This window comes from Pelmatolapia mariae, linkage group LG3_W, assembly GCF_036321145.2.
Source record: "Pelmatolapia mariae isolate MD_Pm_ZW linkage group LG3_W, Pm_UMD_F_2, whole genome shotgun sequence".
Classification (NCBI taxonomy): Eukaryota; Metazoa; Chordata; class Actinopteri; order Cichliformes; family Cichlidae; genus Pelmatolapia; species Pelmatolapia mariae.
In genome coordinates, this window is record NC_086229.1 from 58,697,305 (window position 1) to 58,757,748 (window position 60,444).

General features: G+C 39.7%; 1 protein-coding gene and 1 long non-coding RNA gene across 2 annotated transcripts; both read right to left on the bottom strand.

The window, feature by feature from the left end:
* Window positions 1–26,022: 26,022 nt before the first annotated feature.
* Window positions 26,023–28,552, bottom strand: LOC134617387 (uncharacterized). The gene is made up of 6 exons (XR_010091524.2): window positions 27,992–28,552; window positions 27,595–27,683; window positions 27,330–27,481; window positions 27,182–27,214; window positions 26,695–26,879; window positions 26,023–26,235 (listed from the first exon to the last, which is right to left on the bottom strand). It is a non-coding gene; the product is annotated as an uncharacterized LOC134617387 (long non-coding RNA).
* Window positions 28,553–30,589: 2,037 nt separating this feature from the next.
* On the bottom strand, window positions 30,590–32,470 carry LOC134617395 (E3 SUMO-protein ligase ZBED1-like). Its single transcript, XM_063462623.1, has 2 exons — window positions 31,749–32,470; window positions 30,590–31,533 (listed from the first exon to the last, which is right to left on the bottom strand). The coding sequence occupies exons 1-2, from the start codon at window positions 32,249–32,251 to the stop codon at window positions 30,882–30,884; spliced, it is 1,155 nt and encodes a 384-aa protein (XP_063318693.1). The 5' UTR covers window positions 32,252–32,470; the 3' UTR covers window positions 30,590–30,881.
* Window positions 32,471–60,444: the final 27,974 nt, after the last annotated feature.

Consider the following 60,444-nt stretch of genomic DNA (forward strand, 5'->3'; position numbering starts at 1 on the left):
TCCAGAATTCATCTTGGTTACTGTTTGATATGCGAGTGTACAAAAGAGATGGTAAAAGGAAAATGATAAATACCTTTTAAAAAGGACCCATTTTACTTTAGTCTTCATTGTTTCAAATACATTTTTGTCAGATTTCCTTGACTGATTTTTATTGCAGAGTACAATCATTCAATTATACTAAATAGAATGAACAGAAAAACAGAAAGATATAGATTCTCTTGTCCTTCTTATTACTTTTCCCATAAAGAACTAATAATAGTTCATTTTGATTGACTACACACAACTTAAAAACAATAAGATGCCATGGTTTGCTTTTTCTCCTGTTATTTTTAGTCCCTAGTGTTGGAATATATCTTTTTTAATCTTTAAGGCTATATACCTCATAATTGGCATCACACATTCGTATCATCCTTTAGTGCACACAGTGTATTGTATAGAAGTTTTGGTAGTCTGAACACTCTGATACTAACAGGCACAGACAAAAGCCCCTTCTCTGAGAAATTTGAGGGGGGTGGTCTGCCTGGACTGGTGATGGTGCCAGAACATACAAAACTTTAAGCCTGACACTGCTGGAGGAATCAGAGCTGTACATTTATAGGGTTAGAGAAGCTCTCTTTCCTTTGCCTTTTCCCCTCCAGATCTCTTCATACAGGCCTGACCAGAGGGCAAGAGGTGGTTGCCATGGTAATGGGAGTGTGTCAAAGTCTGTTAGACGGTGTGGAGGAGGAGGACAACATGCAGACATTTGAGGAACAAAACTGTAATTTAACAAAATGCAAGCCATTTATTTGTGGCTGGTAATTAAAAAAAGCAGATAGACCCTAAGGCAGAACTAACTGTGAAGTCGGACTCCGACACACATACACAAGTCCACGGGTGTGGTGACAGCTTGTTTATTTCATTAACAATGTTCACTGTGGTTTCAGCACAAATGCAGGGAACCAGAAACTCCCGCTCCGCTGTCACGTCCGCTCACCGCCCTCCTCGAACCCCTATGAGCAAGCACTTTTGGGACAGTTGGAATGAAAGACTCCCTTTTAACAGGAAGGACCAGGCTCAGGGAGGGGCGGTCATCTGCTGCGACCGGTTGGGATGAGAGAAGGAAAATAACAGGTGTGAATCAATGCAGAGAGGTCTATTAACACATAGTCAGTGAGAACGGTGACTTAAGAAGAAATACTCAGTGCATCATGGGAGTACCCCAGCAGCCTACACCTATTGCAGCATAACTAAGGGAGGATTCAGGGTCACCTGGTCCAGCCCTAACTATATGCTTTAGCAAAAAGGAAAGTTTTAAGCCTAATCTTGAAAGTAGATATAGTGTCTGTCTCCTGAATCCAAACTGGAAGCTGGTTCCACAGAAGAGGGGCCTGAAAACTGAAGGCTCTCCCTCCCATTCTACTTTTAAATACTCTAGGAACAACAAGTAGGCCTGCAGTGCGAAAATGAAGTGCTCTAATGGGGTGATATGGTACTACTAGGTCATCAAGATAAGATGGGGCTTGATTATTTAAGACCTTGTATGTGAGGAGCAGGATTTTGAATTTAATTCTGGATTTAACAGGAAGCCAATGAAGGGAAGCCAAAACAGGAGAAATATGCTCTCTCTTTCTAGTCCCTGTCAGTACTCTTGCTGCAGCATTTTGCATTAATTGAAGGCTTTTCAGGGAGTTTTTAGGACATCCTGATAATAATGAATTACAGTAGTCAAGCCTGGAAGTAATAAATTCATGAACTGGTTTTTCAGCGTCACTCTGAGACAGGATATTTCTAATTTAGAGATCTTGCGCAAATGGTAGAAAGCAGTCTTACATATTTGTTTAATATGTGCATTGAAGGACATATGCTGGTCAAAAATGACTCCAAGGTTCCCCGCAGTGTTACTGGAGGTCAAGGTAATGCCATCCAGAGTAAGAATCTGGTTAGATACCATATTTTTAAGATTTTCAGGGCCGAGTACAATAACCTCAGTTTTATCTGAATTTAGAAGCAGAAAATTAGAGGTCATCCAGGTCTTTATGTCTTTAAGACATTCCTGAAGTTCAACTAGTTGGTGTGTGTTATCTGGCTTGATGGATAGATAAAGTTAGGCAGTATCATCAGAAGGCATAGCAACAATTTTCACTGCTTGCAGATGACACCCAAGGGTAGCATGTATAATGTAAACAGAATTGGTCCTAGCACTGAACCCTGTGGAACACCATAATTAACCTTAGTGTGTGAAGAGGACTCTCCATTTACATGAACGAATTGGAGTCTATTAGATAGATATGATACAAACTACTGCAGTACAGTACCTGTAATACCTACAGCATGTTCTAATAGAATATTATGGTCAATAGTATAGAACGCTGCACTGAGGTCTAGCAGGACAAGCACAGAGATGAGTCCACTGTCAGAGGCCATAAGAAGATCATTTGTAACCTTCACTAAAGCTGTTTCTGTGCTGTGATGAGCTCTGAAACCTGACTGAAACTCTTCAAATAAGCCATTCCTCTGCAGATGATCTGTTAGGCGTTTGACAACTACTCTTTCAAGGATTTTTGATCTGAAAGGAAGGTTAGAGATTGTCCTATAATTAACTAAGACCGCTGGGTCAAGAGATGGTTTTTTAAGTAGTGGTTTAACTACTGCCAGCCTGAAGGTCTGACCCACATAGTAAGCAGGTCTGGCTCAGATCTGGTATCAAGCCGGCACTGCTGGCTAACTTTTGGCATGATAAGATGTATGTCATCCAGATATGGGCAAGGCCTGGCATAGATGGCAATGTTTATGTGATGGCATGCCACATCTGGCTTGATTATGGTTTTGGTTTATGTGGCCCAGGCCCATAGAAAACAGGTCTGGCCCGGATCTGGCATCAAGCTGGCACTTCTGACTGACTGGTGTCATGGCAGGGTGTATGTCAACCAGATGTGGGCCAGGCCATGATGGCACTATTTATGTTCCTATTTTCCTATTTTAGTTAGAAGACCCAAATGCCATGTGGCAATACTATACTGCTATGGTAGAACGTTTCAAATGCAGGTTTAACAGGTTTGTGAGTGTACATTTTATCTAAAACCTAGTGAGGGTTTACTCCTGTTAACCACTGGGTGGCTGTAGCTCAGGAGGTAAAGCAGGTCACCTACTGATCGAAAGGTTAGTGGTTGAATCCCTGGCTCCTCTAGTCTGTTTGTTGAGAGTGTGAATGTGTATGAATGTAGTTAGGAAGCACTCAGTTTAGAGAAAGCGTGTGTGATTGGGTGAGTGTAGTATGTTGTATAGAGCACTTTGAATAATCTGGGAGAGTAGAAAAGCGCTACGTAAGAATCAGTCCATTCACTGTCTGAACAGAGTCTCGTTGTGTTAGTTTTGCATGTTCTGGCACATGTTGTTATTACATGGCTTGATTAAGATACACATTAGGCTGACATCTGGGGCCAGAGCTGAAACTGTTCTGAGCCAGCAGTGTGTCTGCAACTGGCCTTGTGCTGGCCAATGTGTGGGCCACATCTGGCACCCCTGATCTGGGCCAAACATGGACCGTCATTCTTTGCAGTATGTGGGCCATGTGTAGGCACATTGTGTGAGCAGGGCTGGACTGGGACAAAAAATCAGCCCGGGCATTTTGACTAGTGACCGGCCCACCATGGTATTTTAGGAAAAGCCATGAAGCCTTTATAATAAACTTAAACCTACACCATCCTCCCTATTCTGGTATTCTAAACAGTACTTAGCAAAACTATAAAACAACCTAATTACATATACCTAACTAATAGGGTTGCCAACTCCCAGCAAAAACAGAAAAGAAAAAAATATGGAACCACTCCCCCACCCTCTGCCTCAAGATGCTTAATTGACAAAACGATTTTAATTTAATGCACGTATAAAACAAATGCACAGAAATCTATTATTTTTCTCCAGTAATTAAATAGATTCAACATCTTTCTTCAACAGAATTGCAGACTGCACAGATGGTATCTTCCCAAAGGAAAGAATACTATAACTTACTCGGGTATATACTAGACTTAATATTTACTGAATACAATAATGGATTTCTATACATTTTACATCAGATGAAAACTTCGGTTGTAAGATTCAGATAATTATTTATTAAAAGCTCGACATTTTAAATGAGAATAAGAAAGAAAAGTATATCGTTGTGCCCCCCTCTCCCTGTTAATGCCCTACCTGGCCCCCAGGCAAAACTTTGCTAGACCCGCCCCTGCACACGTAGCTGTCGAGCCCGTTCTCACTCCCGAGGCGTAACATCCCGACGTTTTGTCACGTCCTGCGGCGTTCCTGAGGAACGCGAAAGGTGACCTTCCACGTTGTTATGGTACGCGGCGGTTTCCAGCCCTGTACTGCAGCCCTAAACTTAACCTTATCACTAAGCCTAACCATAACCTTATGCCTAACCTTAACCATAACCTTATGCCTAACCATAACCTTATTCCTAACCTTAACCATAACCGTATCCCTACGCCTAAACCTAACCTTATCCCTAAACCTAACCATAACCTTATGCCTAAACCTAACCATAACCGTATACCTAAGCCTAAACCTAACCTTATCGCTAAACCTAACCATAACCTTATCCCTAACCTTAACCAGCACTTTAATGAGGTGAAATAGTGTTTTCTAAAGCGATTTTAAGGGAAAAAGCGAAGATGTGTAGATTGAGTCTAAACGGTTCTCATGTGTCCGCAGTTTTCTGATGTCGTGACGTAGGAACGCCTTGGGTGCCCGAAAACGTAATATGTTGACGATTTGTCACCTAGCGTAAAATGTTACGATTTGGGAGTGAGAACGGGTTGAGCTGTCAGCTACTTAGAAAAGGATCCTGGTGTTATTTGTCTCTCAGAAACAGTTCATAACTTCCCTTCAACTCATTATTGTCACCTAAAAGGTAAACCTGTTTCTCCATCACCTGTTCAGCTCTGATGATTCAGTAAGGACATCTCCTGGTTTCATCTTCATGTTTCCCTCTCACCACATATCCAAACCGATATCATGACCAGCAGCTTTACAGCTGTGGCTCCAGCAAACATCAGCTGATACTAGAAAGTAATATTAAATACATTCTAACAACAGCTGATCAAGCTTAAACGTGCTGCTGTTGTTTAGCGCAACCTCCGTTGGTTTCCTCTTTCTGGCGCAGAGAGAAAAGCCGATCACTGATCAGTTTCATGACTGAATTAGCAACTTTCTAGCTGAAGTAGTACTGGACAAATCGCGTTCCTTTTCACCTCAACGTTAAAGTTCGACCTCCTCGGCTGTAATTGGTCCAGCCCAGAGTCAATCATGACCAACTGGCCAATTCACCACCATTCATTTATACAGTTAAAAAAAGAAAAGAAATGAAACCCCATCAGCCCATAAAATACGAAAAATCACGAGCGGCCCACCGGGCAAATGCCCGGTATGCCCGATGGCCAGTCCAGCCCTGTGTGTGGGCCAGATCCAGGCCATGCCAATTTTGCTATGTGGGATTTGTCTTTCCTGAATAAATTTACTCTTAAAGTTAACTCCATTCTGGGAGAGTGAATCTTAAGCTGCTTCTCCTCAGCTCTGTTGAGAATCATTAAAGACAGATTATTATGGATTTCCAAATCTTGTTTGGTTTTAATATGTACCTATTGACAGTGATGTCAACTTTAATCGCAGGCAATTAACTAGTTATTTGAATCTTTTCCAAGTAACCATATATTAGACGACAGCAAAATAAAACTAGAATTTCCGTTTTTGGTGTGCCACCCCAATATTTTTAGTGGCCCCAATCCTATGAAAAAATTTTGGAGGATAAGGGGAAGGTTATAGATGGGCCAATAGTTAGCTAAGACAGCTGGGTCAAACGATTTAATTCAATAAAATTTATTAAATTGTATTTATTTAGTGAAAAAAATACAGGCTTTGTAACTAATAGTTTAAATACTGCTGCCATAAACGGCTGGTAGGAATGTAAACCATTAATAAAGACAGCGTTGATGATGTGGGAAAAATGCTTAAACTTATCAGGGCTATACAGTGACAAGTTTAAGACCACTTGACCACAGATGACCAAGAAGAGCAGGTCTAAATCTGTGACTTGCAGATAGGCTCATTATCATTATTATCAACAGTTAGCCAACAGTCTTGGTCACATTTTGAAGAAGTAGCTGGTTTCAAAACTGAAGTTCATACATTATTTCACAAGACTTGAGAATTTCTGTCTAACACATGATGTTCCTACATTTGACTCCTGTCAGATGTAGGTCTTTTATTACACTGTGGTTTGCGCCTCATACTGAAAAGCTCTTAAAACTCCAGCACTATGCTAATACAAACATTTCATAAGCCTTTTATAAACCCATGTCCGTTTCATTACTGGGAAGTTAAAATGTTGAGGGTACAATTACTTTTATTACCAATAAATGTACCAATTATTCTCTTCATTTAATGATTTAATGCCAGAAAGATAATTTTCTCGAGAACACTGAGACCCCTTCTTCCATTTGATTATCAGATCGAAATCCCACAACTATTTCATGCAGGAAAAGACGAGCACCAAATTCTACTTACATTTGGGAACCTCAAAATAAATATTAAATTGTCAATAGAAAATTGTACTTAGTAGTCAGTATAAGCTTGTAATGATATAAGTTTGCATATGATAGAATACTGCATGATGACCTTTTGATGTGCTAGACTGTTGTTCACTACAAAAACTTGTTCTGTTCTCTTTGTTAGTTTCTTCCCACAGCGATAATAAGAGCTGAACCACTCTTATCTTCACTCCCTTCTGAATCCCACAACACACACATACACCTGCATACGCACTAACATTCCTCTGTCTATGAACAGATGTATTCACTATTGTATTACTTTTGTATATAAATGAAGACCAGAGCAGTAACAGAGCGCTGATCACCCCCCTCTCTCGTGTGAGCGCTCTGTGACCGCCCTTGCAAGTAAAAACTGCAGCGTGTCTGTGTGTTTCTACCCTCTCTCTCAACGGAAGAAGTGTCTTTAGAATAAATCTCTTGACATAAATAAATTAATAAATCAAAATAAAATGAAAGTTACCCAAAAATAAAAAATAAAATTATATTAAATTTCATATGCAAATATTTAACTTTATGAAAGAGTAGCATTTAATGGTAAAAGAATCACAGTTAAGGTCTCAAAGGTCAAACATGTGAAGCAAAGAAGAGCATATCTCAGTCTGTGATAGGGATGGACCGATCTGATATTACTTATCGGTATCAGTCCGATACGGACCTAAATTACTGGATCGGATATCGGAGAGAAATAAAAAGGGTAATCCAATCCATTAAATATTAAAAGCACCTCACAAAACTTGCGATACGGCGTAACTCAGCTCATAATCTTAGCACGTTGGAGCAGTATGCGTCACGTGATAGAGCGGCTGTGGTGTGACGGTCGGCGGTCTGGTTGAGCATTTGAATCCTCGCTACCAAACCGGCATTTCATCTCAGAAAAAGTTATCCCAGAGAGAAGTAAAGCAAGTGTATAAGTTCATCTCTGAATGTTTGTAAAGCATTCCCGCGTTAAGCTTAACAACCGATATATGGAGCAACTGCCTCTTCTCTCTCCCTCCCTCTCCTGTTGCTACTTCAGTCATGAAACTGATCAATGATCAGCTGATCGGCTTTTCGGTCGCGAGTCGGTCTCTCATGTTAGTTTTTGGCCCACTTTGCACCAGAAAGAGGAAACCAGCGGCTAAACAACAGCATCACGTTTAACCTTGATAAGCTGTTGTTAGAATTTATTTAATATTACTTTCTACACCAGGATCCTTTTCTACGTAGCTGACGGCTGGTAACTGTGCAGGGACGGATCTAGCAAAGTTTTGCCAGGGGGCCAGATAGGGCATTAACAGGGAAAGGGGGGCGCAAAGACATACTTTTCTTTCTTATTCTCATTTAAAATGTCGAGCTTTTAATAAATAATTATCTGAATCTTACACCCAAAGTTTTAATCTGATGTAAAATGTATAGAAGTCCATTACTGTACATAGTAAGTATTAAGTCTAATATATACCCGAGTAAGCTATAGTACGTTTTCCTTTGGGAAGATACCATCTGTGCAGTCTGCAATTCTGTTGAAGAAAGATGTTGAATCTATTTAATTATTGTAGAAAAATAATTGATTTCTGTGCATTTTTTTTTTACACATACATTAAATTAAAGTTGATTACGTCGATTAAGCATCACGCCGCGGAGGGTGGGGGAGTGGTTCCCTATTTTTTTTTGCTGGGAGTTGGCAACCCTGTTAGTTAGGTTGTTTAATATTTCTGCGAAGTACTCTTTAAAATACCAGAATTGGGAGGATGGCGTAGGTTTAAGTTAATTAGATTGATCAGTATTGCTGAACTATGAATTATTTTGGGTGCAGTGTATTTTTTGCATACAGGTATAACAGAATAGCTTTAGTGTTTTGTTTTTTAAAACTTGAGTATGAACTTTTACAAAATACAGCAAGATATTAAAAAACAGTTTTATTGTTTAAAAAATACACTATATCTGATTAATATTGGTATCGGCAAATATCCAAATTTATGATATCGGTATCGGTATATAAAAAAGTGGTATTGTGCCATCTTTAGTCTGTGACTGGCAAATAAGCTCATTATCATGGTATCATCAATTAGCCAACAGCCTGAGTAACATTCTGAAGAAGAAACAGCTTTCAAAACTGAAGTTCAAACATTATTTCACAAGTCATGGTTTCATCACTAACTCAGTAGAGTCAGTGCAACTGTGCCCACCGTCTGAACATAAATGTTTGTGAGTGCCTGATCAGTATTGAACTTTACATTGTGCTTCATCTTGAAACCAACAAGCTGCTAAAACAGACACATTTCTTAAGTCTATTCTAATTCATGTGCAGCTTTTGAAACCACTTGTGATACAATTGTGATGCCTCAAGGGCATTTATGTCATTCATCTTTAATGTTTGCTTTAAAATAATTCATTTGTATGTATTTCAGTTAGAAAGAACAGTAAAAAGGTTACAAATGTTAAATGACAAGATTTTATTTTGAAGGTGAACTTGCTAATAACCTCACTTCCTGGTGGGTTACCTGTATTTGTTGATTTCCTGTTTACTTCCTCTTCCTGGTAGCTCTAAGAAGGAGAGTGACATGCAGTCATGCTCTGAGGCTTATCCACAGCCATCCACTTGGGAACATTGTTCATGCAACGTCGTAAGTGTATATATTTCATGATGAAGGTATATTTATTTGTAGTTCATGAAGGTCGATTTGGCATTAGTTTTTAAGATCATTACTGTTGCCCAAGCTAATACAAAGATGTAAAGTCATATTTTGAGTTATTTTGTAATGCAATATTTATGCAAACATGATCATTTTTTCTATACTGTATTTCTTTGCAACTACACTTTTCACCGCTTGTCAAATGAAGATTCTGAGACTAAAAGGTCAACTCTACTCAGACTCCTGTATTCATTGACAAAGGTTTCGCTTGGTGTTTAATCAGAGTTGCTATACTCTGCAACAGAACACTACAACAATGCTTTATCTGTTATCTCTGCTGAACAACAAATTAATCCATTCAAGGATTTGGTCTTCTTAGATGTTTCAAGTTACATAAAGGCAGATAAATTAGTTTATAGATTTTATTAACATGAAGACAACAGGGTTCTAAAAATAGCTGGAATAGTGAACGACATAATAAAGTGTAAAAAAAAACTGAGCTTAAAACCACGTCAGGCCTCGAAAGTTGACAAAATGTTCCTATAGAGGAAGTATAAATAAAGGTATGGTATCCACCACAGGTCAAAATTAGGTGTTGAAATTCAAGAATTCATGAAACCACCAACTTAAATTACATAGTCAGTCTGGTTTGTATTTTCTGCCTTGTGTCTTCATTATGAGCAGAATACATAGAGTGTTTAGAGTTTTTAGCACATCTCTCCTCTGCTCAGTAAACTGGTCTCTGTAGACCTAGAAAGACAAAGAGGAAGAGAGAGATAATTCATGTTATGGATTAATTTATATTTGTTTGCTATTAATTATTTATGTTCTCTGGATTAATTATCTTGCTCAATTACTAGTCTCACCACAGAGCATATTGTGGAGGGACTAGTAATAAAAACATAGACATGCAATTTATTTGTGGTTCCACAACTTTGCTTTTCCTTTAATCCCACGTAGCAAAATTGGTATGGCCCGGATCTGGCCCACACAATGTGCTTATACATGGCCCACATACCGCAAAGAATGACGGTCCATGTTTGGCCCAGATCTGGTTTGCCAGAGGTGGCCCACACATGGGCCAGCACAAGGCCAGTTGCAGACACACTGCTGGCCCTGTGCTGGCCCAGAACAGTTTCAGCTCTGGTCCCAGATGTCAGCCTAATGTGTACCTTAATCAAGCCGTGTAATAACAACATGACGAAACTCTGTTCAGACAGTCAATGGACTGATTCTTATATAGTTCTTTTCTACTCTCCTAGATTACTCAAAGTGCTCTATACAACATGCCACCTTCACTTCCTCTAAACTGAGTGCTTCCTAACTACATTTATACACATTCACACTCTTGGCACGCAGACTGGAGGAGCCAGGAATTAAACTACTAACCTTCCTGCTCTACCTCCTGAGCTACAGCCACCCAGTGGTAAACATGAGTAAACCCTCACTAGGTTTTGGATAAAGTGTAAACTCACAAACCTGCCAAACCTGCATTTGAAACGTTGGCTACCATAGCTGTATAGTATTGCCACATGGCATATGGGTCTTCTAATTAAATAGGAACATAAACAGTGGCATCATTGCCAGACCTGGCCCACATCAGGTTGGTATACACCCTGCCATGACACCAGTCAGCCAGCAGTGCCAGCTTGAGACCAGATCCGGGCCAGACCTGTCTGATGTGTGGGTTGTTTGTACTACAAACATCCCACATATAAATGTTACCAGATAATTTTGGGATGTGTTGACATTTTATTCAACTTTTTCACAGTTTTGTTAATTTCCACCTTCACTGTTTGTTGTATGTCAGCCATATCTAATTTAGGTACTTTTATACAAGTGATACAGTCACTATGAAACAACATTTATATTTTCTATATATAATTATAGCAAAAGCTATTTTTCTCTATCTAGCCATGAGTGGGCCCCTGTAACCAAATTCTAGGCTATGTTTGTAGTTACATGCAACACTTGCATTGCCTAACTGTATATAATCTCTGTTTTTTCAATGTGGAAGCTTTGGGGTGAACAATGATCTTTGATCTATGAGGTGATTTCCTCTTCACATAATTTGTTTGTAATAATTTTACTCCAGTTTGATTCTGGAAATCCACATTATTGCATTCTTTTTTCTGCCTTGTTACCCTATTATTACCACTTTATTACCAAGCTGCAAGTGCTACTGCTACTGATCTTTTGTTTTTTAGTCTACACAAAGCATATAGATGACAAATGTCAAAGTTTGTGGCTGGCAGATAAATTCTTTCTTCATCTGGAAAGTCAACAAGTCATATTTCATAGAGGAAGTAGAAATAAATGGCTTAACTCTTCCCTTTTTCTTGTTTAATGGCCTCACTGAGCCACAAGCAAATCAAGATCAATAAGACTCCTTCACCTCTAGTGTTCACCAGTTGGTTCAACTTTCCCCCCAGAAAGGTGAGGTCTAATGTTTCCAAAGCCAGTATATGCAATTGAAGATTGGACCGATGAGCCCCTTAACTTTGACTACCACCCAGTCACCAAACTCCACCTATGTTCTCATTATCCTAGGGGTCTTTTGACTCACTATTAGTGTGGCGTCTTACCCAGGAACAATTAGATTACTGAGAGAATTTTTAGGAAGTTAGGTGATAACTTTCCTAAAGGAAATGTCTTTTATGCCTTTTGTCTTCGAGCACATGTGTTACAAAATGAATGTTTTAGCATATCTCTCCTTTGCAGAACAATCTGTTTTTTCCCTTAATAATAAAAATTTTAAGAGAAATATGCGTCTGTGTTAGAGCTCTGGTGTTTAGGTGTGCATAAGCAATTCTATTTCAGTGTTAAGATGTTTACAATAAAAACATAACAAAAGCTTGACTTCTATTACAACAGCTCAGACTGCACAATGACAAGCAAAGACAAGGAGAAGGCAAGAATAAAATCAGGAAGATACAACTGAACATGAAACAAGGCTTACTTTGACACAGGGGAGCACAGAAGGACTAGACAGTAACATAGAAAATCAAAAGGAAAATGCAGATAAGACTGGGAGACATAGGAACAGCACACTGAACTAACTCAAAGCAAATGACATTGTGAACAATAATTGAAGATAACAGGCCCTGGATCCTGCCAAATATTGAGCTTATATAACAAACTCAATTTATAGGCTCCTATACAAACCTATACATCTACACATATACACCTAGAAATCTAAACACAAGTTCATCCCAAAACACAAGTTAAAACAAAACTTGAAGGAATACAGGAACTCAACCCTGAGGATAACCTAAAATGCAGGATGTCAATAAACAAGCAAAATAAAACCAGGCTACAGGAAAGGAAGTAATATATAAAGAAGCTTTCAACTTCATTAACCAAAGAGATGAGGAAAAAAACCCACACATAAAACTCAGAAAAACTCTAACCAAGTTACCATGGTAGTATTTCAGTCTTCCCAAAGATAGCTTGTCCTGTAGTGTGATGTTTTTTGTTTTCCACTAAATATGAAAATTAAATTATGAATTACATATGAAATTATAACTATATCAAAGATTTTGTGGTTTTAATGTGTTTGGGGAGTAGTCAATACGCAAAATTAAGTGGACAGTCAAAAGTCAGCATGAAGCAATTATTTGGGGTTTGTCTGAAATAAAAGAGTGCAAAGAAAGTCTGAATCACATGACCTACATGTCAGTTTTTTATGCTGGTTTCTGGTTTTGGAACTTCAATGAACTCGTATGTAAGCACTGGTTCTAGTGCTGTTCAGCACTTTCTCATTGAAAGGCTGAAGGCACTGGCTGGTGCTGTAAAGAAAGAAGATATATTCTGCTAAAGATCTGCTACAAAGTCTATTCATTTTTTATAAGAGTCACTTCGGGTTGCTGTTTTTCACAGAGATAATGAACACCATGAAGCTGCTGGCTCCTGTTGATGGAATATTGCAGTATAATGTACATAATTTCTATATGTGTGTAATTATTTCATAGAAATAAAAGTACATTGTATACCTTGTGTGTAAATATAATAAATGGAAATTTAATGATCAATGTCCATGTGTTCCTTATGTTATTGGGGGAAGCATAGTGGTTGGACTAGATATGGCAACAGATACTTCCACTATTTTCCCTGTTGCTGGACTTGGGCTCAGGCTCTGGTAACACTGATTTGGATTTACTATTTCTCTGTTTATGTTATTTTTTCTATACTTTAGATTTTCTGCTGTCTGTTGATCTCCACTATAGAAATACTGAGTCCATGAATGCAAACCTGGCATCTGTACACAACCTCGGAGAGTACCAGGCAATTCAGAGGGTCATATATCGTGCCACTCGTAATTATGTACCTACATTTATTGGAGGCTCTGATGCTCAACAGGTATACTGCTCATCATTATACAAGGTCTGGAAGTTAAAAAAGACAAATCTACCTATCTACCACTGTGTTTTGATAATATTGTTTCTTTTGTCTTGTCTTTGTAGGAGTGTTATTGGTTTTGGATCGATGGAACACGTTTCAGATATTTGTACTGGTGTCATGAAGAGCCTAACAACTATAGTTGCAGAGAGCACTGCTTACATGTAAAGTGGGCACCTAAGTCTTCAAGGGAAGTGTGATGTAGAACACTGTTGAGAGAAAAGAAAAAGTCACAGCATCCAAATTTTCCCAAATAATGCTTATTTGTTTCATGTTTCAAATAGTAAGCAATGACCGGGAAATATTGCAAATGCTATATTTAATTCTAAACAACGATAAACTTTTTGTTTAGTTATTTTACCATATTAAATTTAACAAAAAGATGATTAGCATTGACCATTGACTAAGGCTACCACTAGAGGGGACTGTGACGTGCCAAAGGTAATATCTTACCAAAAGCAACAAACTCATTCTACTTAATATTGCTATTTATCATCGGCAGCAAATTCTCTTTCCATAACAGGATGAAAATGTATGAAACACTAATGAAACAGCATGACTATAATTTATAAGAAATGCTCATGGATGGTCAAAATATGAATAACAGAATACAATAGAATAATCCTATAATTGTCCCACAATGGGAAATTTGGTTGTAACAGCAGCAAAAAAACATATATACAAACAGAACAGTAGACAGGACATAGAACAGAAACACACAAAATTTTGTGTGTTTCAAGGACAATATTTACCAAAACAGTACTGTACAGTTATTGAAAATTATGACATAGTTTCAAAGTGCTTTACATAAATATAGTTAACATACAAAACAAATAAAACATGATATAAAACCTTAAAAACATATCAGCTTGTTATGCAGCTGTTGTACCACATGATGGCACTGCAGTGCAAATCAAATGATCCAATGTTATCAGTAGTTAATTGTGTGGATGCCCTCAAGGGCTTCCAAACTATTGAGTTCCTGTTTCTCTTTATTGTGTGGATGCTGGAGGCATCCACACTATTGAGATCCTGTTTCTCTTTAAACTTTATTCTTCAAGTTGCTCCCCCGTTTTTTGCCGTGGAACTACTCCCTCAGTTTTCAGCCGATTTTCTCCGTTCAAACTCTAAACTGTTCTGCTCTTTCTGCTAATTCCGGCTATATCTTTTGGTGTTTATTACTATTATACTTTTTAAAATATTACACTTTTTTCCTTTAATTTGTCCCATTGAAATGAATGGGAAACTTCCACAATTCTGCTAAAACTTGCTTGGTTTTGAAACTTAACTGCTTCCTCATACTTTCACCTAGAAACTCCATTCAAACTTTAAAATGTTCTCAGATTATTGGGCTATTCCTGTGTGATTCAGCTTTTTCAGATCTTCTACCGTTTTCATTCTATACCTCTTTAAGTTTTCAGTTGCAAAATTGTGATTTTTCAGAAAATACATGCGTTGCTATGGTTGCTATGCAATTAACTCAGAGTGTGTGCTGGTCTGTTCTGAATTTTCTCTTCATGTCTGAACAACTTCTTGCTACTTGCTCAATTTCCACTCAACCCCCACAAATTATACATCAAAACGTAGGTATTTTTGCTGGCTTTCAGACAATGTTACTATCTTTATTGTGAGATTTACCGTTTTTTAAACGGTAATGACACGGCTCTGCAGCTCAAAGGTCCTGGGTTCAATCCCACCTTGCTTCAACATTTTTTTTTCATTACAAATTTAAACACTATCACAGACCTGTAATTTATATTGATCATTTATTACAATTCTGCAAAGTTTTATAATTTTAGCAGCTTTTCTAATATAGACCGAAATACATACAAGTACCCAGCCTAATGAAGCAGACAGAGGCAGTAGCTCTGATTGGTGAATTTGAGCAGAATCAGGTTGTTCTTTCATTTCATTTCTTTATTTATTTCACACATGGTTCATCGTGTTTCTTTTTCTACATACAGAACCTTCTGCCTCTTTTCAGCAGAAATTCTGCCTCTTTTCAGCAGAAATTCTGCTCATTCACCTCTTTTCAGCGCAACATTCTGCTTCTTTGCCTCTTTTCTGCAGAAATTCTGCTGATTCATCTCTTTTCTGCAAAATTTTCAGCCTTTTCACCTTTTTCAATGCTTTCATCTTTTTCAAATCATAGAGTTAAAATCAAAATATAGTATTTTTACCAAAGCATTGTATTTGTACGAAGTACAGTATTTCTGTCAAATCATAGAATTACTGCAATTTCATTGTATTTTGAGGAATCCCTTTTGTTATAGTATTACTTCTAAGTCATAGTATTTCTGCTTTGTCATAGTATTTGTACTGAAACATAGTATTTCTGCCAAATCATAGTATTACTGCTATTTCATAGTATTTGAGTGAAATTACAGTGTTTCTGCAAAAACATTGTATTTCTGCTACTGTATTTCCGCTGTATTACGTAGTGGCAAAGTAGGAGGCTGACTGTTACTAAGTGCATCAGTGTACATAGGTCATCTCTTGTGTTGGAGTGCCCTCTTGTGGCGCCTTTTGGGTAGTGCCTTAGTAAACATGAACACTGCAAAGTAGTGGTATCAGACTGGTTTGTAGTGGAGGAATTTGTTGCCAGTTTCTTCCATCTTTAATCCGTATTCATGTTGTAATGTAGTAGTACCACAATATGGAAGTTTTGGCACAAGTACTTTGATTTGGTATCCTTTAGCTTCTTCACCCCTTTTCAGCAAAATTTTCATTTTTTTCACCCCTTTTCAGCACAAATTCCAGCTTTTTTGGCTGTTTTCATAAAAAAAAAGATATTTTCAGCAGAAACTCTGCTGATTCATCTCTTTTCAGTGCAAGTATCTGCTTCGTTGCCTCTTTTCCGCAGAAATTCTGCTGATTCACCTCTTTTCTGCAAAATTTTCAGCCTTTTCACCTCTTATCAGCACAATTGTTAACGCTCCATGGCAGAAACAAGTACACAGCCTGATGAAGCAGACAGAGGCAGTACCTCTGATTGGTGAGATTGAGCAGGACCAGGTTGTTCTTTCATTTCATTTCTTTATTTATTTCACACATGGTTGAACAGTGTTTCTTTTTCTACATACAGAACCTTCTGCCTCTTTTCAGCAGAAATTCTGCTCATTCACCTCTTTTCAGCTCAACATTCTGCTTCTTTCCCTCTTTTCTGCAGAAATTCTGCTGAGTCACCTCTTTTCTGCAAAATTTTCAGCCTTTTCACCTTTTATCAGCACAATTCCCAGCAGCTTCTGCTAATTTCAGCAGAATTGTCAGTCTGTCCACCTCTTCGCTGTGAGAATGAGTTTGGCTCAGTAAGATGAGTAGCTGCCTTCAGCCCAAAAGGGCCAAGTTCAAATCCTGCTTATGGCAACATTTTTTTTTTCACCACCATACAACTTTTTTCAACTTTTCATCTTTTTCAGCTTTTCAGCAGACAGCTTCAGCGATAAGGCATCCACACAGCATTTTCGCAGGAAATGCAAATTTTTCTAGTTAGAGTTTGTTGTTCAGGTAATTAAACAATGATTTAAAAATAGACAAATATAATTTAACCTCCTAGGACCTGGCATCCACATTTGTGGACATCACATTTTGGGTTGTCTAGAACACAATACTAAATTTTACTCTAAGGGCCTGATATCCTCTTCTCAGAAACTACATCACGTAAAAAGATAATTCTTTGTTTTTACATTCATCAGGTCCCAATCAGCCCAAATAGCAAAGAGAAATTAAAAATGCATGCCATAAGAGTTTGGGTCTTAGGAAGTTAAAGAAAATTTAGTTAATCATGAGTGAGCCACTATCAGTAAATCCTACAGTGAGCTTCCAGGCTTTAAAATAATTTTATAAGAGGACAAAACTGGATGACCAGTTTTAGCTCAGAAAACAATGGCCATTCGAGTATGATGCTTGGTGGATTTATTTAATTTTGTCCGATGTTTTGCTTACTGTACAAAGTATATGGATAACAAAGAAAAGCATGTCCAAGTCTTAGACTTGAAGATAAACTCATTATCATGGTTAGCTCCAGTTAGCTAACAGCCTTGGTTACATTTTGAAGACATAGCAGTTTGCGAAACATTCCTCAAAACTAACATTCATATATTTCACACGACATTTCACACAACTTGAATTTCCCTCTAAAACATCATTTTTACCTGGGTCAAATGTGGGAACATATATGTTTGTAAATGCCTCATGATCATTAATGCAGTTTATCTTGTCCTTCATAATTAAAATCACCAAACCGTTAAACAAATCACTGAACACATTTCAAATCTCAGGTAGCACTGTAATGTGGTGATTAGCACTATTGACAGCTAGAATAGGCTCTCACACCCTGCAATCTTTGATTGGATAAGTGCAAGAAAATGGATCCTTAGCAGTATTTCTGCATTTTCTTTGTATTACTGATCTTTACCTCTTAATATAAAGAGCCCCGAGGTGACTGTTGTGCTAATTTGCCCCTATATAAGTGAAACTTAATTAAGTTTAGTGTAAACAGTTTTTACTGCTTGACGACAACAGTAGGTGAGGATTAATATGCAAACCATACAGACAGTAAAAAAGAGCATGTTGGGTAAGTTACTTTAAATTAGTAACTTAGTTATATTACTAGTTACTTCTATCAAAAGTAACTCAGTTACTTCAAGTTACTCGTTACTTCCAAAGTAACTAGTTACTAGGGAAAGTAACTTTGGTTTTACTCAGAATTCTCTTGTTAATGTGTTGCTTCCGTAACTGGATACCCAGCAAGATTGCCAGTCTTCTAGCTTGCTTACTTGCCACAAGTGCACTGTGCCACCTACCAATAGAAAGGAAAAAATAATGTGCACATTTCCACGAGAGAAATCCCACGCCTGGACCGTCGTTGACAGCCGCATGATTCTAGTCTACGTCACAGTGTCATGTGCGCTTTTTACATCCAACACAAAAACTGCAGTCGTGGTGCTTTCGTTTGTACTCAGAACTTGAAAATTCTGCCTTCTGAATAGGAAGATGTAGGTAGGTAACACCAGACTGCAGATGAGCTGCATACAGGGCTGCATACAAAAAATCAGCTCGGGCGTTTTGACTGGAGACCGGCCCACCATTATAGGAAAAATCATAAAGCCTTTGAATGAAAACAAACGCTGTTGTGACACCTTATTAATTGCATCCAGAGGGAGATGGTGGTTTATAAAAGATCAGATTATAGCCAATCTACACCACATGCATTTCAGAGTTTTGATGGTATATATGCATCAATCTATTAATCGTTTGTTGTAAGATTCAGATAATTATTTTTTAAAAGCTAGATATTTTAAATGAGAATAAGAAACAAAAGTATTTCTTTTTGCCCCCCTCTCCCTGTTAATGCCCATACCTGGCCCCCAGGCAAAACTTTGCTAGACCCGCCCCTGCACAGTTACCAGCTGTCAGCTACATAAAAAAAGGATCCTGGTGTTATTTGTCTTTCAGAAACAGTTCATAACTTCCCTTCAACTCATTCATGTCACCTAAAAGGTAAACCTGTTTCTCCATCACCTGTTCAGCTCTGATGATTCAGTAAAGACATCTCCTGGTTTCATCTTCATCTTTCCCTCTCACCACATATCCAAACCGATATCATGACCAGCAGCTTTACAGCTGTGGCTCCAGGAAACATCAGCTGATACTAGAAAGTAATATTAAATAAATTCTAACAACAGCTGATCAAGCTTAAACGTGCTGCTGTTGTTTATTGCGACCTCCGCTGGTTTCTTCTTTCTGGTGCAAAGTGGGCGATAAACAAACAAGAGAGAAAAGGTGATCAGCTGATCATTGATTAGTTTCATAATTGAAGTAGAAACAGGAGAGAGAGGGAGAGAGAATGAGAGAAGAAGAGGCAGCTGTGCAGCAAAGACAGAATAACTCCAGCTTTGCCCACTCACATCTTGGGCCATCTGACCTCAGGAATTCACATGACAAGGTGGGGCCAGGTTTCACAATGAGCACACCCGAAACCCTGGCTGATTAGGTCCCACACCCACTTTCACACCTTGGCTCATGTGATTAGAGGATCACCAGGGGGTCCTTTGTCCCTCTTTGGGGGGATACTCCCACTTGGTTTAAATCTGGGACTCTCGGCCATTTGACCTTAGAACTGAAGAAGCTTCCCCCTTTCCCTGGCGGGTTGCAGAGCATGGGGGTGCCTACTGGGGTCAGCGGGGGAGCTGGCCCCAGGGAGGGGTCACTTGCCCCTCCCTTTCTTCCCTCCCCATCTCCAGCTGCCTCCCTCTTCCCGCTCCACCACAATCACCCACACATGCAGGGCCTTGGGGTAGGGGTGTGTCACCAGGGTGCAGAGGAGGCATCCCCCCCCTCTGTCCCCTTCTGGCTGCCTCTGCCTCAATTTTATCTCACAACTTAGACATTCACATTACTCACACTCTCATAACACATACATATAGGATCTTGGGGGTGGGCTCACAACACGGACTCCAAATTACCATCAGGGTGTACACCTCACCCCTGGCGTCGTTGCCCACCTCTCAATTTTAAATACACGTAGACATTGAGGGCTATCAGGAGGGGCTATGCGCTTACCTGCTGCTCTCTGGCAGGTAGTTCCATGCCCTCCTGGGTTTTAATTGCACCTTAGAACACATATACATCAACACTACATATGAGCGGGTAGAGGGAGGTTTGGAGTCTTCTCACACCCCCGGTCTCTGCGGCCTGCTGGAGCGGGGGGGCTGGGAGGAGGAGTTGGCCGTCCGACTGGGGTCTGGTGTGTGGGGCCTCCCTGCTGCTGCGGAGTCGGGGCAGTCTGCTTCTCCCCACTGCAGGGAAAAGGGTAACACCACCTGGGTCTGGGTGCAGTTTCCCCCTCCAGGGGCAAGGGTACCTAGACCCGGTTCTTAGAGTACGCTTGGGGAGTGTGATTGTGTGTACAGCGTCTCTTTATGTCTGTCTCCACGTTGGTTGAGTGTGGAGTAATTGCCTATGAGAGCATGAGGGTGGGAATGGGTGTTTGTATTTGAGTGTGCCTGTATGTCTGTGTCTATATGTCAGGTTGGGTATCAGACGCCACCTCTCTGGGGACATCTCAGGCCCTCCAAGGTTTGGAGGCCTATCTCCCCCCACCACTTCCCCTGCCGGTGGCAGACGCCCTCAGACATCGATGCGTTGGTGGTTCTTTGTGTCCGGGGGTGGGCGTCCGGGTACACACCAGCTCACTCCTTGGTGGCTGCTTATCGGGGCCTGGAACCTGGGGCTCGCTCGGGCCACTTCGGGGGTGGGGTGCCCTCGGCCTCTCGGCCCGGGGCTCGGTCACTCAGGCACAGCTGGCTGCCGGTGGAGCTCACGGGCACGTCACTGCAACCCCCCCTGGCTTCTGCTCCGCGGCTGCTGAGTGACCCCTCATCTGGGACTCTCCTCAGCTCTTTCTGGGATAGTGGCGCGGCTGCCCCTCTGTTGGTCTTCCTTGGTCTCTTGTGTTCTGGGGGCCTCTGGATGTCTGGAGTTTTGATCTCCTCCACACCTGCTTCATGTCCTGGAGGACGGGGCAGTGGCCCCCCACACCCTCTAGCAGATCATTACATGAAGGAACCTTTTAACCCTTTAAGACCTACCATAGAACCAAGTCCGCCAGAGCTTATATTATATTTTTACATGCTGTAGTGCCAATTTTGGGAGCATTTCAAGTTGATATACATCAATACAACCATTACAGCCCAAATTTTAATAATATGTATGCATTAAGTGCATAGTAATTACATAAATTGCAAAAAAGTGCAATAAACTACAAAAAAATTGAAAATCGTTTTTGTTTTTTTAACATATATTTCTAGTTAGAGAAATTTAAGAGGCTTATCCCTCAAAACTGTAAATACAAAAAAGTTGCACAAACTAGTTTCCCACCACAGGAAATTTATTTGAAGTGTCTTCATAGTTTTACTTTTGAAATACACCAATTTTTATATACCGCAGGAAAAACGAAAATAAATATTATAGTGCAAATTTGCAAAAAAGCAGCATATGCATCAAAATAAACTATTTCCAGCAGTGCAATTTGAGTTCTAAACATCCCAGAAACGACACAGAAAGTCATAAAGTCAAAGATAACTTTTAAAAACACCAGTATAGGCTCTGAGGCCCTGACAGTAAAAAAAACTACATTTCCGCGAAAATGACGTCACTTCCGGTTTCGGACAGGTAATGGCGGACATGCGAAAGTTCGCGCTGACCTCTATTCCAACGTGGGAAGTGTTATGAACAGCTGATCGGATCGGCAAAGCGTGTTTCTGGAATATTATGTTTTTGTTGCTGCAAGCGCTTTTTATGCAGTTTTTGCAAAGCTATATGTGGAAGAAAACCGTGACCTAGGACAAGCTGATGGCATAAGATGTAAGTACAACTTCTCCGGTTTCATATGCAAAAAAAATTATTGCGCTGGCTTACGTGGTTGCAGTGATACAGGGATTTAAAAATAGATACGCAAATCGTAGCGTGGGCGCTACGCTCGGCTCTAAAGGGTTAAAAAATCAAGCGCGTCCATGCTCACAGGTGTACACACGGGTGATCACACACACAAACTGCACCCTTTTTGGCTCCTACCTCAAAGCACACTGTGCGCTGTCAATCTTACGTGCTGCACAATAATGTTTAACATTTAGTATTTACTGCCATATTCCCATATATCATTGTGATGTTGTTTATTCTATTACTCTTGTTTTCTTCTGCTTGTTTTCTTTTTTCTTTCTCAACAGGTGATCCAGGTGGTCAATATGTATTTTTTTGTCTGCTTATTCTGTTGGTTTTTGTTTTTTGCCCTTTTTCCCCGTCCCTCTTCCCCGCTGTTTCCCTCCTTCCTTCTCCCCTTTCTTTCCCCCAGTAAAGTCTGTCCCGCATACAACAAGTGAAAATAAAATAAACAATTAAAGGTGAATCAAATAGACCATTACAGCAAGGCTGGGATGGTCCATTTGGTAAAGTAAATCCGTTGGGCATCTTTCTTCGCCTTTAGACATTAATTCTAATGGCAAAAGATCCAAACGGGACAGGCAAAAAAAAAAAAAAAAAGGTGAGCACCGTGGCGGAGACGCTGTTGCATGAGCTGAAATCGGCGAGGAAAATTTTCGACGCCATCACCGAGGCCTACGACAAATTGGTGGGAGAGGATGTGGTGAAAATTGGCCAGCTGCGGCTGGTCACAGAGTGTTACAAAGGAGATTACTGAGATTCATTTGTCACGAAAGGCTGATTCTTTCAATGCACGCATCCTACGGTGATATTTTTATCATGTATTCACAGCCACCGGAGGCGCTGTACAGCACCGAGCACCTGAAGGACGGACAGTTTGTTGATATTGTAATCAAAAATACAGCCGCGGGGGGAGGGGGGGGCGCGTTTTAAAAACGCACCCCCCCCCATTGCGCGTGTCCCTAAATGGTATGCCCTGGGTAGGTCATCATTTCCCTCTGTGGCTGCCACTCCCGTTTCAATTTTTCTCCTAGTTTCGGGCAGGAGTTTCGTCCACAGGAGGCGCTGTACAGCACCGAGCGCCTGAAACACGGACAGTTTGTTAATATTTTTTCATGTTAACCTTTTTTTTTTTCATGTAAACCTGTTCTTGACAAATCTACTGAGATTCGTTTGTCTTGAAAGGCGGATTCAACCACGTTGTTGACTTTTATTTTTTCAACCACGTTGTTGACCAGATTGCCTCAGTTGTATCGTGACTGTAATTTAAAATGAAATAAAATAAAACTCAGAAGCGTCTGTGTGTTGTTTTCTTCTTTTTCTTCATCTTCTTCTTCTTCTTCTTCTTGGGGTATCAATGACCCCCACGCTGCCGCAGCAGCTTCTGTGCGTGGCCCCCAAGTGCTACGTTTTCTTTCCCGATCCCCTGACGAACCCCTTTAGAATCGCTCTGGGGGAACTCGACGACCCCGAATGATCATTCTGTGCAGGTTTTTTTTTTTTTTTCATTTTTCGTTCATCCGTCTCTATTGAGGGTGGGGGGTACTCTGGGACCCCCGGGGTCCGGGTCTGCCCCGAAGGGGAGCACAAGGGTTAAGTAAAATAAACTTGCTGCATGGACAGATAATTTCACTTGTTTTCAGTGCTTTTTGTATCAAATGTAGTATTTGTTTCCTCAATGTAGACTAGCCATTTTTGCAGTGAATATACTAGCAACCACATGTAAGCCAGAGGGCAGAGAGTAAAGTACTCTACTGCGGGGTGTAGTGATGGGAATTCCCACTCTTTTTAGAGAAGTTGAGTTCTGTCTTGCTGGGGTCACAGACTTCTGCAAAAACTTTATAATAGAGCTCTGGTTTGGTTTAGGTGGTTGTGGTGGCATACTGCATGATGCTGTAGATGCAGCAACAGTTGCAGTAGACACACTGGCACCTTCATTATTATCACACTTAACTGACTGTGTTTTATTTTCCCATTGCATTGGTTCCAGATTTTGCTTCTTTTCTTTTCTTTCTTGGTGTCACTCCTTTTCATTACTATACCTTTCTAATGTGATGATGTTGTCTCTTGTTGTTGCCCCTGGATCTCTTTCTCTCCCTCCTGCTCTGTTCCCGTGCTAGTGCAACTACTGCCCCTTCCCCCTCTGCTCAGCAAACATAAGGCTCACATGGGGCATGAAGCGAAAAAAAGTGAGAGAGAGAGAGAGAGGGTGAGAGAAAGAGAAAAAAAACCACGCCTCCCAATAAGGAGCCAACTCCCGACGTTCAATAATCCAGCTCTGAGAGCTGTTTCGTTCGCGACCGACAAATCGCAATGAGGAATACCTATGATGAAAATTACAGGCCTCTCATCTTTTTAAGTGGGAGAACTTCCACAGTTGGTGGCTGACTAAATACTTTTTTGCCCCACTGTAATTTCATCATCTCAGGAACACAACATCAATATTACATTTAATTCCAACTAATAAAGGTTATTTCTCAAACGATAATTGGCATTGCTGTTAATGAAAAAGGTTTAGTGACTGACAGTGGGTTTCTTTTTTGCAGGTTAATATTTAGAAATGTGACAGTTTGATGCATGCTTAGTGTGTTATTGTATTTTGTAGTGATGAATCACACAACTGTAGAGCCGGTTGTCATGGGCTTCCTGTTTCAACACCCAAAAGCTTTAAAAGCCACAACTTGTGGTGACTCTCTTTTTCTTGTGAAACTTTCTCTTCTCCACATTTCAGCTGAGCTGAGAATTGAGTGATGCATCAACAAGATTGCCCAACTGAAACCGTGCCATTACAGGGAGTGAATTATGGCGGACACCCTGGTCAGACTGGAGTGGTCCAGAACACTGCTGTGAACATCGGGCAACCAGTCAGCCCTGAGACCCCGCAAGACCATATCATCTGGTCGCTCTGCTGCTTTGTCTACTCAAATCCTTTTTGCCTTGGACTTCTAGCTCTCATTTATTTCATCAAGGTGAGTTTATTGTAACAAATTTTAATTTCTTAGAAATGACATCTTTTATGTGCTCAATGTCATAAAATATGATAAAAGGTTAAAACTACACAGAAGAAAGGAGTTCAATTAAATGAAAAAAGGATAAATAATTTAACTAAGGTAAATGTGTAAATAAAAATCAAAATGTAATAGAAAATTCTGTAAGAAGTCGATATGGTACAGGACAGAGCTCAGTAAGATAAAATCTTAAATAAGGTGAGAATAAGAGAAAAATAATCGAACAAATGTCTTACTAGAAGTAGTAAAAGCAACACTGGAAATGTCAGATGATATTAAAGTTTTTAAAGTGTATAAAATGCTTTCATCCTTCCAGGCCAGAGACAGGAAGGTGGCTGGAGATGTGGATGGTGCACGACGTCATGGCTGCACTGCTCGCAATCTCAACATTGCCGCCACAGTCATAGCTGCCGCTGGACTCCTGAGTTTTGTTATTACATTCAGTGTAATTATGGCTTCAATAGCTTCCCACCGTTACACTTACCATTACGACCGTTGCTATGGTTGTTAATTGCATTATAAGTATTTTAGAGTTTCCTCCTGCTGTGATTAAATCGCATTTGTGTTTTCCTCCTTAAAATAAATTTTGCAACCTTCTATAACTTTTCATAGCATCATCTGTAAAAAAGCGTTTTACAAAAGACTTAAATGGAACCCAGATAGCAAGGAAACATTGAAACAATGTTGAGTCAATATCAGGCGACGTCATTGAAGCAACGTTGAAGTGTGACGTTGATCCAACATCACTCTTGCACCCATTTTTAACGTTGAAACAACGTCAGGTTTTGATGTTGAATCAATGTTGAAACCTGACATTGATTCGACGTTATATTTTCTAACACTGTTGACATTGAAACAATGTCAGATTCTGATATTGAAACACTGTTGAGATATGGTATTGATTTTCCACCTCTTTCGCACAGTTGCTTTTTATTGAAAAAAAACAAAAAACCAAAAAAGGTCAATAGACATGTATCATTTGCAAAATACTTTATTAAAAGACAAAGTTTCCTATTTACATTTCTATGTTTCACGTCACTTTTTATTATTTACTCCGGGATGGGGATGGATGATGGGCGTCCTGCGCGCCACCCGTACGATCTGGAGCATATCTGAGCCATTTCTGGACTGCTTGAGCAAAGACCAACTCAGACATAGAGTTCGCCCCTACCTGCTGCGCCAGGCCATCTAGGACAAAAAATAGACACACACACAAAAAAAGGGAATTAGAGCACATGAATAAGCTCTTGTTAATTGTCTTCAGCAGGGAGAAAGTATGTAAACTCCTAGGCTGATAAACATGAAAGTCACCAGGCGGAAATCAGCAAACTGCCGCATTTGATTCCCAAAGAGCTATAAGCTGAAAATGCGATATGTCTTAGCATGGTGTGCCGTGTATCCTTTAAAAAAAAAAAAAGAAAACATGGGTCCTCGGGCTGTACAAAGTGTACAACCCGAGGACAAAACAAGCCGAAGACCAAAGACTCCATCTCCAGATTAACCGGACATGAAAGTCTTGTTATTAAGAAAGACAAAGTAATATAGCAAAAAACAGACATAGGAAATGTGAAATGCACCCAGCACATCAATTGATCCCTTTATTGTTCACTTTAGGCTCATAAAACTACAATAAATGTTAAAACTTACCAAATATGCATCTGCACGGCGCTGTCTCTTTAAATGCCCTTTTTTGCTTTGTCTGGTCCTTGTTTTTTTTTCCCCTGTCCAGTTGAGTACAGAGGCCAGCTCCTTTGTAATGGCATAAGCCATTACACGGCGGACTCGCACCTCCAGTGTGGTCCAGCAGCACCAATCAACGCAAAGCGTCTCACCTATAGACACATTTTATGAGATGGAATTAGCGAGTCTCATGTCTTAAATGTGTATGCAAGTGCCTGTGTGTTTACTTCATGTAATTGATGATAGAAACATGTCATTTAGTTTTCCCTAAAGCCTGATTTTCAAGTCATACAAAGAATAAACCAAAGTATTGGCAGTGCAATGTATTTCTATTCCCTTTTGTTGGATATTCATTTGTTAGTTCTTGTAACTGCTAAAAGTGTTTACTAGTTTTTGCCTGTCACATATATTTGTTATACCATGTAAACTGAAATTCCAAGATTTTCAAACTTGCCTTGTAATAGTGGCCTCACAGAGTCTCTGGAATCTACAGAAAAAAAAAAAATCACAACAAGATGACATTCAGGAGTATAAACTGGTGTTTTGAAGATAAGAGTACAATGACATTGTGATGCAGCTTTAAAGCTTTTTTAAAAGCATACCATCTATAGGGAAGACATCAGACTCTGCATGCTGGTGAGATCGCAAAGCTGTGTCGGTTTGTGCCGGAGTGGCGAAAGGTGCCGGAAGCTGGGTGGGGCATTATGATGGTTGCTATCAGTGGGCTGGGGGGCAGACTGCGGAGTGATGAGGGCTGTTTAGAAAAAGATAATTTTTTAAGTATTTAAGAATACAGACAACTTGTCAAAAAAGTTTCCTTGTGTCAGACACAGATATGTACACAGACACTAGACAGTATTTTATTACCTGGTATTTTCACTCGAGGGGCCTGGGGAAACCGTTTTTTTGTAGGCTGCTCATCCTCTGAGTCCGTATATGTGTACAGGGGATTTGGTCTAAAGAAAATAAATTAAAAACGGTCTTAAGTAATTGTAAATATGCTTTTGGCATATTGTTTCCTAAAGTTAGTTTGATTTCTAACAACACACACAGGAAACAGAGACGTGCAAGAAGGTACAGTATACAATGAATTTTTCAAGTGCACAAGTGTAGGCTTTGCATTTTTAAAAAGTTTACAAACTTCCACTTTTTGGACTATATTATGTGGTGATATTGCAGTATGCAAGCACCACAGATATGTATAAAAGACAAGATCATAAATTCTTAACAATCAAAGATATGTTTGTGAATATAAAGGTTTTACTTGTGCTTTCTTTTAAGACTGGTCTGGGTTTCTTCTTCGGACTGAAGGTCAGACGTATCACAGCGTTCACGTGGATATCTCTGAAGACTGCGTTCTGCTTCGTGAAATGTGCCTGGAAATACAAACACAATGTATGGCCAGACATACATTACGTGTGGACAAAAGGTGCAAACGCATAGAAAAATCAGCGGTTTCAAAAATACGCTGGTACGTGTGGACGTAGCCTTATTCATTATTCAAGGCACAAACGGAAAGTCATGTACGCGTGCAACGTAAAGTTAGGTGAGCGTGCAACGTACAGTCACGTGGGCATGCTGCGTGAGCTTTCAAACTGAGTCTAAAGTTTTCGTGTGCGCATTGAAGCGAGTGCTCTCCAATCATCAAAAGTAACAAAGTCATTGAACACGTTTATACAGTTAACTTTACGTTTATCAATCATATATCACAGATTTAGAATTTTTTGTAGTACTAAGCAACTATATACAGAGCGAAAGTCTGGGTCAAGCGCCGAGGCGACGGCAAGAACAAAGGAAACCTCGAAGCGTTAAAGCTAGCTTTGTAAGGGAATATAACGAAGAAATTATGAAACGATAATGTTTTCTTCGTTGATATACTTTGTTCGCAGTGCAATTTATTTGTTGCCGGATTGTAAGAAGTAGACACAATTTAAATAACAGTAAAAAAAAAAACTCGTTAATGTACAACATTAACGAGTTTTTTTTTTTAATGTTATTCAAATGCAAACATGGAAATACCGAGTAGGAAAAAAAAATCATTCATTCTTACCTTATACTAATCGTGGTGCGGGCCAGTGCAGTGCATGAACTGATGCCTTCTCCGGTCAGTTCCGCTGAGAGTAAATCAAATGTCCCGCTCTACTGTAGAAGACAATGAATACCGGGGGAGGGGGGGGTGTACCAATGTGAGAGGGGTGCTGTGGAATAGTCCAAGTGATCGCTGCTTTAATTTCCCGGTCAACTATACATAAATTGCACGTAGACACGATTTTTTAAAGCTGGTGAACTAGACCAAGTCATTGATAACAAATGAACAATAAATCTACTTTCTCTGGTACTTTATACCCGATCAGTTGCAATGCAATTTAATGCTCAACTACAAATCGATGGTTTTTGATGGTGACCGGAGCCGAATGATCGTCAACTATAAATAGACGTCTTCTCGATGTTGTTGTTGTCACCTGGTCGACTATAAATAGATCAAATATCAATGACAAAAAAACAACGGTGAATCAACATCGTTACAACGTCTCTATAGTAAGACCGTCGGTTTACCACAGTATTTCAATGTTGTTACAACATTGGCATTTCAACCCCGACCATATACGACGGTTCGGATGAAAAATCAACATAGATTCAATGTCGTCTTGCTATCTGGGAAGTCTTCTCTATTTCTTTGTTGACATGTTTTGCTTTCAGTCTTTGTTACTTCATGCAGAAGTCCTGTCAGCCAATCGTTAAGAATTAAAAAGCTTCATATTTCAATAAAGGTCTGTCTATTTTACTGTGCTTATTTTTGACAAATTATACTTTTCTTTTTTCCCCAACTGGTGACATAGATGTTTTTTATAACATGAGTGGGGAAAAGGGCAGCATTGTTTCCTTCTCTGAAAATGGATACGTTGACAATGTTTCACGCCTGTGCAGCTACAGAAAATAGTACCGCAGTTATAAATTTAGTTGGATCAGATTTTCAAACCAAGAAATGTCCCTGGGCCAGACAGTTTAAGCAGCCTGTAAGCAACAGGTAATAATAAACTTCAACCCAATATAAAAAAGTAATATTTATTCATTGTTTCACTTTTAAAGTTGATCACATCTGAAAATATGCAAAAGAATAAGTGCATAAAAATAACAAATAAGTTGTAATTGAACAGAATCTGAAGTTGTAGTAATAGTTAAAAAAATTAAAAAACAATAAATTTTGCTCATATCCGACATCTGAATGTGCACAAAATTAATGATTCAATCATATCAAAACCATCACTGCAGAAACCCATTACATTATACACACAAAAAGGGCAATAACAGCTACACTCTGATGGAACATAATTTTGATTTTAAGTCATGTATGGCTTGTTACTCATCCAGTAATGCTGATATTTAGGCTACAGTTACCCTGTTGACATTAGTGGGAGAAGTTATTCATCCATTTCTTTTGTTCTGTGTATTGAATGGGAGCATATTTTTATTGAGCACACAGAGCATGACTTCCACTTTGATAAGGGGAATGGTGTACATTAACATCAGTCCTAACTAGGGCTGTCAAATGATTAAAATTTTTAATCTGATTAATCACAGCCTAAAAATTAATTAATCATGATTAATCGCAACTCGAAATATGACCAAAATGTGTGCAAACATACGGACAGATAGCGGATTTTTACACACTTGTTAGTGTTATTTAATGCTAAGACCACGCTGAGTGGCCTGCGTTCACTCAGCGTGGTCTGACGTAGGCTGGGTGTTGTGCTGGAAGCGAATTAATCACAGCCTAAAAATTGATTAATCGCAACTCGAAATATATGTGTATATATGTGTAAAAATCGGGACAGATAGTGGTTTTTAACACACTTGTTTGTTTTATTTATTATTAATTGTGAGTACAAGCAGTACAAGCAGAACAGGGCTTCAAATAATTGTGAGGGATTTTTACTGAATGTTTTCCACCCGTTTAAATCTAGCACATTGTTTTATCCATATACATCTTCAAGTTCACAGAACATAGGCCTAATTCAACAGGCAAAATAGAAAAAAATCTCCAATCATCCTTTTGGGTAAGGATTAGTGCAAAAAAATATGAACAACAGTGAAAAGTATTGTTTAAATCACATTCAACCATAGAACAAGCTCTAAACACACGGTCCTCTGGTCTACTCATCCTTCAGCCAGTTGCTGAGACAAACCAACTTGTCCACGTTCTCTGAGTGCAGAGCAGACCTCTTCTTGTTCACAATGTGCCCTGCTACAGAGAACAGCCTCTCACAGGGCACTGTGGAGGCAGGAGTGGCCAGGTATCTGCGAGCAAGGCGGGCCAGCTGGCTGTGGGCTCCTGCATGAGCTGCCCACCACTGTAAGGGACAGTCCTCTAAGGCAGTGCAGGGCTCTGCTCTGTAGCGCTGTATGGCTCTGTCCTGCTGTACCTCCTCCTCTGACTCAGAGTCAGAGTCCATCTGCAGCAGGCTCAGCCTCTTCTTGGCTGGACCTTCTTCTGCAGTGTGTGATCTTCTAGGAGAGTCTTCATGCAGCATGCCTGCCAGTGTGGTCCACACTGCTTCTCTGTCGGTCTTGGGCACACTGCGTAGGTCTTTAAAACGTGGGTCCAGTGCAGTTGCGATCTGGAGCCATGCATAGTTGGTATGTTCCTGGCGGGAAGCAAGGTCTTCCTTAAACTTCTCTTTAAACCTCACCACATATGCAGGGTCCTCATCAGTTACTTCCATGACACAGCGCAGGTGGCAGAAGGCTGGTAGAACTACAGAGCAGGAGACGTAGGCCTCTCCTCCCAGCAGTTCAGTCACATATCTGCAGTGGAATACACACACACACACACACACACACACACACACAGATAAGACAGCAAATTAAAAAAAGCTTTTTAATACTAGGTAATATTAATAAAATATTTGATTTCATTTATTTTTTAAATAAGACATTTTCATAGTAACAAAACTGATTTAAGATGTATGTTTGATACATTTAATCTAAACCTACAATTATGGTCACAATGACAGGCTCACCTGCAGGGCTCTAGAAGTGTCTCCAGTCTCTGGAGTTTGTCCCACTCTGGAGGCGTCAGGAGGACAAGTTTATGCTTTTGTTTATCCAGAGTCGCAGTTACTGCAGTTTGGTTGCGGATCAAGCGCTTCACCATCTCCAGCGTGGAGTTCCAGCGCGTAGGCACGTCCTGGGCCAACGGCTCCTGCTTGCGCCCCAGTGACACCTGCTCTGCGTTCAGCTCTGCTGTGTTTGTTGGGCTGTGCTTAAAATGGCCAACAATTTTGCGGCATTTGGCCAGCGCAGTGACAAAGCCACTGTCTGCGAGACTCACTGTGATGCATCTCTGTAGAATGTGCGCGGTACACGGCATGTGATTGAATGGCATGATGCGAGCCACGGCGATCATATTGCGCGCACTGTCCGTGCCTACTGTTGTCACCTTCTCCTCAATTCTCCACCTGCGAGCAACAGTCTGGAACTGCTCTGCACAAGCCTCCGCAAAGTGCCGCTCTTCCGTTTTCATTATAGTCAGCGCAAAGGATGTCAGACCCCAGGCTTCAGTGATTAAATGCGCAGTAACTCCCAGGTAATTGTCATTACTCAATGATGTCCAGTGGTCTCCTGTCAGAGCCACGCATTCTGTGTGAACTAAAGCCTCTTCTTTTTTCTTTTTCTCCGTTTCATACAGTTCGTGGATTCGAATTGTTATTGTGCTTCTCGCTGGGGGCTTGTAGGACGCGTCCTGAGATGCAACTGTAACGCAATCTGTACTTACAGCAATGCTTGAATGCTTGAAAATCAGGACTGTTGACCTTGGGCAGTTCACTAGGTGTCGGTATCATCAATTTCACCCCGATGTCTAGGCCCAGAATCACAGTTTCTCTAGAAATAGGTTACAAGAATTCAAATGTGTCCCAAATATCTGTATCCCATCAGAGGCTAGTTTCGTAAAGGAGATTGGTAGTAGCTGCTCCACCACAGGAACAGTAAGGCTTCCAGCACACAATGGACACCACACTCACTTAACATAAACACATTTATTAAACACAATTTTAAATAATAAACCCTTTTTCTGTAGTGTCTTTCCACTCAGGGTCCCAATAAAAATAAAAATAAATGCAAATATGTATCCTTTAAGGTCCTTTGGCCAAAAGAAAATCACCTGAGCTCAGGGAAAAGAAAAGTGCACGTTGGGGCCCTTTGAATTGTTCCTACCGCTCTGTTGGAACGGTGTAGCATCCAATAATAGCATCCAGCAAGCAGAAGCATCCGTCCTCAGCAAAGACCATCTACCAGCTGAGACATCAGATGAAGACTTCCCCAAGGCAGTTCATCCAGCAGGATCCAGGGCACCAAAAGGGCAAACAAACCAGCCTACACACAAGTGTGCTGAAGAATTAACCAAAAATGTTCATAAGTCTCAGTACCACTGACTCAGTGTCCATGTCACTAACGGCTTATTTAACAGTCTTACCATAATAATATAGACTTGTCAAAATAAAAATATAACAGAACATAAATGCTGTTAACAATGTTTATTAATGCTGTTCTCTTAGGCATAACATAACTCTGTAACTGACCTCGTGTCGGCCGCCATTTTAGGGCATTAGCCAGGCTCGCTTAACAGTTAGCTTGCTAACAGTCAGGTAACAACACACATTATACAATATTTAGCCTCTTCCTTAACAAACATGACAGTGGTAGATTTGATATCTCGCTGCAGCATAATAAGGCGAACAGGAGCTGCACGCTAACTCACCAGAGGGGTTCATGTAATGGCGAATGGCTGTTGGATTCAGCTCAGCTTCACGTTCATAACCGCTACAAGACTCCTTTTTCCGAATTTCCAGGTCGCACAGGGCACGAGAGCAGCATGCGCCTCACCGGACGAATGGAAGAAAAAAAACTCTGTAGCTGGACTAGGGAGTGGCTATGCGCACGGCACAGTGGTGCGTTCAGTGACTACCAAATAATCAGAAATCCCATACTCAAAAAATGACCTGGGTTACACAACCTTTAAAACATCCGCAAAGCCCTTGTCCTCCACAATGCTTAGCGGTCTACAGTCCTTTGCTATCCATTTGGCTATATTGGAAAATTGTGATCTCCTCTTTGAGATTACAAAAACACTCAAGTGTTCCACCTTTGTGTGGACTGTCGTGTAACATGGACTAAAGAGAGACTGAAGTCCCCTTGACCGCCCCTTGCCATCACAGCTGAGGAAATAAAACGACTTACAAAGCAGCCTTGTGTGTTAAAGTTTTGTTGAAAATGTTCAGAGTGCAAAAACAGAGCTTTTCCCTATCTGCTAGTAAGGATTAGAGATACGTCTGATAAATATGTTAGCAGAGAGATGTAGTTTAGGTAATGGAAATTTCAGTGCAGTCTATTCTAGTTTTTCTATGTAGACATGATCCACTACTGACCCCTTTAGTAATGTCTGAGTTTGAGAAGATAAGAACTGTGTTGCCAACCCATCATTATACTTTTGAGTAAGAAAAATTGTGTTAAATGTTGTAAAAGAGATAAAAACAGAATTATGATTATTATGCTCATACTGATCAGAACATAATCAGTAAATATAAAGATCTTTGAGTTTGGCTAAAATAATTGTGATATCCTGTGCAATAAGGAACCACGGAAATTATGTCGACCTCACAGTCATTCCTTTATTTACCCTACAGGGGCATGCACAACAAATCTGACCCCTCCTCTCCAAAAACTGTTGCCCCCCTGGTGGACAAAACCCTGTCCACCCACTGTTACATCATAACATTCCTCCCCCCTTAAACTGAAACTACTCTGTAGTTTTAATTACTACATAAAATACCCATATAAAAATGCAACATGCGAATCCCAGCCTTTGCTCAAATTGCACTCGCTAATAATTAACTCATGGTCCAACAGTCTTAGGGTTAGTATAACAGTTTCACAGTAACTTCCTTTCAGTCCCCCTTCTCTAATTATTGTCAATTACTGCACAAAGTCTCTTGTATGCTCAGGAGGTCTTTTTCTTCTTTGCAATCATCGCAACTCTGTGGCTGGCAACTCCTGTGAGCCATTATTCTCTGTATGTGGCTTCACCACTGGCGTAACTTGCACCTCCAAGGTACTCGTGGCCATTGATCAGTGGTCTTTGATCAGTGGGCCTTGATCAGTGGTTGTTGATCAATGGTCATGAGAATTTGCATAATTATGATGGAGGAATTGACCTCCCAGCCCATTGTTCCTTCAGTGGGCTGGTTTCAGTTATATGCAAATGTACTGTTTATAAGATTGGGGAATTGAGACTGAAGAAGTCACTTGGATGAGTGACGAAACGTTTCTCCCACTGAAAACGCTACGTCCAGATGAAAAAAATCAACTTTTGGAGTTGCACCTCTAAGTTTCTCTCATTAGTGTCCTGCGCTGGGGCCAGCTGGGGTAAGAGGGGGCAACGCCCCGTTAAACAAACATCCTGCCCCCTCAAGACAAAATTTTAGAAGTTAAGAAAGAAAATAATACATTACCCCCAAACTAAAAATGGACAAGATTTACTACAGTAGTTGAAAAAATCCGCTGGAATAGCCACAAATGAGATGACAGGTTTCACGTCTTGTTCGCTCTTCACTATGGGCTCAAATTGTGGTAATTATTAGGATAGCTTACTTTTAAAATACTAAAGCTTCTTCATTTAAAATAAAATATGACTGAGGTTGGGCAGCACGGTGGCACAGTGGTTAGCATTGTGGCTGTATCCCAATTCAGGGTCTGCAGCCTTGAAGGCCGCATTTTAAGGCCGATTACATCACAGCAACGCAACGAAGACTGTCCCAATTCAAAGGCTGCTCGAAATGTGGCTGACAAATGGGTCCTTCATTTCCATGGATTTGAAGGATGGGTTGGTGTATCCTTCGTGGCCCAACATATCCCAGAATTCATAGCGCAGCGGTGGGTGTGGATAATTTTGCCTAAAAAACGGTGGACAGCTAAAGCGGGGCGGCCGAAAAGTAAACATTTAAAAGTAAGTACTGAATTTTATGTCACTTATTTATGTGCGAATGTTTAATAATGAACATTAAAACATTACTGTTGGTCACATGTCGGCAAAATTATGTGACATTAGTGATGTTTGTACTTTCAGTGTTAACTTGGTTTTAAAAACTTGAAAATATACACCGTTCAATAGTCGGCCTTAATCTTACAGAGAATGTGATGATTTTATGGATAATTAAAGTCAATAATATATCCACAAACACAACAAGCTGAAAGTCAGTGAATGCTATTTTTTTTTCTATTTTTAAAATGTTATTGTTTGTTTTTGTTTTTTTTTTCAGTGTTTTATTTGTTCCTCAGTAAATCGGTTTGGCTGAGATTAAAGTTATAGTTTTCACACAGCTGAATAAATGTCAAACAGAAAAGTGATTAAACAGAAGTGTGAGATTGTGTCACGGTCAGCGATGGCAGACCGTGGAGTTGAGGAAAGTAGGGCCCAAACATGAGACTCTTTAGTGAAGGACAGTGGATTTATTTATGGTGAGTGGACAAAAGCAACAACTATGTACAAATTCCGCTCCGTGATTTCCCCTCGTGATGACGCTCCTCGCTCCCGACTCCTGGTGATACAAAAACACACAGCAGGACACCCACAGTAGCGATGTCGTTCACATAACACTTATCAACAGAGGTACTTTACAGGTTTGACATAGTATAATCCCACGCTGACTGGAGCTCCGCCACTTTCTTAAATAGGACGCTCTTCATGAGGCTACCAGCTGCAGCTGGTGAAGGCTAACGAGCGGCAGGTGCAGCAGCCTCCAGTGTGGCAACACTTCCGGGTCGCAGTCCCCTCAGCGCGCCCAAAACATCCGGGAGTACACAGGGAGAAGGAGGACAAAAAGGGAGAGAAAACCACCAAAACATAACATACGGAAAAATAAACATATACAAGAAATACATGAGCACTGGGTCATCAGACCCAGGCCACGACAGGTGGTAGAGAACTTACTCCAATTTCATGTTATATTTTAGCAAGCAAGGAGCAGTTTATTAAACTCCACTGAGACAGCTAGCGACTGAAATCTGAAGGCTAGAATGTCCTATTTTAAAGTCTCACACTTCCAGCCTTCTCGGTGTTTGACCCGGCACACGTAGACCACAAAAGCCGGGTCCTCCAAAGGATGCGGCCTATGAATTGGGATATAGCTTGTAAATCAGACCTGGACATATTATGGCCAGCGGGCCACATCCGGCCCTTTGTGCATCCCTTTCCGGCCCGTGTGAGGCCGGTATCATGTGCATGATGCTGCCCAGCTTCTCATCTTCTTAGGTGGAATAACTGCAGACTTATAAGTGACGGAGGAGCTGGCAGCCATGCAGTCAATGAAAGGGGCAACCAGTGGCGGTCCTAGCCTGTTTGGCGCCCTGGGCGAACACTCCCTCTTCTGAGGGTTGACTTCAGCAGCAAGCAGGCGCACCGAGGGCTCTCACGCTCACTTTTCGCATATAGAATTTTGAAAAAACATCGGTGCAAAATTTAAGTCTGTATCATGATGTCTGGTGTTTTCGTGTTTGTTGGTTTGTTTTTATTTTGTTTTATTGTGCGAGTTGGTTATTAGATGCTGCTCCAGCTAGCCAGAGAATCCCCCGCCGCCCCGCCCTCTCCTCCCTGTGCCGCAAGCAGCAGGCGCACCTCGCAAACGGAGGGCGCCCTTACTCCCAGCAAATGGGCGATAGAAAACCAATTGGTGGCCATGGCATTCCCAATATGCGCTGGCATGACATCGGGGCAGCATGAGAACGAGCTATTTTTTTACTTTTTATTTTTTGCCCCCACCACGATGCCGCCCCGGGCAACCGCCCGTGTCGCCCGTATGGGGGCAACCACCGGCAATGACTTATTCACAGAGGTAAATGCATGTTTGGACAAATTAGGACTAAAATGGGACAATCTGGCAGGTGTAACAACAGATGGTTGTCCAAATCTAACTGCGAAAAATACAGGACTTGCAGGATGGAGGATAACGTGACAGAAATTAATCCTGTGCAGAAATTGGCATTTTTGCATTGTATTATACATCAGCAAGTGTTGTGTAAGACAGTGATGGACCACGTTGTTGATGTTGTAACTAAAACAGTTAACTTCATCAGAGCAAGAGCATTAAATTGCAGACAATTTGTTGCTCTTTTGGAGGAAAATGAGATGGAACATGGTAACATCAGCTATCACTGCTCTGTCAGGCGGCTCAGCCTAAGCAAGGTACTGAAAAGTGTCTGGGATCTGAGATTCAGCATTTCTGTGTGAAGAAAGGACATGACGTCCCAGAGTTTTTAGATGAAGATTGGGTGGCAGACCTCGTGTACTGTCTTTCCCTCTTCACACTGCACAGAAGAGGGACCGGCAGCAAGGTTCAACACTTTTCTTCCATCAAGACTCTGAAGACCATTACTCTTTGTCCACAGGTTTAATGATGTAGAAAGTGTGAAACTGAAACAAACATAACACAATTACAATTACAGTATATTCTTCAAATCTTACATACACACTGTACCTACAAGTCTACAATAATCTAAATCAACATGTCATAGCACTTTAGCTGCAAGAATAAGCATTAGCCGTGCTCTAAACATGTGGCTTCAACAACGTATCAAAGTTACACATTAAACTTCCCTCCTGTCATAAAATACAACCACAGAACTACAGATAAGTATCAAATAAACAATATACATACAGACGATGCTCCAAAAGACGAAGGATTGAGGGCAGATGCATGTGGATTCATGGCAGTCTCCTTGGCCATGTGCAAACTTCACTAAACCTTACTACTTCCTGCTTCCTGTGATGTCACCAGGTATCAGAACTATTAAAGGGACAGCTGCACTAACACTATCAGCACACTCCCCGCCTGGCATGATAGAATGCCACAACTAACATACAATACAGAACAGTTATGCATGGTTATATATGTATATACATATAGAGTAACAGTTCAGTTTTTGTCTGGATGTAACAGAAGAATGAGCTCTGACACAGGTCTCAAAAATACTTTTGTCCCGTCTTGCCTGGATACCTTCACCTCCGCTGTACAGACCTTATTGTCCTGGCTAGGGAAGACTTGGGTGATTACTCCAAGAGGCCATTCATTTCTCTTGAGCTGCTGATCTCTGAGAAGTACAATGCTCCCAGGCTCCAGATTGGGTTGACTGTCCTGCCACTTCCTTCTTGGCTGCAGTGAAGAAAGATACTGTCGTCTCCATTTGCTCCAGAAAGTCTGGGCCAGATGCTGCACCTGACGCCATTGTTGTTTATACATATCTTTGACATTGGAGTCTTCAGGTGGAGCTGATGGCGTACCCATCTTCTGAGTTAAGAGAGTGGCTGGGGTGAGTAGAACTGGGTCACTTGGATCAGTAGATACTGGTATGAGAGGCCTGGCATTGATAATTGCCACCACTTCTGCCATCAGCGTAGTAAGGACCTCATGCGTCAAGTTTGATGTCTCAAGTTGCAGGAACATTGAATCGAGGATTCTTTTGGCTATTCCTATCATCCTCTCCCATGCGCCACCCATGTGAGATGCATGTGGAGGGTTAAAGACCCATGCACAGCCTTTTCCTGCTAGGTACTTCTCAACAGACCTGGAGTCAATATTGGATGGAATCTTTAGTTCAGCTGACGCAGCCACGAAGTTTGTGCCTCTGTCCGAACGTATTTGTTTCACAGGACCTCGAATAGCTAGAAACCTCCTGAGGGCATTGATGAAGCATGAGGTGTCCAGAGATTGTATGACCTCTATGTGGACTGCTCTAATGGCCATACAAGTGAATATAACTGCCCATCTCTTACTATGGGCGAGACCACCTCTTGTTCGCCGTGCATGTGGATTCATGGCAGTCTCCTTGGCCATGTGCAAACTTCACTAAACCTTACTACTTCCTGCTTCCTGTGATGTCACCAGGTATCAGAACTATTAAAGGGACAGCTGCACTAACACTATCAGCACACCTCGGATGTGCTGTGCTTGCTCATAGGGGGTCATATGATTGTTGGGTTTTTTCTCTATATCTATTATTGTTGAGTTGTATTGTATTGTTGCATTTTTATAAATTTCTATAATCTATAAACTTCTTGTTTGTTGACTTAAACAAGTTAAAATTAAATAACAATGATTCACTGGTTGTTTTTGTTTTATTTGACCTATGCACCACAATTTCACATAGCATAGCCCAATGTAAATATTTACAGAATTTTATTTTAGTTTTATTCTTCTGATTACCAGTACCAGCTATTCGTAATATGTAATTTAGTGAATTTTACAATGGAAGAAAGTTGAGGAGACTTAGGTTCAAGTTGTTGTTGATGTGGCCCTCTGACACAACTCGTGTTTCTCATGTGGCCCCTTGTAAAAGCTTAATTGCCCACCCCTGTTGTAAATAAATCACACTGTAACGAACAGATTTGTTTCCTGTGCTGCTTGGGTCTTGGGGGTGTGCTTCACTCATGTTATGACCTGGCCCCTAGACGGGTCGTAACACAAAACTTAAAAGAATGCAGAAGCTTGACCCTGAGGATAACCTAAAATGCAGGATGTTATTAAATAAGCAAGATAAAATCATGCTAGAGGAAAGGAAGTAATAAAGAAAGACGCTGCCATGTCCATTAACCAAAGAGATGAGGAGCAAAACCTACAATTAAAGCTGATAAAATTTCAAACTGAAGTTACCATGATAGTATATTAATCTCCTTGAACACAGCTTGTCGTTTATTGTGATGTTTTTTGTTTTCCCCTGAAAGACATATGAAATCATAACTATACCCAAAATGTTGTGGTTTTTGTCTGTTTGTGTAGTAGTCAATAAGCAAAATTAAGGTGACAGTGAAAAGGAGAAGAAGTCAGCACGAAGCACTTATTTGGGGGTTGTTTGTGAAAGAAAAAAGCGCAGAATCTGAATTAAATTACCTACATGTCAGTTTTTTAATGTTAGTTCCTGGTTTTGGAACTTCAAAGAACCAGTACATAAACACTGGTCCTAGAGCTTTTCAGCACCTTCTAACAGAAAGCTGAAGCCGTCAGCTAGTGCTGTAAAGAAAGAAGATATATTCTACTAAAGATTGCTATAAAGTCTAATTATCTTCTATTCATTCTTTGATAAACTGTCAATCACTTTGGTTCGTTGTTATTCACAGAGATTGAGAGATCATCATGAAGCTACTGGCTAGGTCTGAATTAATTGCTGCTGCTGGTGAATATTGCACTATAATTTACATAATTTGTATATGTGTGTAATAATTCATAGAAATAAAAGTACATATATCTTGTGTTTAAATATAATAAATGGAAATTTAATGATCAAAGTCCATATGTTCCTTATGTTATTGGGGCAGGTATAGTGGTTGGACTAGATATGGCAACAGATACTTACCTACTATTTTCTATTATGCTATTTTCCGTAGCGCTGGACTTGACCTCAGGCTCTGGTAACAGTGATTTGGATTCACCATTTACTATTGCTCTGTTTACGTTAATTTTTTCTATATTTTAAACTTTCTGCTGTCTGTTGATCTCCAATATAGAGATACTGAGTGTCAGGATAGTGTCGTGGATGAGAGAAGGAGGACCCAAGCGCTGGACTCACAGGTAGGTAGGTGAAGGTTGGTGTTTATTGTCAACGGAGTGAACACACAGAACAGAGGTAGGATAGGGCTGGCTGGCTGGACGACTGACTGAATGAATGAATGAAGGGCTGACTGACTGAAAGACTGAATGGCTAGCTGACTGAACAGAGGCGGAAATGACAACATAACATTACACGAACATCAATGACACGAGTGGAAACAGAGGACTTAAATACACAGACTGATGAGGATGATAATGAGAGACCGGAGAGTACACAGCTGAACATAATCTGGCTAATGACACAAGAGACGAGCTGACACAGGAAAAGCAGGAAGTGAGAACATTGATATGGCAACAGAAACAAAACGTGACAAAACTGAAAGCACTGGGTCAACAACCCAGGAACCCTGACACTGAGTCCATAAATGCAAAACTGACATCTGTACACAACCTCGGAGAGTACCAGGCGCTTCAGAGGGTCATATATCTTGCCACTCATAATTATGTACCTACATTTATTGGAGGCTCTGATGCAAAACAGGTATACTACACATTATTGAATGGTAAATGGCCTGTCTACAATTGTCTCTTTTGTCTCTGTTATGCAGGAGCGTTATTGGTTTTGGATAGATGGAACACATTTCAGAAATGCATACTGTTGACGTGGAGAGCCTGTCAACTATAGTGGCAGAGAGCACTGCTTACATGTGAAGTGGACAGGTAAGTCTTCCAGGAAAGTGCAATGTAGAGCACTATGAATGTTGTGGGAAAACCAATATTTTATTTTTTAACAAAAACAAACTTTGTTTTATTTTTTACCATGTTAAATAACAAAAAAAGATTATTGTATTCTATTTGAATTTAATGTATAATCACATGGTGTTGTAAAGGTAGATTTAATACTGACAGGTGCAACTGCTATTATAGAAAACTCAGTATAGATAAGTATTTGTTTATATGATCATGGTTTCAGTCACGGTTGATTTTTTGTGCTTACAGGACGCAGGTGTATGAATGATGTTCTTTCTCACAGCCGATACCCATTTGTCTGTGTCCCCCAAATATCATAGATATCTATTCATAACACCCTCATTTTTTAAGCACCTAATGTAAATTTATTTGCTGCTCTCTGATCACAGAAGTTTCAGTCATAAACAATGAACAAGGGTAATATATTGTTTATATCTATTTAAAAATAAATGCAAAATAACAACAAATAAATATTAAATAACAAAAACGTTGTTAAAATGTACTATTAAGGATAAACACAAAGCAAAACAGCTGCTGACCTCGCCAGTAAGCTCAAAGCTGTTACTGAAGAAAAATCTCCGTCAATATCCAGGATCCAACACCAACATTACACTAATGCAATGATAATTTATAAAAAATTATTTTTGTTACTCTAAGATATGTGACTGTGATGAGAGTACAGTAAAGACAATACAGTCATTGTTTAAGTTCAAATAATGAAGGCTTAGGCTCTGTTATGCCCGTTTGATATATAAAGTTCTACATTTACTTGCCCCACATCGGTTAAATGAATTTATTCATCAAAAGACCATGGAGATCATGGAGTTGGCACTTTGGCCACCACTAGAGGGGACTGTGAAGTGCCAAAGGTAATAGTTTAACAAAGGCAATAAAGGAGACCATTTTTAACTTATATGACAAAAACAGGCATGAATTAAAGACTGTTAGTAGAATATCTGAATGTTTTTTCCTTATTATAAAGTTCTATGTGATGTGCCCTAGGGCTATAGATGTAAATTATCAGTTATGCTATAATCTGGCATGTTTGCTCTTGATATGTTTGGTATACTGATGTTCATTAACATGTGTTGCCCCTGTTAAACAGGGAAAAGAAAAGAAAAAGCTCTGATAATAGGAATGATTTCTCACGCATTGTCAATTCAAAATAATGTTTTATCAAATACATATTAAATAAACGGAACTAATTTAAAGTTACATTTGGGTCACATTTTCACTGAATGTCCTCCAGTGTATCAAAACTGAATCCTCTGGGGGCATAAGAGTAGAGCAGAATTTTAGAATTTGCAGCCTGAGTCTTGGGGACAAAGTGTAGCCACAAGAAAAAGGTTGGCCAAAGTCAGGTACATGACTTTATACAATGCAAATGTGAAAAACCATTCCAGTTTTGAAGGTTGTCTCATTGTTGCCCCTCTAGTCCAATTAACAATCCCCTCTGCTACTTAACTAACCAGATCAATGGCCCAGAACTCTAAGTGATTTGATGCTGTACTCTTAAAAAGTGTATAATTCCATATGCATAACTGGGTCTAGTATGTTATCGTATGTGAATGGTGACTTGCAGTTTAATTTTCTGGACACATGATGGGGCTGTCGATGTTAAATTCATATCGAGATGGTATTTATTTGATTTAGTTGATAATCCGTAGATAATTCTCTTTTAAATAACAGGATGAAAATGCATGAAATACTAATGAAGCAGCATGACCATCAATTCTAAAAATTGCTCAAGGATGGTCAACATAAGTTTTTATTACGCAGTTTCAAAGTCCTTTACCTAAAAACAAATAAAAACATGATATCAAACCAGCTTGTCGTACAGCTATCTGACCACATGATAGCATTGCAGTTCAATTCAAATCATCCACTGCACAACACACAACATCTGACGTCCGACCACTGAGATGACGACAACTGTAATTCCACAAAGAAAACTGTTTAACCCTTACATACTGTTTGGGTAAAATTTGACCCATTTTACTGTTTGGGGTATTTTTGAGGGCAGCAAATAAACCAGAAATATCATCTATTTAGCCTGAAATGTGACTCTGGTTCCACCTACTTCTTTTCAGGTATAGTATGTACATAGTATGCAAATAAGGTTACTTCATATTGTTGCAGAAGGAGTCTAAGGATCTTCAGGAGCAGTACTTACACTTTCTTTCTCACTGGATTATACCTTTGTTCATGTATTTGCTATATTAATACCATATAACATGCATTACATAAAACTGAAACCCTTTTCAAATGTTTTGCTATCATACGGGTGTTACAAATAATAAGTTTGAGGAGGTTGTTCACGTTAAAACCTGACCCATGTCCATTGAGATTTTAGATCCACCAGTGTGGTTCAAATCAAGGGAAATTGTGATTTTTTGGGACTCTTAAAACAGTGAAAGTGTACATGTTGTATTTATGTTCAAGTGATACCTTGAAATTGTCACGAGAACTGTTTGTGTCCCATCACATTTGTCCAGGTTCCTAAGAAAACAGGGTCCTGGTGGTATTTGAATGATTATGGAAAATCTACAAGCAGTAGTAACACAGCAAATGACTGATGACATACGGTGCATATAAGAAACAGAGGACACACAGAGGTCAGAGGTGCCTTGACACAGACACATGATCGTTGTTCAGTACTGACCACTACATGAGTTTAAATTTGTTCAGTAGCCTATTGAACAGCAGAAATGAGGCTTTCTTTTCGGAAGTAAGTAAAAGGAAAAAACAGACAGCGCTGTAAACAACCCACCCCTAATTTACATCACATGAGATTAACTGTGAACACCTTAAGTTACTGAGGCATTTAAGTCCGTGAGAATTATGAGTACCTACTCCTGAATTCCCATCCGGGCCACACTTTTAAACCACTAGAACAGAGGCAGTAGACAATAAATTACTGACAATATAGAAAATCTGAAAACCAATAGCCAGGGGTACCTTTTTCAGAATTTTAGTAGAAGTGATATCAACTTTGTCTGTTTAAAGATTAGATCACAATTCAAGATTTAGATTGGATAATAAACCACTGGAATTTCTCCACTTGGGACCATAAAGTAAGTCAAATTAATTCGTATGCATGTGCTGTCATTTACCTGCACTTTCTGACTCCATTATCTGTCTCAGCTGGGAGTCCCTTACAGAAATCCATGACACATATCCAGAAAACTACTGAAATGTACAAACATTTTTAGTTGCACATTTGTATATTACCATTTGATGTTTATCTTGGAACCCTGTCAGAAAAAGTGGGCATTTGATGATACATTTAATCACATCACCACCAGTAGTTTTATCAGCATGTCAGTTGAATCTCTATTCAAGTAGTGTTGTACAGGTAATAAAAAATGATTTAAAAAAAGACAGATTTGAAGAATTTTTTTAAAATCATGGTTAACATAGACAGTATACAGATAACAAAGAAAAGCATGTCTATGTCTGGGACTGGTAGATAAACTCATTATCATGGTTATCACCTGTTGGCTAACAGCCTTAGTCAGATTTTGAAGAAGTAGTTTCACAACATTCTTCCTAACTGAACTTCAACTTATGAATTTCCCTGTGAAACATCATTTTTACCGGAGTCAAATATGGGAACATAAATGCCTTATCATTATTAATACTTTTTTTTTTGTTTCATATTTAAAATTCACTGACCTGTTAAACAAATCAATATACTCTATTGAAAGCTAGAATAGGCTCCCACAGCCTTGGATAAGTAGAAGAGAATCAACCCTTTGCAGTACTTATGCATTTTCTTTGGATTACTGTAGGGTCTTTACCTCACAACATAAAGGGCCTTGAGGTGATTGTTGTGCTGTGTTGGCCCTATATAAAAGAAACCAAATCAAATTTAAGTACAATAGTTTTTACTGCTTGACCAGAACAGTATGTGAGGATTAATATGCAAGCCATGCAGACTGCAAAGGTAAGCATGTCTAAGTCTGTGACTCTTGGATAAACTAATTATTGTGGTATCTTCACTTAGCCAGCAGCTTGAGTAACATTCTGAGGAGTAAACATGTTTTTAAAATGAAGTTCAGACATTATTTTACAACTAAAAACATTATTTTTAACTTTATCAAACGTTAGAAAACAAATGTTCCTAAAAATTATAATAGTGGTGAAATACATAATAAAGTGCCAAATAACTGAGGCTAAAACCACATGTCAGACCTTGTAAATCATTAAGTCATTCTTGTAGAAGAAGTGGAAATAAAGGCTTTTCCAAGTCCTGAAAGGTATGCCAGCTTGGCCTTTAGTCACCTATCAGCTGCCTCTCCATCAGCGGTCCCCAACCTTTTTTGCGCCACGGACCAGTTTACGTCAGACAATATTTTCACGGACCGGCCTTTAAGTTGTCATGGATAAATACAACAAAATAAAACCAGTACCGGTACCAAAAAGAATTTCGAAGATTTATTCATAAAACACAGGAAAAGACCCAGGGAAACCGAGTTAATGATAAAAACGATTTAAAAAAAAGTAACGCTAAAAACTGCTAAAAACCATGAAAACCATGAATTTCACACCCGAGCCTCAACTCTCGCAGCCCAGTACCAAACCCCCAGGGGCCCAGAGGTTGGGGACCGCTGCTCTACATGCAAATCAAGCTTGATAACACTAAAAAAAATTTTAGCTTTCTGGCTCCTTTCACTTCTGGTTCATTACTGATACTTATTTAGAGTACTTTTCTCCAATTGATCTTTCTGAGTTAACTTCAGTAATTACTTCCTCCAAACCATCTATGTGTCTTTTAGACCCAGTTCCTACAAGACTGCTCTAACAAGTTCTACCATTTATTAATGCTTCAATCCTAAATATGATCAGTTTACAGTGGCTTGCAAAAGTATTCAGCCCCCTTGAACTTTCCTACATTTTGTCATATTACAGCCACAAACATGAATCAATTTTATTGGAATTCCACGTGAAAGACCAATACAGAGTGGTGTACACGTGAGAAGTGGAACGAAAATCATACATGATTCCAAACATTTTTTACAAATAAATAACTGCAAAGTGGGGTGTGCGTAATTATTCAGCCCCCTGAGTCAATACTTTGTAGAACCACCTTTTGCTGCAATTACAGCTGCCAGTCTGTTAGGGTATGTCTCTACCAGCTTTGCACATCTACAGACTGAAATCCTTGCCCATTCTTCTTTGCAAAACAGCTCCAGCTCAGTCAGATTAGATGGACAGCGTTTGTGAACAGCAGTTTTCAGATCTTGCCACAGATTCTCGATTGGATTTAGATCTGGACTTTGACTGGGCCATTCTAACACATGGATATGTTTTGTTTTAAACCATTCCATTGTTGCCCTGGCTTTATGTTTAGGGTCGTTGTCCTGCTGGAAGGTGAACCTCCGCCCCAGTCTCAAGTCTTTTGCAGACTCCAAGAGGTTTTCTTCCAAGATTGCCCTGTATTTGGCTCCATCCATCTTCCCATCAACTCTGACCAGCTTCCCTGTCCCTGCTGAAGAGAAGCACCCCCAGAGCATGATGCTGCCACCACCATATTTGACAGTGGGGATGGTGTGTTCAGAGTGATGTGCAGTGTTAGTTTTCCGCCACACATAGCGTTTTGCATTTTGGCCAAAAAGTTTCATTTTGGTCTCATCTGACCAGAGCACCTTCTTCCACATGTTTGCTGTGTCCCCCACATGGCTTGTGGCAAACTGCAAACGGGACTTCTTATGGTTTTCTGTTAACAATGGCTTTGTTCTTGCCACTCTTCCATAAAGGCCAATTTTGTGCAGTGCACGACTAATAGTTGTCCTATGGACAGATTCCCCCACCTGAGCTGTAGATCTCTGCAGCTCGTCCAGAGTCACCATGGGCCTCTTGGCTGCATTTCTGATCAGCGCTTTCCTTGTTCAGCCTGTGAGTTTAGGTGGACAGCCTTGTCTTGGTAGGTTTACAGTTGTGCCATACTCCTTCCATTTCAGAATGATCGCTTGAACAGTGCTCCGTGGGATGTTCAAGGCTTGGGAAATCTTTTTGTAGCCTAAGCCTGCTTTAAATGTCTCAATAACTTTATCCCTGACCTGTCTGGTGTGTTTTTTGGACTTCATGGTGTTGTTTCTCCCAATTAGGGCTGGGCAAAACGATTATTTTCCTAATCGATGAATCTAGCGATTAATTTTTCGATGCATCGATTAATCTAACGATTAATTTTTCAATCCGATTCGATTTCGATTCGATACGTCGCGCAAAAAAGGTTGGGGACTGCTGTCTTAGACAACCTCTGAGGCCGTCACAGAGCAGCTGTATTTGTACTGACATTAGATTACACACAGGTGCACTCTATTTAGTCATTAGCACTCATCAGGCAATGTCTATGGGCAACTGACTGCACTCAGACCAAAGGGGGCTGGATAATTTCGCACACCCCACTTTTCAGTTATTTATTTGTAAAAAATGTTTGGAATCATGTATGATTTTTGTTCCACTTCTCACGTGTACACCACTTTGTATTGGTCTTTCACGTGGAATTCCAATAAAATTGATTCATGTTTGTGGCTGCAATGTGACAAAATGTGGAAAAGTTCAAGGGGGCCAAATACTTTTGCAAGCCACTGTATCTCTGTTAATTGCTTACATACTACAGGCCTTCTACAGCAAGAATACTGATAGGCATTAGAAAGACAGAGCATATTTCTCCTATTGGTATTCTCCCTTTCTTCATTGGTCCTGTTAAATCCAGAATTGAATTCAACATCCTTCTCATCACATACAAGGTCTTGAATAATCAGGCCCCATCTAATCTTAATGTCTTCCTCTCCTCACCTCAACCGGTAGTAGCAGATAGGCACTCCTTCCTGAGCCTAGTTATGCTGGAGGTCACTTCCTGTTAAAATTGAGTTTTTCCTTCCCACTGTCGCCAAATTGCTTGCTCAACAGGGATCATATGACTGTTGGGGTTTTCTTTATTTTCTTTGTATTATTGTATGGTCTATACAATATAAAGAGCCTTGATGCAACTGTTGTTGTGCTTTGGCATTAAATTAATAAAAATGAACTAAATTGAATTTAATTGTCCACCATTTGATTCAGTTCCCTTAGCTTCTTTTGGTGGCTAACAGTGCAGGACTACAGATCCTGTAGCTTGTGGTTTGATTGGACTCCGTGGTCAGAGGTTGTCAGCGTGTTTGTTTATCCACCTTGAGGAATCACTAGCCAAAAAACTTCATTTACGATTATTATTTATTAACGCATTGAATAATTAAAGAGTATCGGGTACATGGATCTCTTCTGTTCAGAAAACCACAGGCTGTAACAGTTAGCTACAGTCAGTTTTTCCAAAAGAGAGTTCCTCAACTTAGCGGTATACAAGGTTTTATATGAGAATGTGCAGCTATCAGACTGGTTAAAACTGATGGGGAGAAATCATAGTTTACACTTAATTCTCCCTTTGTTGGTGCCCCAAGCTGGTCCCGGCCTCTGAGCACTCTGTCGTGTCCAATCCTGGGGAACAGCACCAAGAAGGGAAGGCATGTTTTTCCTTATCCTCTCATCTTTCACCTGAAAACTTGTTGTCTCTGTGACTGTGAAAGCAACCCTGGCTGAGATGCCCAATTTTGTTTTTGTCTCACGCAGTCCATGTGACCCAACTTATCTTAGGACTTAAATAGCCATCTCTCACTCACTGTAACAAACCTTGGAGTGTTCCTGGATAGCTCTTTTAAACTTGAGAAACAGGTCTCCACTGTGGTAAAGAACAGCTTTTACCAGTTGCGTCAGATATCCAAAGCAAAGCCGTTCTTTCCTTTAAAGGACCTTGAAAGGCTTATCCAAGCATTTATCACATCCAGATTGGACTACTGTAACTCCCTCTACTCGGGCCTCTAACACTCTTCTCTTTACCGGCTTCACTTAGTTCAGAATGCAGCTGCACGTCTCTTAACAGGTACTAGAATCTATGATCACATCACTCCAATTTTAGCCAGCTTACATTGGCTCCCTGTTAAATATCGTATAGATTTTAAAATTCTTTTGTTCACTTTTAAAATTCTAAATAATTTAGCGCCCAGCTATCTTTTCAAACTCCTCCACTTGTACAATCCCAATAGAGCACTTAGATCGTCCAATCAGATGCTCATAGCACAACCTAGGTCTGGACTGAAGTCGAGAGGTGACCGGGCCTTTGCAACTGTAGCACCTAGACTCTGGAATAACCTCCCTGTTCATATTCGTACCGCTGAATCTATCCAGTCTTTTATATCACGTCTTTTTACTTTTGCTTTTGATTCTAACTAGTTGGCTGTTATCTGGCTTGTTGTGTTGTCACCTATTATTTCCTGTCCTGTTTTTATTGTTTTGTCTTAACTGTCTCATGCTTTTACTGACTGTGAAGCACTATGGTCAACTTTGTTGTTTTTAATATGTGCTATCTAAATAAATTTTGATTTGATTTATTTTTACTAGCTAAACACCGTCTATACATCTAAATTCTTAAGCTGTTATTCACTATATATATATATATATATATATATATATATATATATATATATATTCACTATACACACTATATACGTAACAAGCTCAACCACCAGTTACTCTGAATGAAACTCATAGGCAAGGTTTCTTGACTCTGTTGTGATTATCATAGAGGTTTTACCCAAGAAAATTCTGATTACTGAGGACTCAACTAATCAAACTGCTGGAACTATGACAATTTGGTAAGACAAGCTGTCTTTGCCTTTTTTAGATGTGAAGGTTACCATGTAACTTGTTGACAATTCTTCCCTGTAAATAACAAAGTAAAATAGAAAAACAACAAAAAAGCACAAGAATGTCTTATGACAGAGGTGAAATGAAAAAAATAAAATAAAATAATTATTGAACGCATAGAGTGGGATGGACCACACTGGGCTATCCGATCTGTGCCTCGGGGGCTTATGGTTGCCTGCAGGCCTATTGAATGGGGCATCTAGGTGAGGGAGCAACTGTTGCTGGGTGCAGCTTGTCCCACACTCAGACCAGTTTACCTTTTCCCTTTACTGCGTGTGTCTGTTTTGGATATTGGATGAGTGGTGTTGCCACTGGTGTTGTGACACAGTGTGCAGAAGAGCTCAAAAAGGCCATTTATGTGCCTATGCTGGCTGTACTGCGTGGCACATGCCCCTCCATTTTAATTATACTATAGTCATTAGGGTTCACAACATATCACTAGACACATACTGTCCTTATACATTATATGTGGTATACAGTATGACAATGTAAGAACTGAAATAACATGAATAGAAATGAAGAAATAATCAAATTATAGAAACACCTGAACAAAAAGAGCCAATAGAGAATTTATAGAGCTGAATTTAAATTGTGTTTGGCACAACAGTGGATGGACCATAGGAACGGAAAAGGCCTTTTTTTTCTTTTTGCGGTGGCAAGTAAGTCAGTTATTTTTTTCTCTCTCTCCCCCCCCTTTAATGCTTTGTTACTTTGGCAACAGATTTATATGACTCAAAAATACAGTCACCTATAATGGTCATGTTTGGTCACCTGTTTCAGTTGCAGAGCTCACACCCAGAAAAAGCAGAGCACTGCAAAGAGTCAGCAGCAAGAAATAAATAGTTTGTGACAAATAAAACTATTTGTGACATATATATGAAAGTAGGACAGAGTGGCTGTAGAAACAAGGCCATATTTTTGTACAGGTAATAAGAAAAAGATAAAATTACTTATGCATGAATATAATTTAAAGAAAAATCCAGTAATAATGAGGGGGTCCTGTTCATAAATCCTACATTGGAATTCTAGACAATTGGAGAAACAGAATGTCTTTATTGTCATTGTCACAGGTACAACAAAATTAAAAATGGTCCCCGATCAGTGCATCATCCCTCACAATATGAAAATATAAATAAAACAATAAAATTCAATAAAATCAATAAATAAAATACTTAAAGTGCTTATAAAAAATAGTATTAACCCTTTAAAGCCGGTCAGAGCGGCACGCTCCATTTTGCGTAACTATTTTTAAATCGCTGTAGAACTGCAACCATGTAAGCTAGCGCAATAATTTTTTTTGCATACGAAACCGGAGGAGTTGTACTTACATCTTATGCCATCAGCTTGTCCTAGGTCACGGTTTCCTTCCATATGTAGCTTTGCAAAAATTGCATAAAAAGCACTTGCAGCAATAAAAACATAATATTCCAGAAACACGCTTTGCCGATCCGTAACACTTCCTACTTTGGAAAAAACATCAGCACGAACTATCGCATGTCCGCCATTACCTGCCTGAAACCGGAAGTGACGTCATTTCTGGGGAAATGTAGTTTTTTACCTTCAGGGCCTTATAAGCCTATACTGGTGTTTTTAAAAGTTATGTTTGACCTTATGACTTTCTGTATAGTTTCTGGGATGCTTAGAACTCAAATTGCACTGCTGGAAATAGTTTATTTTGATGCATATGATGTTTTTTTTTGCAAATTTGCATTATAATATTTATTTTCGTTTCTCCTGCAGTATATAAAAATTGGTGTATTTCAGAAATAAAACTATGAAGACACTCAAAATAAATTTCCTGTTGTTGGAAACTATTTTCTGCAACTTTTTTTTATTTACAGTTTTGAGGGATAAACAACTAGAAATATATGTAAAAAAAAAACAAAAAAAAAAAAAGATTTACAATTTTTTTGTAGTTTATATGTAATTACTATGCACTTAATACATACATATTATTAAAATTTGGGTTATAATGATTGTATTGATGTATAGCAACTTAAAATGCTCCCAGAAATGGCACTACAGCATGGAAAAATATAATATAAGTTCTGGCGGACTTGGTTCTATGGTAGGTCTTAAAGGGTTAACAAACATTCACATACTTTCCCAGATACATGCTTCAGTCAGCACATAGATTAATACAAGACGGGATGTGATGGACACTTTTTTTTGTAGCAGTATTCAGATGTGTTATTGCAGTTGGATAAAAGCTGTGTTTGAGTCTATTAGTCCTTACACTAATTGCTCTGTAACGTCTGCCTGAGGGCAACAGTTCAAACAGGGAGTGGCCAGGATGTGAGGTATCTTTTATAATGTTTTGGGCTTTTTGAAGAAAGGGGGTGTTGTGTAGATCTTCCAGTGTGGGGAGAGGGCAGCCAGTGATCTTTTGGGCGGTGTTAATGATCCCTTGGGGTGCTTTCCTCTGAGTCACTGTGCAGCTAGTGTACCAGATGCATATGCAATAGGTTAGGTTACACTCTCGATAGAGGCTCTGTAGAAGGAAACCAGCAGTCTCTGTGTGACAGTCTCTGTTGGGCCTTATTCAGCAGCTCGGAGGTGTTCGCACTCCAGGAAAGGATCTCCTCTATGTTGACTCCCAGGAAGCGAAAGTTTGCCACCCTCTTCACACAGTCCCCATTAATGATTAGTGGTGGGATCTCTGTCTTTTTCCTTCTGAAGTCTATTATGAGTTCTTTGGTCTTTGAAGTGTTGAAGAGGAGGTTATGGGACTTACACCATGACGACAGCTGCTACACCTCATATCTGTAAGCAGACTCGTCACCCCTGAAAATGAGCCCCACCACGGTGGTGTCATCTGCAAACTTCACACAGATGTTGCTCTGGTGGACAGGAGTGCAGTCGTGTGTGTAGAAAGACTAGAGCAGTGGACTGAGCACACAGCCCTGGGATGAGCCAGTGCTGAGACTCAGGGCTGAGGATGTGCAATGGCCAACTCTCACTCTCTGTCTAAGGCCCGAGAGGAAGCTGTTGATCCACATGTAGGTGCTGTATGGAAGCCCCAGGTCTTGTAGCTTGACCACCAGTTTGTGTGGAAGGATGGTGTTAAAAGATGAGCAGTAATCCACGAAAAGCATCCGCACATAGCTCCCATGCTCCTCCAGGTGTGTTACGGCAGCATGGAGTGCTAATGCTACAGCATCTTTCGTGGAGTGGTTTGCTCTGTAGGCAAACTGGTGTGGATTCTTAGTCAAGGGGACTACGGTGGAGGACTTCAGGCAGAGTGGGACAGTCGCCTGTGCGAGGGATTTGTTGAAGATCCTGGTGAGGATCCCAGCCAGCTGTTCTGCACAATCCCTCAATATTCGACCTGGCACACCATCAGGATCTGCCGCCTTCCTCGGTTTAACGGCCTGCAGAGTGCGCCTCACCTTGTGTTCTTCCAGGGTGAGGGTGGTGCTGCTGTCGGCCGCGTGCTGCTGCTGTGGCTCCAATACCTCTGGTACCATGGCCTCAAAGCGAGCAAAGAAGATGTTCAGCTCCTCCACCAATGCCAGGTCATCTTCCGCAGATCCGAGGTTGATCTCATAGTTGGTTAGATGCTGGATGCCCTGCCACACCTGCTGGCTGTTGTTACTCTCCAGATGGTCCTCAATCCTCCTCCTATAGTCCCCCTTTACCTCTCTGATGCATCTCTTCAGGTTGGATCGGGCTGTGGTGTAGTGGTCCCTGTTGCCAGACCTGAACACGATGTTCCTCTCCTTCAGCAGCTGCTTGACCTTCCAGATCATCCAAGGCTTTTGGTTGGGACAAGCCTAGATACATTTGTTTACTGTAACAGTGTCTATGCAGTGTTTTATGTAGCAGAGAACACTGTCTGCGAACATTTCCAGGTCCTGATGTTCAAAGATATCCCAGTTAGTCCTGTCAATACACAGAGACATTGTATGTACAGTTTCACAGTTTCAACATTCGCTAAAAGGCATACATTTTTTAAATACGTCTGAAATAAAATTTTATTTCATAGTAAAGGGTAGAGAAAACATGTGTTTAATGGTTGTAATCAGTCTCTTCCAGAACACAACACATGTGATTTGTTTTTTTGTCATAAGGTTATGATGGACAATGTTAAAAATCAACTATACTGAAGATTATCTTGCATGTTTTGGAAAAAAAATTATTAGAGACAATGTCTTCATTAAGATTAATACGTGTTCCAACCGTTGTCAGCTTTGTTTTGAGAAGGTATGTGAAAAAAAACTGTTGAATGTAATTTTGTGGTCACTAAAGTTTTCTGATACCATCATCATGTGTCCCCTGGTTTCTTTCAGCAGCTCCTCCTTTAGATGAGTTGGGGCCTGAGATCATCATCATCACCTAGAGACCTGGTCATATGAGGATGTAAATGTGTGGGATATAGTAGCATGCGTGATCAGGAATTTTTTTTTTGTTCGTAAGTTTTTATCACAGAAAATAACCCAGGCCCCTCAGTTTCCAGTAGAAAAAATGTACACTTGCAGTATTTTTTTTTATTTGAAACGGGTCAGTTTGACTCAAATACTATTTAAGGGTTCATCTTAAATAGTATTTGTATATATACAATATGTATATACCTTTACATATTGTACATATATTTATTACTTTTTAGATTAGCCATTTTTATATTTTGCTTGTTTTACATTATTGTATTTTGCACAACTCTGTTGCTTGTGAAGCTCGCACACAAGAATTTCACTCACATGTACTGTACCAGTGTACCTGCACATGTGATGTGACAATAAAAGTGATTTGATTTGATTTGATCTATAAACCATCATAATAAATGTGAACAATCCCAGTGTACAAAAATTTGTAGCACATGTATGGTAGCATAAAATTTAAAATACAATCATGTAGAATATATTGGTTGTTTGGTGTATTTTGGGTTACTTTGAGAAAAGTCTATACATTTCCCAGTAAAACAAACACATTTACGGAGTTTTTGCATTTTGTACAACTATCAAAATATATTGTGTATTCTCATTGTATTTGAAAATTGACATGTGAAGCATACAAACAGCAAAGAAGAGTATATTTAAGTCTTTGACTGGCAACAATTAGCCAACAGTTCCATTCAGCCATTGTTTCATAAGACTTGGGATTCATCATTATCTCATAATTTTTAACTGTTGACCCTTCAAAAATAAATTCCTAAATGTAACTGTGACATGTTGTCATGATCAGCGCTAAATAACTGAGGATAAAGCCAACATGACTTAGTAAATTTCTACATCTTGTCATTTTTCAAAGAGGAAGTAGAAACAAAGGCCCACTAATTCTCTGTTTCTTGTTTGGGCTCACTCAGCTAAGGTCTGTTTGGCCTGTCTGTACATGTCAGACCATTCCATTCTACAAGTGAGCCAAATTTTCATTTGGCTCACTTCACCTCTGGTATCCACCAAGGGTTTCAATAGATGACTGAAAACCTGCACAGGCATATTGCTTTTGTGCCAGATGTGATTCAAACATTCAAAAAAAATCATCTGCTGTTCTAGGTTTTCTCAATTTGTGGAGATTGTCACACTGTCATTTACTGGAGTCACAAACCATTGCTTTTATATCAGGTGTAATAGGATTCAGACCTTTGTAAACATTTCAAAACTGACAGATTTTACTGACTTTGTTTTTCAGGTGTTTCTTTAGATTGTGGATTGTGATACGTTTTGTTGCCTTCTAACTTACTTCACTATGTCAGGCTTTGTCAGGTTATTTTTCAATGATTTCTTCACCAGCTCTGGTAGTAACCATGTCTGAATGTAGCTAGTAAAACTAAATTCAACTTTCCAAAAAATAACTATAGTGAATCCATGATTTAACAACAAGGACAGTTACCTTTCCACATCAGACCAGGTAGGTTTAGATAAGTTTTTTTTCTATTTCATGTAACATTATGATAGACAAACAGATTTCTAGTTTTGGTGTTTTTTTGGCATGAAACTTTGCCTCAGTGCTACACGTAGCTTGAATAGTCATATGCATGGGAACATGCCAAATAACTGAGGCTGAAGCCACACGTCTGACCTAGAAAGTCATTGATGTCATTCTTATAGAGGAAGTGGAATTGAAGGTTTACCCTTCCGTGTCTTGTACCATGACCTTGCTTAGCCACAGCCTGTTTGGCCTTTAGGTACTAGGGGTGGAGCCAAACCCGAATACTGTATTCGGAAAAGCACAAATAATGTCTTTTTTACTTATTTCCAACAAACACTTAAATATATTTGTACAAAAAATATTTGTTCCTAAGGAACAAGTAAAACTTTATATAAAAAAGCTGAGTTTCCTCATGAGACCGGATGAGTGAGTGACGTGTGAAAGAGGTGACTGACACAGGCTGCTCCACACAGCAACAGAGAAGGCTCGGCTGAGCGAAAAAAGGCTGAACAGCATCACTATTTTTGTTGAATAGATTTTTTTGTACCTTAACTGGGTTCTGGAGTCAGTTTATAACTTTCATGAAGATCAGGAGATTATTCCGTTATGCTGCATTAATGACGTCTGCAGTCGGGTGCTCTCATGTTCGCTCTGTTTACGTAGCTTTGTTAGCTCGGTAATTGTATTGTCGAATTGTATGCACTTGTGGGAGTTATATGGCACATTTAAGTTACTCTGTCTTTTGCAGACAGCAAGATGTAGTCTATAGGCTAGTTAACCTTAGCATAGCTTCCCGTATCTCATTAATTTAGCTGAAACTCTCTGCATGGAGAGTTTCATTATAATGTTAATTAGAAGTGTAATGCAAAAAAAAGGATTTTTAAGCCTATTTTGAAATTTACTCGAATACAAATACAAATACTTCCCCCCCCTCAACAAATACAAATACAGATACAAATACCGGCCCATCTCTATTATGCATATAATGCACATCTCTATTAGGTACATTTCAGCTTCCTCATAAGTCATTTGAATACTGTGCTAGGAACCCTGTGGAACTCCATAATTAACTTTAGTGTGTAAACAGGACTCTCCATTTACATGAGCAAACTGAAGTCTATTAGATTAGTGATGGGATTTCCGGCTCTTTTTAGAGAACCGGATCTTTCGGCTCGGCTCACTAAAAAGAGCCGGCTCTTTCGGCTCCCAACTGGCTCTTCAGGTTGTTTTGTTGCTTTAATTAATTTATTATTAACAACAATATAAATTTATGCACAGAAGGAATTACTAATGAAAAAAAAACGTGGTTATATTTATATATGTTTATATCTAAATACATGCGGTGGCCCCTAGAGACAAAGCACGTACAAACTCCAAAGCACGTACAAACTCCAAAGCACGTACAAACTCCAAAACACATTTCTAGCGTTAACTGAACTTCCAAAACAGATCTACCTAGATCACTTAAATTACACAATTGAAAGCATATGTGTATTGTTTGTGTATTTATACACAAGCACTCATATATATTCAAATAATTAAAAAAAAATGTTCATTTACCTGTTACTACCACCAAATCCGGTCGTTGGTACTTCCTGGCTTGTGTAGCCACTAGGTAACAAAAGCTCAACACTGCGCCCAGCATCCTGGAGCACTTCTGTTGTGTTTTGTACGTGTTTTGGAGTTTTTACGTGTTTTGGAGTTCGTACGTGCTTTGTCTCTAGGGGCCACCGTAAATATAATTTTATTTATTCACTCCACATAAAATGTAATAAATAAATCATATAATACAAAAACCAACTATTCACATTTCAACTTTTAACTATTTACATTTTCAGCTTTTTCCTTTTAAACAAATTTAAAGTGAAACAACACAAAACACTGCAAACCACAATACAATAAAATATAAATTAAAATATGAAAACAAAAAGAAGATGCACATTCTCTGACATATGGGCCTGCATGAATAAACTTTCTGAATCCTTTATCATCCGCAACTGAAAATAGTTGTGGATGATTACTATACCTTTCTAATGTGACGTTGTTGTCCCTGGCTCTCTTTCTCTCTCTCTCCCTCCCGCTCTGTTCCTGTGCTACTGAGAGTGTAACTACCGCCCCTCCCCCCTCTGCCCAGCGCAAAGCACAAGGCTTGCGTGCGGAGTGAAGCGGAAAAAACGTGCGAGAGAGAGGGTGAGAGAAAGAAAAAAAAACCCCACGGCTCGTGTCGTTCACTTCAAAGAGTCGGCTCTAAGAGCCGTTTCGTTCACGACTGACACATCACTATATTAGATATCATTCGAACCACTGCGGCACAGTATCTGTAATACCAACAGGAAGTAAGTTAACTCAGAAAGATCAATTGGAGAAAAAGACTAAGTGAATATCAATGGTACTGAAAGTAGCTCTAGATAATGTTGTGCCTGTGAGATGTTCATGAGAATTTTTTTTTCTAGTAGTTATAATTTTCTTTGTAGAGAATTTCATGAAGGAATCATTGAGTCAACAGTACTCTGACTTTTTGTCAGCCTGGATACAGTGCTGAAGAGAAACCTAGGGCTGTTCTTATTATTTTCAATCTGATAAAGCAGCAAATCTTTTCTCCAGGCTAAATAATGATCTTCTAAATTTGTGACACGCCATTTCCTCTCCAGCTTATGAGTTATCTGCTTTAAAGTACGCATTTGAGAACTATACCAGGGAGGCAAGTACTTCTGATTTGAGGCTCTCCTTTTCACAGGAGCAACAGTATCCAGAGTCGTTCATAGTGAGGACATAAAATTATAAACAAGATGATCGATCTCTGTTGGAGTAGCGTTCAGGTAGCTGCTCTGCTCTGTGTTGGTACAGGGCATTGAAGATGATAATAGGGGTGGGGGATGGAATATATTCTCAAACCTAGTCACAGCACTTTCAGAAAGACGTCTACTGGTTGTCACAGAGATATGATATGTGTTTTCCAGCAGGACACTGCTCTTCTGGAAACTCAACCTTTTCTCACTGCTGTGTAATCTATTATTGTAAGTGTAATGTTATTAGAAAAAGATCAGGCAAGAGCGGGTTTTCAGGAAACACTGTTAAATGTTGAATTTCTATGCCATATGTTAGAAAACAATATAGAGTGATGGATGGGAGCTTTCACATTTTGAGAGAAGACAATTCTAATTAAAAATTATATACTGTGGGGAGACAGTCATTTTATAATCTACATGGATGTTAAAATCACCTACAATAATTAATTTTATCTGAGCTGAGCACTAAATCAGATTAAAAAGTCTGAGAAATCAGACAGTAACTCTGTATAAGGCCCAGGTGGACAATCGATGATAACAAATAAAACTGTTTTTTGAGCTTCGAGTGGACAAGGCTAAGCATCAGGCTTTCAAATGAATTACAACTCTGTCTGGGTCGAACACAATCCGTTGTGGAAGTATTCCTGAGTCCTGCAAGGATTTCCATGAGAGAGCTATCCAAATTTTTATTTTATGGCAGTTAAAGACAAAGATCATACGATTAAAAAAAACATGGTCTTGCATGAAAAAAACAAAACATCCATTTTAGAAGAAGGAGAAGCAGAATTATTTTATCTTACCAGTTTTTCACAGATTCTCAGTATATTGTAATATTAAAAAGTCAGAAATCATTTGAAGTCTTCGTAATAACACTTATTATATTATTATGTTAATTGCCCTGAACACGGCTTCCCATTTAACATGGTTTTTGTTTGTTTGTTTGTTTTTATTTTTTCCACATAAAA

Excerpts from the sequence above, each read along its gene's own strand:
- LOC134617395 (XM_063462623.1), bottom strand. The coding sequence starts at position 32,251 with ATGAAAACGGAAGAGCGGCACTTTGCGGAGGCTTGTGCAGAGCAGTTC. Across the intron at positions 31,534-31,748 it reads ACACTTCTAGAGCCCTGCAG|ATATGTGACTGAACTGCTGG; the intron begins GTGAGCCTGTCA and ends ATTCCACTGCAG.